Raw genomic sequence first — 72,089 nt, forward strand, 5'->3', positions numbered from 1 at the left:
ACATGTTTAGTATTTGACGCATAACTCAGAATAAAAATACAGATTGCTTATGTTCTTTTGCTCAGAAATTTGGGGACTATGTAAATGTTCTCGTCCCCAGCACTGAGTACAGCTTTATAGTTACATGCCATGAGAAGTTTGCTCAGGATTATTGAAAAACAAATGAAAAAAATTAGCAATGATAAAATCAAAGGGCCTTTCATGGACATATTTAATGAGATATGCCAATAAGAAGGCAATCTCTGTTCCTTTAAATACACAATAGGTGGTCTAAGAGCAAATAAGATCTTTAGGGATATAACAATATTAAAAACAGGACATAAAGGGTAGGAGCTGTTGAGATAGGTGTCCCTATGTTTGTCATTAATGCTGAAAGCAAGACCACTGAAAAGCCTTAAAGGGAGAATTCTCTTGAGAGTATGACTGGCAAGACTCTTGCTAGATTATGTAGAATAATAGTATTGGCTACAAACTTCATTAGCCAGCGTTGAATGTCTTGCTGACATTGATGAAATGACTTGCGGTATATATTGGTGCTACTTACTAAAGCCTTAGTAACACGTTACCTACTTTGTGTGTCTTTGTCCAAATGGTAGCTTTTCTGTTTATTTTTTATTTATTTTCAATGAAACCAGTATAGATCCATCTTTCAGGAAATAATCTGATGCTTGTACTAAAACATTGTGCAACTGGATTATTGTTGATGCTGCCATATAGATACAATATCACAACTGGCATTAAAATCAAGCAAGTGTAGGTATTCCATTGTCTGTATGATGTCAAGTAAATACACAGCAGAATGTTTTTATTAATAATTCTTTACCTTTTTGAAAAAAAGAAAATCTCTGGGCATTGGACATTTATCTCTATCACTAGTAATGGATGTTTGAAACACAAAAATCTCATTTTTACTTCTTTTTTTTTTAATTAAAATTTCCAACTGCTCCCCGTTTCCCATTTCCCTCCCCCTCCTCCCACATATTGCCCCCTCCCCCCACTCCCCTCCCCCATCCCCACTCCTCTTCTCCTCCCCCCACTCCATTCCCCCTCCCTCTCGATACTGAAGAGCAGTCCAAATTCCCTGCCCTACAGGAAGACCAAGGTCCTCCCACTTCCATCCAGGCCCAGGAAGGTGAGCATCCAAACAGGCTAAGCTCCCACAAAGCCAGTTCATGTATTAGGATCGAAACCTAGTGCCATTGTCCTTGGCTTCTCATCAGCCTTCATTGTCCGCCATGTTCAGAGAGTCCAGTTTCAACCCATGCTTATTCAGTCCCAGTCCAGCTGGCCTTGGAGAGCTCCCAATAGATCAGTTCCACTGTCACAGTGGGTGGGTGCACGCCTCGTGGTCCTGATTTCCTTGCTCATGTTCTCCCTCCTTCTGCTCCTCATTTGGACCTTAAGAGCTCAGACCTTTGCTCCAAATTGGGTTTCTGTCTCTCTCTCGATCTATCGCCAGATGAAAGTTCCTGTGCCATTCTCCTTGGCCTCTCGTCAGCTCTCATTGTCCGCCACATTCAGAGCGTCCAGTTTTATCCCATGTTTTTTCAGTAGCAGTCCAGCTGGCCTTGGTGAGCTCCCAATAGATCGGCCCCACTGTCTCAGTGGTTGGGTGCACCCCTCATGGTCCTGACTTCCTTGTTCATGTTCTCTCTCCTTCTGCTCCTCATTATAACCTTGGGAGCTCAGTCCGGTGCTCCAGTGTGGGTCTCTGGCTCTATCTCCATTCATCGCTAGATGAAGGTTCTATGGCGATATGCAAGATATTCATCAGTATGATTATAGGATAGGTTCATTTCAGGTTCCCTATCCTCAGGTGCCCCAATGAACTAACTGGGGACATTGCCCTGGGCATCTGGTAGCCATTCCAAGTTCAAGTCTCTTGCCAACCCTTAGGTGGCTCCCTTACCTAAGGTATGAGTTTCCCTGCTCCCCTATCCAACCTTCCTTTATCCCCAATCACCCCGATTCCCCCAGTTCCCCTCATCTTCTCCTTCACACTTTTCTCTCCCCATCACCCCTCATCCCCATCCCACCCCACCCCCAAGATTCCAATTTTTTGCCCATCAATCATGTCTATTTCCCATAGCTGGGAGGATATCTATATGTTTTTCCTTGGGTTTACCCTCTTGTTTAGCTTCTTTAGGATCACAAATTATAGACTCAGTGGCCCCTATCCATGGCTAGAAACCAATTATGAGTGAGTACATCCCATGTTCTTCTTTTTGGGTCTGGGTTACCTCACTCAGGATCGTATTTTCTATTTCCATCCATTTGCATGCAAAATTCGAGAAGTCATTGTTTTTTACCGCAGAGTAGTACTCTAATGTGTATATATTCCACACTTTCTTCATCCATTCTTCCATTGAAGGGCATCTAGGTTGCTTCAAACATTCATAGTGAATCTAGTCTACCAAATTATCTAAAGTCTGACAATACATAATTAGTTTTCTTTTTTTATGCAAATAGTAGTAAAATATCCCTATACCTGGTACAGGAATTATTACTTCCTGGAATCTCGTTTCCCCAGATGAATGTGTACAAGGTTTTGTATATTCTTAACAAAATAAGAACAACAACAGATAGTGATGTATTCTGTTGCAAACTAGAAAATAAAGCAAAAACTGGAGTTTATGTATGAATAATGAAATCATTTAGAATATCCAATAAAAAAGAGATTAACAAAGATTAAAGTTAAACTTTGCATTTAGTTTTAGTCATTTCAAAAATGATTCAACACAGTATTATCTTCTATATAGTGTATTTTCTCGGAGGAAGCTAAACAACTACATTCAAAATGAAGCACTAGCACACACATTGTCTTCATGTTGGCTAATTCTGATATCTTTCGTTTTCATAGTCACTCTATTATTTGCAATGTTTTTCTTCTCAGGAAAGAAAAGTGGAGTCTCTAAAGCCGGTCTGAGTTTTCATCCTGACAGAATTAGAAAATGGTTTTTGCTATTTATCTTTTAACTTCCATCAAGTCTTAAAACACTGTTTTTGTCTTTTTTTTCCTTGTGAAATACAGTAGTAGCAAATCCCACAATCCTGGTCCATACATAGGCATATAACAAATTTAAGCGAAATCCTGATAGAATAGAACACTACTGGTTATTACCATGTGAATGAGTGACTATCTCAACATGTTACTATATTATTCTTACTTCTTTGCTGTTAGCAGGTCAAACTATGCATTCTCAGGAGGGATAGTTCCTTTATTAGATTTTTAAAATTAATTTAATTTTATTTTATTTTTATTTATTTATTTATTTATTTATTTATTTATTTATTTGGTTTTTCGAGACAGGGTTTCTCTGTGGTTTTGGAGCCTGTCCTGGAACTAACTCTTGTAGACCAGGCTGGTCTCAAACTCACAGAGATCCGCCTGCCTCTGCCTCCCAAGTGCTGGGATTAAAGGCGTGCGCCACCACCACCCGGCTAAAATTAATTCTCCATTTTTATTATATACACAACTAACACACATCCCATCAGAGATTCTTAATATCCTATGTGATGACATGGTTCAGTTTCTATACAGCTATCCAGTGGAGTCACAAATGTTGTGAGTAGAAACAGAAAAGAGTGGAAGAACATCTAACTCAAATTAAAATCTTCAGTTACAAGGTTTACTCAAAGATCAATTCACATCACTTTCAAAACCTTTCTTTATGTATATTAGGTATTTGTAATAACTGAATTAGAACAAGTGTCCTTGAAAACTTGACAAATTAAGTTGATGTGAAGAATTCACAATTATCTATAATTTTGTTATATATATATATATGTTTGTATATATATATATATACACGATACTATCTAAACACTGAAAATAATATTTTTAATAGCAGCAGACTTCCATTACCTTTGATTTATAAGATTATGAAAATATATCCAAACAATGAATGGAAACAAGATAAACCACACATATGCTTTATATTAAGCTAACCTCCATAAAAAATTAAATAAACAATATGAAATAAAAGTCGTTTTGCCTTTTTCCACAGTATGGAATTTTGCACATTGTTGCAAACTGGCTTTAAAATAGTCTATTGTAGACTATTAAAAATGTTTTTGTTATATTTTTTCCAAAAAGTAGAGAACAGATTTGTATAAACAACTGTACTTTATTTCACATAACTCTAAAGGTGTTTATCTGAGTTGGTAATATAGTGTTTCGAGTTAATCACCGAAATATCATTATTAGTAACAAGAGGTTAAGACACATAAAAATATAGGGCTGTAAGGCAGTATTTTACAGATGCTCATTAAAAATAAAACCAGAGGATAGAAAAGTATTTAAGAGAGAAAGTCAAAGTTAGTTGTCTAGAGTACTGTGAAATACGCTGTAAAATGTAATTGCTACTCTGAGAATTGAGCTCTCATTAAGCAAAATATAAGACTTGCCAACTTAAGGCTATGATTTAATGGCTCAAACTAGAAAGCCATCCTATGTGAGCTGATAAAATCCATGAGCACAGATAAAAACAAGTGGTTATGTCAATGCAAACCACGTGGTTCCCACACAGAAAGGAATATGAGAAGTCTGGAGCCAAATTTGAGTACCATAGCTTAGGAACACGGATTTAAGTCACTCCAGGTAATTCCATATTCTGACATGGAAAGAACTGGATAAAGTTTCTATTAGTAACATATCAAAGAAAGCCATACATCAGTATACAACAAATATGTTAGTGAAATCACAGAGAGGTGTTTATAGAACATAGAATCTCCTCTATGGGTCTCAGATTCTATCTGGTGGCATTCTTAGCTTTAGAATGGGTAGAGAATGTGGGTAACTAACTTAATAGATTTCAAGATGTTCTCCTCTGTTAGTCACAGGAAACCATTACCAACATGGTGGATGGCAAGAAATGGTCATTTGAGGAGATAAAGCTAGCCCCCAGTCTTGCAGTATCCCCTCCTCTCCACATCACTGCAGTTCCAGGAAACCTTTGCAGACACTGCTTTTTCCCCTCCCTTCTTGTCCTCCCCCTTCCCCCCAGACACAGCTTTTCCTAGTAACTCTTGATAGTTACTAAGGATTAAGAGACAAACAGCAGGATGACTGTAGAGAAGTAAATGCCAATAGCAGAAACGATTACAAGCGATTGTGGTTATTGTGGGATAATGTTTCTGTATTTTATTGTTTTGATATTGTATGGGTCATTAGAACTGGCTTTAAGCTAGTTTTTATTACACTGATTTTGTCAAGTATTAATTGACTTTCCAATTATTCCCCATTCCTAAATAAATGCTCAAAGCACATCTTTATTTTATTAAAACTTCCCTTTTTTTGAGATCAGAAATTTTGTGGCCAAAAGAGAAATACATAGCATGTGAACTGGAAAGCAGGGCCATATTTTTGGTTTGACATTTGAAAAAGGTGGTCAAGGACAAACCAGAGTTCCATGGTATCTGTCACAAGAGTTTCTTCGTCCTTATTCCAAGGACCGAGTTCAGTGGAGGCGAATGAATTTCATACTGAGGAGAATTCTCTTTCCACAAGCAATGCTTCTGATACATCTTCAATGTCTCCAGGTCTGTCCCTTTTGAGTAAAATCAAGATTGTCACAATGACTTTTTCAAACTCTAACCTTCAGTGACTCTGCTTACAAAGTGTGCTTAAAAAAAACAAAGACAACCAATCAATCAAACAACTAAGCAATCACCAAACAAACAGAAAAAGAAACAAAAAAACACACCTACTTCACATATGTCTACAAAGCCAGCATTTCTTAAATTTCACAATTGCCTACCATGTGTTCTACTAGTAGTCAGGTACCACTGACTAAAAAGGCTACATTATCCTCTGCCTACTTGAGCAGTTGAACAGGTGAAAATCTATCCCATGGAGACCCTGAGCTGAAAGAATACCCCACAGCTCTTTTCTCAAAGCAGTCCTTCAAATAAGTTTAAACACTGATGCCAGCAGCCTCTGAAGAGAGAATTTAGGCCAACTGAGAACCTCCCAAGCTCTCTTCCCATTATCCCTGAGCAAAGTGGTGCACGGTATCCACCAGAGAAGACTACTGGAACATGGATTTAAGGTTAAACAAAGTTTTCATTAGTCAGTCGGCAATTAGATAGGTTGTCCTGAATCCTACTGTGTCCTGAATCCCACTGCAGTCCTTAGCCATTCTCAGGATGAACTTTTAAGTACAAAACAGCCAGAAGCAGAACCAAAGAAGCCAAAAAAACAAGGTTAGAATATTTAGAGACTTTACTTGAAATATGGATTGATAGATAAGGTCTTTTCTTTCAGTTTGGAAGGTGATGCTGTCTTTATGCTGAGTTATGCCTAGAACCATACTTCCACCATGGCAGCAGAAAATGCTGTGGTCTGAGTATTTGGTTTGCCTTCAATAGTACTAGCACTTTGATTGATGGAAACTTCTGGGCCTTCAACTGTACCATACTTCAAAATTCATTTTAAATCCAAATTTCAAATTATTAAACTTACCCTTCTCTTTTTAACCTCTGGATTTCTAAAATCTGCCCAAACATAGCAAACACCACCTTTACCACAATCCAAAGATGAGCTTCCTTAGACATCCTTCTCTTGGATTTCAGCTTCCTATGAACTTTCATACATCAGACTGAATTTACCACAATGAATCTAATAACTTCTAGGCCAATACCTAATAGAGTGCTCATTTTTATATAGAATATCTTTTAAAAAACATATTTAATGTCTCCAAATTCTTACTGTCACTTTTTCCACTAAACTATGTTTCTAAGCATCCTATGGGATCCTATAGCATCCTATGGGGTATCGATCCATCTTCTCCTAGCTTTGCCAAATTCCTTCTAAAGACTTCTGAACTATATGGCCATGATATTATAAGCCATAACTCCACCTCTTTACACCAATTTTCTGTGTTATATTTTTGCTGGATTTGAAGATTTGACATAATGACTTAAGAGGTCAAAGGTTTACATGGACTCACAGTTTCAGAGGGTTCAGTCTATGTTCAAATGATTCAACAACGCTGAGACAAGGCACCTGCAGTGGTGACCATGATATTCAGGCAGGGCTGACACTACAGTGCAGGACATAAACAAAGAAATCTGATTACATCATGAAAGCAAATCACAATACTAAACCTGAATATATCACTGGCTTTCAGGTAGGGGTGGTGATATTTCATTTGCATTTTAATAAATAAAGCTAGCCTGATGTTCAGAGAATAAAACAACCACCCTGGTCAACAATACAGACCAGGCAGTGATTTTACACACCTTTAATTCCTGTAATCACACTAATTTGCCATAGACGCTGGGTGGTAGTAGTGTGTGCCTTTAATGCCAGCACTAGACCAGAGCATAAGAAAGGAGGAGACAGGTTTTGGCTCAGTTTCATTCTGAGGATTCATAGAGACAGGATTGTCTTTTCAAACTAGGTTTCTGATCTTCAGGTTGAACCCCAGTATCTGTTTCTATGTTTTATTATTCATGCAACAAGTAGGAAAGAAAGAAACAAAACAAATAAAACAAAAACAAAAGGCAAACAATAGTGTGCAGTCGAACTACCCACAGTGCACCTGATTTCAACCACTAAACAAATTGAGCTCTCTTTAGTGACAGAATAGAAAGAAACATATAAAAATTTTTATCCTGAATAGCTAAGTACAGAGATCCATGACTATTTATTACATAATACTCCAGAATTGGGGGTGGGAAAACACATATCATTTTATTTATCGTTAACCCAGAAAATCTACCTAGAGTCTAAGCAAAAGGAAACAGTACTTTAGTTTATTAAATTATTTAAATGTATAGTTTATTGATTAATTATTTGATTTATACATTCAGTCAAGAAAACTATCTTATGATCCTATCTAGTTCACACTTGTTAATATTCTATGAGTGAAAGAGACATATTAATGTGGGATAGTCTGTATATCAATACAATGACTATAAATACTTTAAGATATGTAAAATATAAATATTTCAATAATACGAAAAAAACTACATTAACCATGTCTAAATCAAACACTTTAAAGAAAATTGAACATTTCTGCCTTAGTTTTAATTAAAAATATGTATAGTATAGATACAGAATCAAAGTCAAAGGTTTCAGGGTACTGTTTGTTGAATAGATACCCTTGGACATCATGACAGAGATTTCAGTTTGTTCACTTATTTTCAATCCTGGAATATTATTATATTATTTAGTTAATAACTAATTTTAGATTAAATCAACTAAATACTCACTGAAGGAAAAGTATAAAAGAATGAAATAATAATATATTTTGAATGCTATTATGAATTGGCCAAAAGCTAATCTATGATATACTTTCCTTTATTTCATTTAGAAATGTGTGTGTGTGTGTGTGTGTTTGTGTTCATACACATATTTGTTAACTCTTACTTTGGGTTATTTCTGAGGATTTAATTTTATCACACTAAGTATGTTTTTTCAAATGTTCATTCATTCCTGCTTAACCATAAGGGTAGTTCTGTCTGGAAATTCAATGATACTTGACTTTTAAACATGTGCTTCTGGCATCACACATGTCTGTAAAGACCCTCTGATCTTGTAGATTGAAGATTCATTAATTACCTTAGGGACCATTTTAGAGGTGAATATATAAAGCCACTGAAAAGTAAAATAAATCTGATCAGATGATCAGAATACAGAGATTAATTTAAAGATGCGGGATTTGTACTTATGTTCTGGCATCATTGTCTACCCAGTCCCCTTTGAAATGCAGCAAAACAGAATCATGCACAGTTTTTATAATATACAGAATCACTAACTCATGGAACTGTAGCTATATTACTAGTAAAGTTATATGACTGTTATCTATTATGAAATATGAAAATGAACACAAAGTAAACTTGTATGCCTGTCATTCAGAGACTCTGTGATTGTTATGTGTGTGCTTTGTCAGTGAGTATTTTAATACAATGTTGGAGATTACTTGAAACATTATAATTTTTATAGATTTTATATTAAATAAAGAAGTCAGCTCACTAATGGAAACGCGGTGTATTCTAGTTTCCTTCCCTATCATTATTCAAGCAGAGTTTGTAGCTTAGCAGTCTTGTGTTGTATGTGTGTGTCAGAGAGGACAGGTTTGCAATCGAAGCTGATTGTTTGCTCAAACACCATCTGGTCTACGCATTTATAATATGTCAAATGAGACTACCCAAGGTGTGAGAAAAATCTTAATTTCACATTTATTCAGGTCATATTAGTTGAGGAGTCTCAGACCACAGCCCAAACTGCTCCATTACAATGTTTATGTTTTTATCATAGCTCATACACTTTTTTAAAAAAATTTTGGATGCTTTCTAATTTTCACTTTTTCCTTTTAATTACTTCTATCACCTAACATGAAAGTCACATTAAGCTTGCTGTTCCAGTATACTGTGTTTTAAACTGTAATAATCTAACTGATTAAATAGTTTAGAAGTCAAATATACTTGGATATGAATATTTTAAGTAATCATTGTCATTCTGATGAAGTTATATAACCATATATAAATATATACATACCATCTTTTTTTAAAAAAATACTCTGTTGTCTCTCATATAGAAAATATTCTTTCTTAATAATGGGATTTTAAAAATAGACTATTAACAGACAACCACGTATGCACAAACTTGAGGTTTCACTTGAAAACTCAGGATATTTTAAATCATTGACTACAGAGGATAGCAGGGATCAATATTAGTGATTTTTAATCTGACCTCTACATGTGCACTGGGGCAATGTGTCTACCTTCACATTCCTCAAGACAAAACAGAGAAATAATGAATAAATACTGATTAAATATTGAAATAAAGTACCCTGCATTAAGTATTTCTAGTAAATGTATTCTGACTTAGTGAAAGACAGAATAATTTTGACATTTTCAAACATAATTTTCAATACATACAGACAATAGAAGCCTCACACTTATAACAGGGTTATAAGAGAGAAGGATATTTTACAGCTCATTCCTTTATTACAGGTTTCTATTTGCTTTTACTTTTGACTGTGGCATAGTTTTGTTCAGTAGGGTCTCAGTAGATCAGACTGGCCTGGAACTCATTGTCTCATGATTGGGTCCAGCTGGTGGCTATCCTCCTGTCTCAATCTAAGTACCTTAATCACAGGTATGAGCCATGACACCTAGTTTCAAAATTGTTTTTAATCCTGTGGTATTTACTGTGTATGCACATCCTATACACCGGCTGTCTCCTGTGGGAAAATAAACAGAACTGCTTGTGTATCTTGGGTTTTTCTCTCAGTTTTGGAAGCTATTTTAGAAATGCTCACTAAAGATCATAATTCCCAAGCCCTATTTTGACAGACACTGTTTCTAATGCAGAAATTCCTAATTGGTCATCTTGCTGAGAGTACTCAGCCTTGGAAGGTCATCAATATTCACCTTCCATCACATACAAGGTTCTGGAAAGATCTTAGAAAGAGGTATGCAGGAGAACGGAAGAGCCCATAGATGAAGTGGAATGCAGTGCTGTGAAATGCTGTCTTCTGCTCAGGGCATAATCGTTTATTCACATGAAGTAAGAGCATGGTGGTTACCTGCCCAAGATCAAGCCAATTAAAATTCCCAGCATAGATGGGTGCTGTGGGAGCTACTTTTGCTCCTTTAGCCAATAGCCTTTGAGATACCAGCCCACCTGGGTGCGGTATCTTTCGCTTTAAAAAAAAAAAAAAAAAAAAAAAGCGCGGTGGCAGGCCTCCGTTCTCTCTTGCTTCGGATTATGCTTCTGGCTATCAGATGCTTTTTCTGGTCATGTAGGAGGCTGTTGTCTAGGATGGTGATCTGTAAGATTTTTCCCTTTAAATAAATAACCCTTTTATTAATCATAACTCCAAATTGGTATGAGATTGTTTAGTGATTTACTCCATTAGATGGGTGTTGGCCATCAAGGCTGAGCTCACCCTTAGGTGAGTGACTTCTAGCAGATCTAGATGATTGAAGGATGAGGGAGAATCTCTTTCCTTTGTCGCGTGGCCACTGGGAAGCTGTACCTGCCCTTAGCGGGTGATTCCTACCCACAGATTTATGAGCAGCATTCATCAAACTCAGTGCTTCCAAAACAACAACAACAATAATAAGATATTTCGATAAGAAAATTTCATACATGCATATGATACATCATGATCATACATACTCATCCCCACTAACTTCTCTTGTCCCCTTCCAAAGTCATAAATTCCTTTTTCTCCCAAACAAATGCCCCTCTTATGTTCATGACTTATGTTTATGACTCACTAAATTTAATTATGGCTTCTGTCATGAGCATGAGTATGTAGTTATTTACTGGAAGATGATCACATATCATTGGGTAAACCACCAAAAGAAGGATGACGCCTCTGTCCTCTAGGACCCATTAAAGGCTAATAGTTCCTCAGACTGATTTGGGGCTTTCTGGATTCCTCTGCCATCTCTGCTGGAAAGTTGACAGGCTTGGCCTTGTGTTGATTTGGTGCAGGGAAACACAGTTGCTAATCATGCGAATGGTCACATCATGTCCAGACACAGACAATTCACGGCATTCATCCTCATCCTCCAGAACTCACTTTTTTTCCCCCAGTCTTTAGCAATATTCCCAGAGCCTTTGTACATCAGGCTCACATTTAGAGATAAGGACTCAACAGTAATTTTTTTCTCAGAGAACTGGCCAGTTTGGAACTGCTGTTCACTGAAAAGGGGAGAGGCTTTCTGACAAAGTTGAATAGAGCAGTGGCGTAGGTTATAAAGAATACATAGCGGTCAGTTTGACACGGCTGTGTAGCAAAACTTTAGTAGTGTGTTTGCCACTGAAGCTCACGATGGCCCCTGCAATTCTCATTGATCAGGTTTACCCTCTCAGACATGAATAATCTTCCATGGAAGTGGCCTCAAATACAATCAGAAATCTTTTGTTATCTGAATTAAATCTGTTGTCACCATCGATCCAGTGGGCGTACTTTGACAGGCAGAACAGGACTATAATATTCAGGGTTCACCTCTGAGGAAAACTATTGATGACTTTTCTTCCGCAGCAGTGTGCATAGCAACTTGGGTGATAATGAAAAAACTAACCAGCAGGGAGGAAGCCTCCAGCTCAGTTCCAGCTTTATTTTTCTATGTCCTGGAAATAAAAGAGTGTGTGGAGTCTTCACAAATAGTGTTTCATCATATTTGTGGAAGGAAGGCAGAGAGAAAAAAGATTTGTATCAGGCCTAACTCTGGGATTTTCATTTAATAAAAATATTTTCTTTAATATGCTAGGTATTTTAAATTACTTTAAACGTTCTATGAAGGTGCAAACTTACTGTGATAAAAGAATAAATGTAATCTAGAGGTATATTATTCTTTGAATGTTTTCCCCACAATTACAGAAAAATGATTTCTTAATCAAATGAAAATTAGATTATCAGAGCCAAAGGGGATCAAGGTCATGACAGAGGAGCCTACAGAGACAGCTGACCTGAACTCATGGACTCTGTCTGGACCATCCGCTAGAAAGCCTGCTTAGTTTGTTTGTGGGACTCCTATCAGGAAGACCAGGACCTGTTCCTTTCTCTTGTGCTGGCTTCTGGGAACTTCTTCCCTATGCTGGATTGCCTCTCCCAGCCTTGATGAAGGAAGTGGGAGAAATTTAATTCTTCCTCAACTTGATGTGCTATGCTTTGTTGACTCCCACTGAAAGCCTTCCCCTTTCTGAACTCTGATGGGGAGAAATGGATGGGGGACGGGAAGATAGTATGTGAGGGGAAGGAACTATCAGGACACTAGGAAGGGGAAACTTTGTCCACTAGTAAACAATTTAACAAAAAATTATTTAAAAACTTCCACCAAAGAAGATAAGAAAAAATAAATTTATATATATATATGTATATGTATATACATATATATAATTTTGAAGAAACTATAATGGTATTATAAAGATACTTGATATATCTATATATATTTAAAAACTTAAAAAATTAAGTATTACATGAAACTGATCATTTCCTTTAATTTCACAATCAAATAGTTAATGGAAATGTTATACTTTTAAATACCATATTTAAAGATGATTTCATAACTGGATATCTTATTCATATTGCTTTGAAATAAATGTAATTGGCAATTATAAATTATCAATTTACTCAAGATATTAGATATTTTATGAAAGGTCTGACTTAAACATTACACAAAAAAACAAGCATCTGATTTTTTAACTCCATCCACAGTTTTTTGTCACTAATTTTAAGTCAAATTATGTTATACGAATATGCTAGAATTAAACTTAAGGGAAAGATAAAATCTTATCTTAACATATTGTACACAAACAGATATGCCGGAGCATAAATACGGCTAATTATATATTGTAATACTGTATATATATATATATACTATATATATAGTATATATAATTTATATCATTATGAATTTTGTTATATATTATCTGTTTTTATGTAATTCCATTATATACCTTATGAATATATTGTTCTTTTGAAAGCCAGTAAAGCATCAAAAGCATAAATTGTTCATGACCATAATGAGCCAGATATATGAAGTTTTGTGAGTTCTGATCAAAATTTTACAAGGAGCACATATGTAATAAAAGTAAATTCTCTTTGATTAGTTTTGAAGATACGTTTTGAACAAATTGCTTTTTCAGTAAAACCTCAATGTTTATTTTCCTACAATCCTTAGTTAAGAGAATTCTGTCATTAGAATCCGTTTATATAAGGCATTGCTTTAGAAAGAAGATATTTTCTTACATGTGCTTAACATTGCTTTTCCTTGATAAGTGAATAAAATTATAAAGGTACAATGCACTTTGGACACTATTATACTTGGAGTTTTGCTTATATAAGGATTTTTTAATGAAAATCAGTTCCACGTTTTCTTGACTGATAGAGACTATTTTAAAGGAAAATAAGAAGCTGGAGAGATTGCTCAGTCGTTAGGAGCACTTTCGACTCTTAGAGAGGACTGGGGCCATTCACAGCACATAGATGACTCACAACTACCTGTAAGTCAAGTTCCAGGGATCCCATAACCTCTTCTTTTCTCCTCAGGCTCCGGCATACAAGTGGTGCATACATGAGATCTATGCAGTCTCACAGACAGACACATACATAAATAAATAATAAATAAAACAAAAAACAAAAACAGGTAAACAAATCCAAGCAATAAAATATAATATGACATAATCAAAATTGAAAGGAAATGACAAAATTGTAGAAATTTAGCTTCCTTCCTTCGTCTATGCAATCACAAAGATGTGTAGATAACACAGAGATAGAAGAAAAATGCAATGCGATTAGAAAAAGCGTGCAGTGTAACCTGAGGCAACTAGCTTTTCTTTCAGCAGATATAAATAAGTTCTATCTAAGTTCGTAATGTTGTTTTACATTTTCAGTGGCTGTGCAAGACTTAAGAAAATTATGAGGTCATAAATTTCTTGATAAGTTGATATTGCCATTTCCCTGAGTGATTTGTTTATATGCTTGAGCTACACGTGAAAGCTCTTGCCTCAAGTGCTTCCCAAGAGCCAGAAAAGCGATACATAAAGTACCAATGCCAGAGTTATCAATCAGCAAAGGTTGGGGAAATAGACAAGAAAGTAAAATCAACATAGCCACATGAATAAAGCAGATACATTAATTGGTAAAGTGTTATTTCAACTACTGTATTTAAATTTCTATATCTATGATCTTCATTGCTGTAAAAGTATTGCTTAATGTTATTTTTCCACAGTTTATTCTTGCTGACACAGTAATTCAACTCTATTTTACAGCACCAAACTGTGGAGAAGGCTCTTGTCCCCTAATGACACCCCCCTGCTAGCCTTTTGAAATGAAGCCTGTTTCACCATTTAGAAATACACTAAGTAGAATTACTTAGAAGTTGCTTTTCAGGGATGAAGACAAGGGAAAGAAAAAGAATTCCAAATGAGTAATAACATTGCCTGTAATGGAGCCTGGGTTTTCTGTTCGAACCTAGCTTGACCTGCCTAGAAGAGCTCCTGTGGTGGAGGTTTGATCTCCTCCTAGCAGGGATCTTGGGCCCCTGGCAGTGTGTATGGGGAGAGCGGCTGGAAGCCAAGTGAAGAGTCCAAAAACAACACGGTTTTGCCTAGTGAAAAGAACTCAATCAAAAGGAAGGCACTTTCCCCCAATACTGTTTAGCCTTTGGGGCAGACAGGCTGAGAGAATATGTAATTCCTGGGAGCTATACACTGAGTGTGAAGAAGTCTGAAAGGGTTTGAGGAGAAAGTGTCTAATGATTTTAATGCCGTATTTAGATGATGAAGACGACACAAATAAGAATACATTCACTTAGGAAAACACAAGCAAGTATTTACTAGAACACATTTTTAGTAATTTAGTTATTTTTACTCGCGTTGTTGAAGAAGGCAAAATAGAGGAGCTCTTTATCTCATGGCTATATAAGGAAATAAGATTTCCTAGTTGCTAATGACAAGCTGCTTAGAGGAACTAAAGTATTTACAATCACTACAGCCAATTTGAGGTAAAGCATACACTTAACCATTATTTTGACACACTCTTAATCTAATAGTTGAGTTATATAAATTACCTATAAAATCAATCCATAAAACAATAGGTTTTCTGTTTAACAAGAAGTTATACATCTTATTATAATGGGAAAATGTGTCTCATAATTATAAAATATGTTAAGCATTTGATTAGTCATAATAATGATGTAAAATAGAGGAAAAAATGTTCCTTTCAAGAAGGCTGGAGTGTTATTTGTATCCCCTGTTTTTCCCCTGGTGCTGAAGACCAACCCTGTATAGAGATTGTGTCCTCTCCCCCATGTCTTGGCCAGTGACTTACTCAACTGTAAAAATGATCTTTTATAATAAATGCCCCATATTTCAGTCTTCTTGGTGGCTACCTTTCCCTTCCTGCATCCCCCTCTAAAATCTTTAAGATATCCCTAAGCAAAGAAGTCTTTTTTAGTCAAAGTAATTTATGCTATTATGCAAGATTTCTGAAAATCTAAAAAGTCTTCTATAATGATTATAATCATGAAAGTCAGTTTAGAAATCACAAAGTTATGTAATGTCAAAGATACTTTATTTCACTTAAACAAAAGTAATATATAAAGGGTTCTTTTATAACATTTATTTAAAATCATACAAAAGAAATGGAGACTACACATGTAAATTACAGTAATACATATGGATATTGATGCACTATTTCAATAAGAATGCATGATAAATTGACAATTTTTGTATCTGTGCACTGAAAGTGATAAGTGAACAAGACACTACATATCCTACTATGTATCCAGAAAACGAATCCAATCTTTTTTCTTTTTTCTTTTTTTTTCCTTTTACTGAAAATGGAGTTTTTGTTCCATAATATATCCTGTTTGTTTTTTTCCTCCGACTACTCCCTATTCCTCGTTACTTTCCATCCCATCCAAATACACCCCATCTGTCTCTCATTAGCAACTAACAGGCTTCTCATAGATAATAGTATGATATAATATAAAGATAAAACCAAAAATAACATATTGAAATTGGACAAAATAAACAAACAGAAGAAAAAGTTCTCAAGAGAAGGCACAATAAACATAGTTATTAGTTTTCTTGGCATCTAGTATTTTGACTTCTTTATAAATTTTAGGTATTTGACTCTGATTGAATATTCAGGGGTAAAATTTTTTCACATTTTGTAGGCTGCCAATCTGTACAAATGACAGTGTCCTTTGTCATACAGAAGCTTTTCAGTTTCACAAGGTCCCATTTATTAATTGTAGATCTTGTTGCCTGTACTAAAAGTGTTAGTTTTCCCCCCTGTACCATGGGGTCCAAGGCTATTCCCCACTTATTCTTCTAGCAGGTTCATTGCATATAGTTTTATGTTAAGTTCTTCAATCCATTTGGAGTTAACTTTTATGTAGGTTGAAAAGTATGGATCTATTTGGATATTTTGACATGCAGACATTCAGTTTGATCAACATTGGTTGTTGAAGATTCTCTGTTTTTGTTTTGTGTTTCTGGCATGTGTCATATACATTGTGGCATACACACATACATACACATATATAATATATGTATAATATGTTATAGCTTTAATATATAATATATACTATTATGAATATTATATTATCAGGTATTGTTATGTGTGAGGATTTATTTCTTGGTTTTCATTTTGATTATATCCATCAAGGTGTCTGTTTTGGTGCCAATATCAAACTCTTTTTACTAATATTAAGGATGGTGATACATCCACACTAGCTTTATTTTTCAGGATTGCTTTATGTGTCCTGGCTTTATTGTGTTTTCATGTAAAGGTAAAAATTATTCTTTCAATATCTATGAAGAATTTTGTTGTAATTTTGATTGGGACTGCATTAAATTTGTAGATTGCTTTTGGTAGGTTGTTCATTTTTACTATATTACATCTTACTTATCCATGCACATGGGAGGTCTTTCTGCATTCTGATATCTTCCTCAATTTCTTTCCTAAATGTCTTGAAGTTTTTATCATATGAATCTTTCACTTGCTTGGTTAGAGTTACCCCAAGATATTTCCTATTATTTGAGCCTATTGTGAACTATGTTGTTTCCCTGATTTCTTTGGCAATCATTTTGTCATTTGTGTAAAGGAGAGCTACTGATTTTCATGGCTGAATTTTGTTCCTACATATGTCTATGGCTAGAATGTTGATCTGCAGCAGGAGTTTTTTGGGTGGAATTTTTGGGTCACTTATGTAAATTATCATATCATCTGCAAATAACAGTACTTTGATATCTTTCTTCTCAGTTAACTTATTGTGTTATCCAAGATTTCAAGAACTTGAATGGACAGATGAGAAAAAAATGGCCAACTTTGCTTGGCTGATGCTATCAAAAGACTAACTCTTTATTTAACGAATTCTGTGTATAGGTTCTGTTTGTTGTTTCTATTTGATTAATTTCAGTCCTTAGTTCGATTATTTCTTGATGTCTACTCCTTTGTAGTGTGACTTCATTTATTTCTAAATCTTTCATGTGTGCTGTTATATGTGACCTCTATTTTTTGTTCATTTTTTAGTGTTTTATTGAGCTATACATTTTTGTTCACTAACCTCCCTTTCCTCCCCTCTCTCTTTCTACCCTTTCCCATGACAATTTACTCAGGAACCTTGTCCATTTCTCCTTCCCATGTAGATCCATGTATGTCTCTTCTAAGGTCCTCTGAGGTTGTGGAGTGTAGGCTGCTTTTTCTTTACTTTATGTCTAAAAGATAGTTATGGGTAAGTTCATATTATATTTGTCTCCTTGGGTCTGAATTACCTCCCTCAGTATGAATTTTTTCTAGATCCATCCATTAGCCTACAAATTTCAAAATGTCTTTTTTTTTTTTTTTGCCACTGAATAGTACTCCATTGTGTAAATGTGCCATGATTTCTTTATCTATTCTTCGGCTGAATTGCTTTCTTTGTTTCTATTTTGTTGATTTCAGCCCTCAATTTGACTATTTCCTGTCTTCTACTCCTCCTTGCTGAGTCTGCTTCTTTTTGTTCAAGAGCTTTCTGGTGTACTGTTAAGCGACTAGTGTGAGCTATGTTTATATAGGCAATTTGTGCTATGAACTTTCCTCTTAGCACTGCTTTCATAGTGTCCCATAGGTTTGGTTACTTTGTGCCTTCATTTTTGTTGAATTTTAGGAAATCTTTAATTTTTTTTTTTATTTCTTCATTGACCCAGCGATGATTCAATATAGCATTGTTTAATTTCCATGTGTTTGTGGGCTTTTTGAAATTAGTGTTGCTGTTCGATTCTAATTTTAAACCGTAAGATATGTGGGGTTACTCCAAATTTTTCTGTCTGTTGAGGTTTGCTTTGTTACCCAGTATATGGTCAGTTTTAGAGAAGGTTCCATGAGGTGTTGAGAAGAAGGCACATTTTTTTTTTGTGACTAGGAATGTTCTGTAGATGTCTGTAATTCCATTGGAGTGGGGAGGAGAACTTGAGGGAACGGAATAGTCGAGATAAGAAGAACATAAATGAGAACAAGGAAGGAGATATTTTGATTGACGAAGCTATTATGGACTAGGAAGAAACCTGACACTAGGGAAATTCCAAGGAATCCTCAAGCTAAGATCATAAGCAATAGAGGAGAGGGTGCCTGAATGGGTCTTATCCTGTAGTCAGACTGGTGAATATCTTAAATATCACCATAAAACTTTCATTCAGCAACTGATGGAAACAGAGGCAAAGACCTGCATCGTAACACTGAACTGAGCTTCCAGGGTCCGGTTGAAGAGTGGGAGGAGTGAGAATATGAGCAAAGAGGTCAAGATCATGATGGGTACACCCACTGAAACAGTCTACCTGAACTAATGGGAGCTCACCAACTCTAGCCTGACAGGGAAGAAAAAGCATAGGTCAAAAACTAGTTCCTCGAAACGTGGGTGTGAGTTGGGTGGCTGGGGCAGACTATTGGGCCACTGGCAGTGACACCAGGATTTATCCCGATTGTTTGTACTGGCTTTTTGGGAACCTACTCTTTTTGTATGGATACCTTGCTCAGCCTGGTTATAGTAGGGAAATCCTTGGACCATCCCCAAAGCAATGTACCTCACCCTCTCTGAAGAGTGCATGCAGGGTGTGTGGGGGCTTAGGTAGAGAAGGAGAGGGAGTGGTAACTGGGATTGGTATGTAAAATAAAAAAAAAAAGTTTGTTTTATTTTTTTAAAGTTTAAAAAAAGAAAGAAAGACAAGATGCACAATATGCACTTCTTTCACTAAAACAAAGCCAAGTACTTTAAAATATACACATTCAACTGTGTTCATAAATTAAAGTAAGCAGTGTTTTGTGTTTATGTTAACTTTGAAATTCTGTGTGGATAAAGAATATTTGAAGAAAATGAACATAGGTTTTCTCATAAGTCAAATCTCTAGTATCTCTATATAGCTTTCAAATAATTTTCTGAGTATTGTCATTGAATTCCCAAGGAAATAAAGACTTGGGTTCAAACAAAAATCTGTATACAAATGTTTATGTTAATTTATTCATTTATCCACAATTATGAGGTACACAGACATGCTTAAATGAACATGATTAAACAAAGTGTATTCAAACCTTAGCATGACCTACTATTCAGGTGATTAAAATAGAAATTAATTATTGATATGTACAACAGCCTGCATGAATTTATAGAGAATTCCACTTTACGGGAGGAAAAAAAATCAATTCTAAAAGTTTCATACTTTGTGATTCCACATACACAATATTATTTTCATGACAAAATACTTGAATAGAAAATAAGTTAGTGGTTGATAAAGTTAAGAATGGGTAGTGACTTGAATTACCTGATGATAAAGAACCGACCAAAGACTGAGCATGCCTTCTAAACCACCATGAGTGCGTTGTTCTCTCGAGGTTATGACAGACTTACTTGGTAATAAAGATTTTACAGATGCAATTAAATAGCTCCAAATGAAGTCATAGTATATCATTCTGGTGGACCCCCAAATCTCTAGGTGTCCTTGTGAGAGGAAGAAGGGATGACTAATATGAAACAGATGCAGAAAGTAGTCTTCACATTCCTAACCCGGATCCATCAGAAGCTAAAATGAACAAAGGAGGATTTCCGTCTAGAGACTGCATGGTGGATGGTGAACATCATCATAATGCCTTGATTTCTGACTTCTCACGTCCAAAATCATAAGAACGTGAATTTCCATATATAATGTCCTGTTAAAATGTTAGTAAAATCCTAAAAGTAATAGTGACACAATGAATTTTTATTGTGGAATACTCTTCAGGTTGGTGATATTGTATCACGTTTCTGTAGCATATAAACATGGGGAAAACTTGTCAAAGGGAAGAGTGAATATTTGCATATCATTTTACATATTAATGTGTGAATCTATAATAATCCATGTTAAACTTTGATGATAAATAACGTGCTCTCTTGATGGCACTTGAAAAATATAAAATTTATCTTACACCTTTGTTCTAACATTTGCTGTAGATGACCAACAAATTGCATTATATTTTCAAAATTGTCCTGCATTATTAATTGTAAGTATGCACGCTACAGCAAAACACTATGATATATATATACATAAATACATACATATATGCATACATATATGTGTATATATATATTGAAGCTAAGAAAATGATCAACTATAGTTCATCATTTAGAGTCTTTAGAGTACACTGTACAATTGTAAGTATGCATTATTCATAAATAAGAGAATGTGCAACAGTTTATAAAGCATAAACATAAAATATAATGAAGGTAGGAGTAGAAAATTTAGGGTAGAGAAATGACCAAAAGTAAAGTAGAAACTAACATATAATATGTCAGAGTGTAGGCAAAGTTAGATCAATTTGGAAAGCTCTTTTCTCCAGAAGATGAATTTATAGACAAGTAACAGTATTTAGCCTACAATAAATTAGCCAATATTCTTTTCTCAAAACCTAAAAATTGAAAGTAAGTAGCTCAACTAAATATCAAAATTAGTCACAGTTTAAAATATTCCATATAAAATACACTTTCAGCAGTAATTATTTCTCTTCAAAATAGAAAGGTCTGTTAATTTTAAATGCCAAATACATCAATGATAGTTGCTGTTCATATTTTTCAGACCTTTGTCCCTAAATAAAGTAAAAATCTCTGCACATTTAATATGTAATATTTTATATCAGGCTTAAGAATATGGACAGTTGAAAGGCATAATCAGGGACAGAAAATGTATGTTTAAAATTACCCCAGGACAAAAACAATCCTCATTTTAACTTAAAATGCTTCATTTAAAGCCACATAAAAAAGGAAAAAGATGGTCCTATCCATTTTTATTAAGATATGTAAAATAAAACTCATTCAATTTGCATATTTGACACTGCTACAGAAACAGAGTCAATGGATTCTATCTTTAAAGATGTCAAGCTTTCTATAGAAGTTCAGTTGCTAGTTCTACTCATTCTGAACATCATTTTGGAATTTTCTGTCAAGAACACCCATAAGCATCAATTAGTCATAAGGGTTTTTGTAATATTAGCATTAGTAGAAAAATACATAATACCACTTTATTTGCATGAGATCAAAGATGAGAAACTAATTAAGCTACATACATGTATATAAAAATTTCCAAATCACTAGAAAAACAAATTAGCACCTACTCTCTAATTTTGAAACAAAATAGTATGAATTCACAGGAGTATTTCTACTTCTTACTCTAGTTTGGATAGTCTCTCTCTCTCTTTCTTCTCTTTCTCTTTCTCTCTCTCTTTCTCTCTCTCTCTGTATTTGTATTTGTGTTTATACATGTGAATATAACTCAGAGCCTTGGATATACTAAAGGCTCTTTACAGCTAAGCTCCATCCATAGCTTCCACTGGCTCAATCACATTTTGTATTTTTTGCTGGAAGACTGAGAAAATTCTTTATTTAAGAGAATGCTTTCAGGAAAAATCAAACATATATAGATATGTGATGTCAAAGGTGACTGACAATATCATTTGATTAGTGTTCTCAAAGTTCAGGAGCTCCATCCCAAGTTACTAACCTGGGAGAACTTTCTTGCTGAGTCAAAACACAGTAGCAAGATGGACACAGTGAGGATGTGTGAGAGGGGACACAAAGGTGTCCTAGAATGAAAGCAGAGGAGATGGAGTCAGAAGGACTACAATAGAATGAGGACAAGAGAGACAGCATGACAGATGGAGCTCACTGGGGTCATGGCAGTTGAAGAAACACAAACAGGGAGCCCAAGAGTAGGAGCAAAGACAAGACAAACTGGAAGCATGGGAGACAGACAGCCTGATTTCATGAAAAACTTACTTCTGCGATAATAACTTTAATTCATTCACAAGATATTCTTCTGTTCCAGTCATCTTTCAAAATTCAAAACTGTTGTTCTTAAGCCTGTTGTTTAGGGATTAAGTTTCTACCACATGAATTTCACATCGATCTCCATGTGCTCTTCCAATTATGCATTGTTGAAATGACTATTTGATTGAGGGCTGGCCATAACTTTGTCAAAGCAAATCATTTTTTTCACATCCAGGACATTTACCATTTCCCATCCTTTATCCACTGACTGATTGTACAGGCCCTTCAGAATGTGCAGCGATGGCAGAGAAAAATCACATCCTTGAATGGCAATGTGTTATATAAAGAATTATTTCAGTATAAAGAAAATTAGGAAGCTGTGGAGTTGACTCACTGGTCACATCACTTGTCACAGAAGCACGGAAGACAAGAGTTAATCAGAAGCTTTGAAAATGTGAGGTGGGCGTGTCAGCCCATGAGTAATTCCAGCTGTTGACTGCGAAAATGGAGGATCCTCAGAGCAGACTGTGCTGCTAGCCAAATGTGCCAACTATGGGTTTGATTGAGAGTTCTAGTATGAGCGAATAAGATGAAAATAAGATAAAAGAGCCATTGAGGATGATTCCTGTCCATTTCTGTTTTTTGGTTTTTGGTTTTTCGAGACAGAGTTTCTCTGTGGTTTTGGAGCCTGTCCGGGAACTAGCTCTTGTAGACCAGGCTGGTCTCGAACTCACAAAGATCCGCCTGCCTCTGCCTCCCAAGTGCTGGGATTAAAGGCGTGTGCCACCACCGCTGGGCTTCCTGTCCATTTCTGAACAGCACATGGTCAACACACAATAACATGCTCATAGACATAGGCTGAACACACACACACACACACACATACACACACACTGGAGAGAGAAAGTCAGAGACAGACAGACACAAAGACAGAATGAATCGTAAAAAGAGAGAAAAACAAATTGCATTTTGTTGAGCTGTAGAAAGTTGTGGTGGATGATATTTATAGAAATACTATTCAAACAATTTATCCACACAGCAAACTACAAGAAATATGCTTATACAAGTAATGCCAAATAAAACTTTTCTCGATGTTTCTATAAAAAACATCATTAAAATATCAAACATCTAATAAAATTCATTATAAGAAACCTCTGTTAATTTAAACATCAATATCAAACAATAGAATCAAAAACAATTAATCTCTATTATATTAACTAAAGCATGGTAAGCATGTCTTGATTTGGTTGGGTTTCAGATACTCACATTCCAGGGGATTGAGTCTTAAAAATGGCATTGTCTTTTTAGTGTGCCTTCTCAGCAAAACCAAATTTCATCCTTTACTTTCTGGTGTACAGTAGCATTATGTAACAATAATATTAATGAATATTATCTGTGTATCCCTAATACCAATAGCTAGGTACACTTATATTTCATTATAATATTTCTGTCTTTTTTTCAAGGTTTTGACTAGCAACAGTTACTTTTTTTCTAAGACTCTTAAAGTCACTATTTTACCAAGTTCTCAGTGCAACACTGTCTATACTTACGTGTATTTCACATATGAAAATCTACAACATAGAATTACACAGATGTACACAAACAACTCACATACATATGCATACATGCACACACACTTGTACACAAACATGCTCCTTTCAGTAATCTTATACCATAGAATTACTTTTAACTGTCTTGAGTCTTTCCCTTTAGACAAGGCTGGTCTCAAAGTTGGAGAACCACCTGCTTATGCCTCATGAGTGCTGGGATTAAATGTGTGTGCCACCACCACCCCAAAATATGTTATTCTTAAAATTATATTTTATTTATATCAAACAATGCTTAAATTTTCAATTTTAATTGCTTAGCTACCCGGTGAGGAGAATTTTCTAGGAAGCAATTACAAAGCATTCAAAGTAGTAATGACAGACATCGATTTTCCTAGTAACATTTTGTACCTGGCTTCATACATCAGAGTCATGCCTGAATTCTATTCCTGAAATGTGCACACTGTGCTCTTAGTTCAGAAGACAGATAGAAAGATACTACAAGAAGAATAAATAGTTGTTGAAAAGTCAAAAGAGCCACGGTCACAGTCTTCAACATTTTTTCTTTTCTATGTTCTGTTTCTATCAAATTCACAGTTCTGCTTTTTAAAAATCATTACCAATGTATACCTGACTCATTTTCATTTACTGTCATTTAATAACTTTTTTGAAGATGCAGGTATGTGTCTTTTACACAAGGACTTGCACTCGGTTCTCAACACCCAAATCAAGCAGCTAATAATAGCCAGGAACTCCAGGTGCAGGAGATCTGACATTTTTTTCGTGGCCTCTGAAAAATACTAAATCTCCAAAATCATACCATCACACACACACAAACACACACTCACACACACAATTAAAAATAAATCCATAAAAATAATAGCAAGTGATGGATTTGTGTTATATGTGGCAGATGCCACACTGTGTAATGAGTTTATAAAGACAAATAGAAAACAATCAATTCAATTGAAGTAAACTAATGATTACAATATGTTAGGATATGTAGCTAAAATAAAATAAAAGTCACAGAAGCCAGCAGAGAAGGGAATCATTATTTTAATATCTGGGGGATGCAAGGGATATTTCATAGTGAAAACAATATGAATAAGAACTACAGAACAAGTGGGAATTCAGCTGAACAGCAAGTGACATGTGTTATTGTCTAAGGTAGAGCAGAAAACTGAAACACAAAAATAGTAATGCCATGCACCATGCCAAGAAATCTTCACTGTTAGAGCATTTTACAAGGGAAATAATACAAGATTTAATTCAAACAATAGCTTGAAAAGGACTTTGAAATAAGAAATCTGTTAGAGATATAAAGGTCTATGAGTGTCCCTGTATGTTTCTATGTCTTCAATTTCTCTACTCTTTTTCTTTATTACAAAAGGCCAGATACCTCAAATACTACTTGGGACATTTAGATGAAGATAAATGTTTCAAGTATATACAGAGAGAAGGAAATAAAGACGTGTCTGAAGGAGATGAAGCTCGTAGATGAAAATCTGTTAGAAGCGATTGAATGATTTGATACCAAAAAAATAGATTAAAAAGTAAATGTGGGATTTACAGGTAAACATGGTAACGTTTGAACAAAAGACAAGGTTCCTAACACCTGTAACTTAACTCCAAAGAGAGAGGATTGCACAGAATCTGAACAAGGACACATGTGCAGTGGAGGAGGAAGGAGAGAGACAGACAGACAGACCGGCAGACAGAAGGATGCTGGGCTGAGGAATCTTGCAGGAAATCAGGTATTTTGAGAAATAATTTGGACAAAACAACAGAGGGAGTTTAAGGGACATTGTATCTTGGTCCCAGAAAAGATGAGACAGAGTTGGTGAAGCATTGTACATGGCTGTGTCAATGGTGGAAACTAGACTACAGGAGACTAATTAGGAGGTGGTAAGAACATACATGTAAACTACTGGTTTTAGAACTGGTGATGGGAAGGAAATCTCCTAACAGGCGGTAAGGAGCTGTTTTCCCTTGGTTAGATGTCTCTGCCAGAATAATTCATTGATTTCTTAACTTACTTATTTTGATGAGAATAAAGTAAGCAGAGATTGAGAAGTTGAAATTATTATGAAGTTAAGATTATTATTATTGAAGAAATGCCTAGAGGAAAATAGTTGATGTATAGTGAAAAAAATAAAGACTTTATCCATGATGAGTAGTCCTCATTTTCTGAGACTAGAATAAAAGGAGTAGGAAGTTGGCAAAATAAGTATGTTGTAGATAATGTGTGTGTGTCATACAGTAAAGAATAATAAACTTTCAAATATCTTTTAATTCATTTCTGGGGCATTTCCTTGTACTTCATAACTGGGGACATGAAGTTCATACTATTATTTTTCTTTGATAATTGCTAAAATATTACTTTCCTTTAGCAAGTAACATATACATTCTGAATATAATATCTTGCTAAATGTCTTCATGATTATATGGCTTTGATTTAGATAGATTTTAACTGATATTACTAAATTAGAACTCAGCTGCCAATTTTAAGAAAAAATATCTTTGCATATTCACACTGAAAAAAGTATATAATTACATTGGCATTTAAAACCTTTTTGGGAAAACATTGACAAAGTTTTATTTAGATTTGAAGAAAATGTAATTTTATATTATATATAATGAATGAATCTTTCTAAAAATGTACTTACTTAATTGATACAAAAAATACCAAAAAAAATACCTAGTTTCTATTTTGTAAAATCATTATTTTCAGAATATAAAAGAATCGCATTTATTATAAAAATTAGAAGAACACTGTTGGATATTACAAAGTGAGGTATTCTTTCAAAATTCAATACCTAATGAAATAATCAAACTTCTCTTTAATGTTTAGAATGCTTTAATTGAAGTAAAGCCATGAGAATACAGTGTAGAGAAATGGAATATTTTACACCAGCAGCCAATTTTTTAGGACCCATTTCTTTATTTATAGTACTTTCATCTTGCAAGGAAGCATTTTTTCTTTATTTTTTTATTGATTTTTATTGAGCTCAACATTTTTCTCTACTCCCTTCCCTGATTCTCCCCTCCCCCTTCAACTCTCCCCAAGGTCCCCATGCTCCCAATTTACTCAGGAGATCATTTTAAGAATAAAATATGATTTTCTTTTGTTTTGTAGCATTTTGCATTTTTCTTATTTGATTATTAAAACCTGGGGGTATCTTTAGCTTCAAGCAGATGTCTCAATGACACTAAACTTAAAGACTGACAATTTTTCACAATTGACATTTGAAACATCCATGTACTGAAGGATATGATTTAAATCAATCAATGTTAAAAATCCTGCCTGAAACTCAGTATATGATAGTAATATATATATAATTTATGTTTACATGTGAGGTAACCTGTCAATTTCTGAAAAGTTAATTCGTAAGACTTATTAATTACTTTTATTTTCTCAGGCACTGTCAGATTAACTTCTTGAAAATCACCCCCTTGCTCAGTATTGTCCTCTTTTCAGGAAAAAAGAGAGTTTGTGGTTCTTAAATATTCATGAGGCACAATAGTTTCACAACAAATCAAATTTAATTAAATGATGCATTCCCCCCACTTACAAAAGGTTTATTAAAGGTTTATTTGCTCATGCAAATTAAAGTGTTAGAGTCAAAATCCACATGAAACTTGGCACTAACAATTAAAAAAATATATTGAAAGATTTCTCGCCTCACTGCAATACCTTGCTATGTTTAAACTGCTCAGCTTGTCATTGGGAATCTTTAATGAAAGCGGGGAGGAGGCTATTTATTTGCATAATAGGACATAATTTGCTGTGGTGAGGTTTTAATTATTTATGGGCTGTCTGAAACATTTAAAATGGCATCACTAAGGAGCATGAAGTGTTGGATAATGCTTTCATTTCAGGTTTCCTGCCGTTTCTTTTATGGGTCAAGTGATTTATTTCTAATTAGCATACCAGGCTAGTGGCTTTACAAACATAAGGAAAACAAATTGGTGCCCGTCTGTTTGCAGTGTGAGTAGTTGGAGATGGGCAAGGGTCACTGACAGAGACTGAGAGGAGTTAAGGGTCGGAGCTAGAAGTCATCCAAGCACACAGAAATCACTGACTCAACAAAGCCATGCATGCATTGGTGAACACGGTTGACTATATGTATTACTATCTCATTGGGAGAGAGTGGGCTAGCGCTAATAGAGTGTATGTTAATTGTTCCCTAAAATATTTCCCAACATTATCATACCTCTTATTGGAAATGATATTTGAGCAACAGGAAACATTCCATTTCCTTTGATAAAAGATTTAATAATTAATTTGGACATAGGGAAAAATGTAAAATTCTCAGGGTCATATGTACATTTAAATATATAAGTATATAGACAATGCGATCTTATTTATATATAAGAGCCTGTGATTAAACAGAATCATGTTCACATTTAATAAACCATGCAGAGACCTAGATATTTTATAAGAAATTCTGAATTAGATATCACTAGATACACAATTTATAAGATGCTGAATTATCACTAGATATTGGATTTATAAGGCATGTTTTTGTAGAGTGTTTCGCTAGAGAACAAATTAACAAAATCATAGAATGGCATTGTAAATAAGGTCCCCACTGTTGTATAAATGGACTTTCATGCTGCTTATGTTCCCTCTCAAATATAATTTTCATCAAAATTTTTAAAATTTGTCACGTTTTAACCACATTGCGTGGTACGGAGAAACAAATCTGGGACCAGGTCTTAGTTCCTGGGTGTCTCCAATATGATGCGTATATGCTGAATGGCGAGGCGATGTACCATTGTCAAACATTCTCTCATCTGTCACCCTCTGGCCTCTGAACATGGCTAGGGAGATAGCCGCCAGATGTCAAGAAAGAGCCTTTGGGCATTGCAGAGGATGTTCCCAGTGCCCTGTCAAGTAGCAGACAGATGTTCTGTTCAGAGAGAGTTTTATGATTATCATTTGAGAGGTCCAGGTGATGGTCAAGAGCATAAATACACCTAAAAACTCAGAGAGAAACCCTGAGCCACATTATCCTTAAGACACAAATTGCTTGTCTTGTGTTATATTAGAGGTCCTGAAGGTGCCACCATCAGGAAATAAAGAAAATATTTGTTTAAATATGTACATGACTCAGAATGACAGACAAGCAATGATGAACTCATCACCCCTTCCTCCCCACACAAGGACTTGTAATTTAGTTCATGAGAAACTGAACAGTGAGAGATATGAAAGGATTCAGCTATTTATGTTCTTCAGTATATATTAAATTTCAATTGATTTTTCTCATGTATTGATGAGATTTTAAGATGAAATAATCCAAATCAAGAGCAAGATTAAGCGTGATTGGGAACTAAAAGACATTTTGAGGAAAAATGAAATTCATACAATAGTTTAAAATATATTTAAAATTGAATTGAGGTGCTTGCCTGAATGACTCTTGTTTAAGCTTTTTTATCTCTAATGTGAGTTAGCAAATTGCACTTTCCGAGGCTTACATACATACAGCTGGTTTCATCTAACTCCATCTAGCCAATCATTAATACCTGAACCTTGATATTTGCAACTCTAGACAAAACCAACAGTTGTCTTAATTGTTATGAGCACTACTATAAGTAAAATAATTGTGACACAGAACTTTAAAAGTTTGTGTACTTTGCTGTTGTCGATTTTCTTTTGTGGTACTTTGTATCAAACCTAGGACTTCATGCAGACAACATATATGCTCTCCTAAGGGCTTTGCCCCAGTAACTTCTTTGTTTAATAGACATAGCTTTAAGATTTCTTCCATGGAATTCAACAGAGACCATGGCTACTGTAGGACCAGGAACCCTTATATGGTTCTTGGCAGTAGCCTGACCTGGTCATAATCATCATGTCCCCAGATGGCAAGCAGACCTGTTCCTCAGTCTACTCCTCACTGCCATCGCGGTGGATGCAAGTGGCAAGCAGGCTTCTAATATCTGCGGAATCCTCACTATATTCATTTATTCTTTTCTGCATCTTTCCATTTCTCCATTCCTTTTAATTTGTGCCGATATATTTTGTATTTTAATAAGGCACTCATGACCAGCTATCAGACATTCAATTTTCTGGATATGCTGGCTTTTTCATCGATATATCTGCTGAAGGTGTATAAACTCTGTTGACTTTCAAGTTTTGTGACAAAAAATAGCTTTAATACAAATCCATGCACAAGTTTCTGTGTGGACATAGGACGTCAATGATTCTGCATGAATACAAAGGAGGCTGACTGCTAAATCTCATGGCAAGACATTGGTCATTATACTAGTTTTAGGAAAAACTGCCAGAATCATTCAATATCTTTGTCCCATTTACATCATCATATGTAATCCCTGGACTGGGGTGGCTTCACTTCCCTTCATGCATTAGACGTTATCAGTGGTTTAGTTATCTACCACTGTAATCAGTGTGCATGTGTATTACATTGCTCTTCTGGGTTTTATTCTCTTATTAACATATGCTGCTCAGCATCTTAGCATGTTCTTCACTTGCATATGTATATTTTCTCTGATGATGTATTTCTTTAAATCTTTTGTGTACCTTTACATCACGTTTTTCATTGTTCTTTTGGTTGAGTTTTGACTGCTTATTGTGTATTTTGCTTGGGAAGAATCTTCTCTGCACATTTCTTAAACATTTGCTATGTTTATAATGTGATATTATTTTATTGGTATTTTGATTCTGTTTTATTAAGCCAGAGTTCCATGCGCTCAAGCTGGCCTGAAACACTGAACAACTAATAATAATCTTAAATTTTTGGCACTCCTGACTTTTCCCGCCTAACTTTTGCATCTACAGGCATATACCAAGTTTTCTGTTTTAGGTGGGGGTATACTGGGGATTGATTATACATGCCAGTCAAGTACTTTACCAACAAAACTTTACTGTCATCCATTCGCTGCATATCATATTTCAGTTGTAATAAAAACTCTAGGGTCTCATAGAAAGGAAACTCTATCAAGAAAGCTTGAGAAGAAAAAAAAAGTGAATTATTACCATTGATAGTTCACTTCTTTTTCATATGAATAAATGTATTAATTTATTCTAGGGATTATTGCTAGATAATAAATAATTCTGAAAAAGAAACATCAAATTAAAACTTAGAATTACTGGATTTGACTGGAGTTTGTCTGATCGTTTAGAATTAAGTTCAGCCAGCAGTTGTCAGACAGCTTGTCTGACTTGGCAAAGTGCCCACATACCCAGGAGACCCAGAAGCAAAGGATGTACTCAGGCCTGCTGTACTCCCAGACACATGGCCCTGGAGCAAACTTTCAAAAAGAAACAGTAGCATGCCCTATTTCCAAAAAAAACATTTATGCTCTTTTCCATATCTGAATATTATGTGTGCCTTACATAAGAATGGGAGTAAGACATTGCCAAGTCCTTGTTGACAGTAACTACCAATGGAAACATATAAAACTGTGGCACCGTGGGCACTTGTGCTTGCACATCTTGGCATTTAATCAGCAGCTAGTTAATGCAAGGTCCAAAGTCTGAATCATTTCATACAAACTTCACATTCCGAGATGGTATATGAGTATTCATGTAACTAATTAAATTTATTGATCTTAAAACCAAAGCCTAAATGTTTTATCATTCTTGCTTATGTACACAAGACTCATATGTAGACGGAGGCTGCCCATTCATTCCGGCCAACCAGACTGAAAACAATCACACAGAAACTGTATTAAGTAGGACTACAAGAACTAGTTCCAGAACAAGCTCCAAAGCTACAGAGAAACTTTGTCTCCAAAACAAACAACAACAACAAAATACAGCTCAGCCTATTAACTCAGGCTTCCTATTAACTAACTCTTACATATTGAATTAAACTTTTCTATTATTTTGCATTTTAATACAAGGCTCGTGATTTACCAGTAAGGTTCCCAGGGCATCTGTCTCCTCAGTAGCTACATGGGGGTCTCTCTAACTCCTTCTTTTTGCTTCTATCTCTCCTTGGAATTCCCAGCTTGCTCTATTCTGAGCTGCAATAGGCACAAAACAGGTGAATTATTAACCAGTGGTAATAAAACATTTTCAAAGCATACAGAAGGGAATCCCACATTACTCATATTTCATAAATCACAGACACCTCTTTTTTCAAATTCCTTGTTCTAGATGACGTATTTCAAGTGTGGTTAAATATACAGATGTTTTTATACACTCATGTTTCAATATTTAGCTCAGGGATTAATATATAGAATATTAACAAAGTTATCCCTATGTAAAAAAATATTGGTGCATATTTTTAAATGTAAAGAAAGTATATTTGCTTTGTACAACAAGTAAGCAGAAAAAGTAATATAGGTAACTTTTTACAGATAACTGCTTGAAAAGTTCAGAGGAAATCAGATTAATAAATTTTTCATTAAGTGATGCTATTTTTAATGTTTTTTTCAGGGAATTTCATGCATCAATATTGCCTTTTCGTTACTTGCAAGCTTTCCTTCTTTTCCTCTAATTCCTCCCAGACCTTCAAAATTTATATCTTCATAATTATCATTGTTGTATGTATATAAGTATGTACACATACCCACATGTTTATATAGCCTGTTGAGTCATTTTAACTTTTGTTTATGATTTCTGAACATTGTGTTCCTTACTTTTGACAAGTCTTGTATATTTGTCTGTAATTCTTCCAATCTGTACTCATCACTTATTAATATGTGTACACTAGGTGTTAATATTTGCAAACAGAGGTCTGGTAACAAGTTTTCAAGCCATAGGTTTACAGTATATATGATTTTATTTGATGCTATCTGGACGCTCTTACATGAATGCCAGGGACTTTTCAACCATGCTCTCATGGTCACAAAACAATAGCTCCTTACGGAATGTTGTTAGTACTGTGACAGTATGCAGCAATTTGAATATAATCCACATGGAGGTTTACACGGCTTTAACTTCATTTTTTATAACATTTTAGTCAGAAAAAATTGACACCTTACTTTTATATGTTAAAATTATCTACTTTTAATTGCTTGCACATGAATAACCAGGTGGATAATCAGTTTTATAAACATTAGAATTTCCAAAGAAAGTAAATTCAAGTTTTGTCATGGAGTACATTTATTATGCTATTTCCCTCATACATTCTGTTTGTTTCTTTGGTTTCTTAAAACATTTATGCATACGGTGTTGAGTTGATTACTGTAGCTTTGAACATTAGCAGGATCTTGGTTATTAAAATCTACCTACACACAAAAAGCCTCATTTACCTTTATAGTTTTCTCTTTATGTTGGTTTATTAATAAAAAATCTTTAAGTTTTTTTGTGAAATTTATGTAAACAAATAATAAAGAAATCTGTTCTGACCATAGCACAAAATGTATCATATTAATATTGTGGATAGAGTTGAACCAATTTCAATTTGTTATTCTTCTATTATTCATATGATTCTGAATTTCGTATTTGGCATATTGACCTATGATGTCAAAACTTTGTAGGACAATAAATGAGAATTCTATGCTAAGTTTTCAAATTTAAATAGAAATCAGAGTGGATCACAGGTTCAATCTGTCAGCCTTCTGTGTTTTCTGGTATGAAATACGTAGGAAATAAGTAGGAAGCACATCTTTTAAAGCCAATTCCATCTCTTCTGAAAATAATACCAATATCAATTAGTGCACATTTAATTTCCTTCCAGGTTTTTGCTCTGGAAATAGAGCTACTCATGTGTTCTCATTCTTTTATTATCAGAAATGGAAACAGAAATTACAGATTTTTTTCAATAATTTTAAATATCTTGGCACTCATGCGCATATAGCAGTTTTCCTATTTTATAATACCATCTTTTATTTGTACTTAATTACCTGCTTCTACTCCTACTGTGTTGATTGATTCCTTCCTTTTTGTTTGTACCCATCAAATTTGTAAATATTTAATTTTCAAAGCATATCTAAATCTTATATATCTTTCTTCTAATGTCCTTTTCCTACTTCAATTGAATTTAACCTTACTGATTCTATCACAGTGTTTGTTTTGTTAATCTGCTGTCCTCTTTCTCACTTTAACTATTAATAATGAGTCATGTTTTCCTGTCATTCTTTTTTACTAGAGAAAACACTAAGACCATCATTATCTCCCCATAAAGGCTCATCTAGGCTCAACAGTCATGGTGGAAGTCATTTACAACTAATGATTTCATTTTCATCTAAGGCAACCCAATTTAATTTTTTATTCCCAAGTAAAGATATAGATTTGTATATAAACCACATTTAAAAAAACTGTAATCGTGGTACAAGGACATGTGCTCAGCTATGTTCATAGCAGCATTGTTTGTCATAGCCACGACCTGGAAACAACCTAAATGTTCCTCAAACAAGGAATGGATAAGGAAAATGTGGTACATTTACACAATGGAATACTACACAAAAGATAAAAATAATGACCTCTTGAAATTTTCAGGCAAATGGGTGAATCTAAAAATCATCATATTGAGTGAGGTAACCCAGACCCAGAAAGACAGATATCGTATGTACTTACTCAAAAGTGGGTTTTAGACATAAAGCAAGGAAAACCATCCTACAATTTACAACCCCCAGATAACCTAGACAACAAAGAAGACCCTAAGAGCGACATACATGGATCTAATCTACATGGGAGGTAGAAAAAGACAAGATCTCCTGAGTAAATTGGGAGCATGGGAACTTTGGGGGAAGGGCTGAAAGGGAGGAAAGAGGCAGGGAGGAAAGCAGAGAAAAATGTAGAGCTCAATAAAAATCAATAAAACATAGCATAAGAAAAATCTGTTAAACTGTGGTTTTGATCAACTACTTATAGAACTGTGAACCATACCATAGAAACAAAATTTAACACACACACACACACACACACACACACGCTTACATGTACAAAGTCTGAGGAGTTCTAGATTCATATATGAAATCACACATTTGGAGAGTAATGGTTCAGTCATTTTTCTTTTATATTTTAATGACATCAGGTCTTTTCAAATCCAAACATTTTTCCTAATTATGCTTTATCTCTGTTGTGCTTACACATGCAGATCTCAATGTACTTTGTGAATGCAAACATTTCAATTTTTTATGAAAATATTTTTATTCTTTTAGTATTATTTGTCTTTATAGATTTTCTTATAGGTGGTCTTCATATTTTGAACTTTAAATTATCACCTAATCTTTTTTTTTCGTTTGAAAATAGAGATAAATGCTCATGTGGGAGGGAGAAATTCAAAGGACTCCATCATTTATGATAATAAAAGTGATGTTGGAATAGTGAGGAAGTCTTGTCTAAAAACACACTTGTCAAATGACAGTATGTAGAAGCATAAAACAGAATCACATCAAGTATGGAGAGGTATCACTTAAATACTTAATAATGAAGAATTGGAGAAGTATTTGGAGCCAAAATAACAGATTCTGACTTTTTTCTTATTGTTTTATAACTCCACATTTAAACTTCATATCTATCAAAAACATTTAAAAGTAATCAATTTTTATTACATAAAGCAATAAGTCAAATATATATATATATATATATATATATATATAAAACTTTTATTTGGGAGATTCATTGAAAATTAACTTTTTTGAAATTAAGAACATAGTAATTGTTTAGTTGAATAATATTATAGTTAGTAGGAGTTCTGGATTATTTATGCATATATAAACAATAGTTCTAAACTATAGTGGAACCATAGAAGAAGCATATATATATATATATGCATATATGTGTGTGTGTTCTTTTTAATATAAGAATGTACATATGCATATATGTAAATGTAAACACATGAATATGTATATGTATTTATGTGTATATGCATGTGTGTGTCACACTCTGTGTTTGTGTGTATATATGAGAGAAAGAAGGAAGCATAAGGAGAAAAATCGTTAATATTATATGAGAGATTAGAGAGTTAAACATTATTTATTTTTAATTCTTTGAAATGTGTATAATATATCTTAGTTATATCTAACCCTATTTCCTCCCTCCCTTCCACATTCCTCACCCTTTCCACCTGTCCCATACCTCCGTCATGACTTCTCAGGTAGACTCTACACACAAAGTGTTTAAAATCACAAATTCTATTATTAGCTATTTAAAGACAATATTAAGATATGTTGAGGAACTGTAATAATTGGTTCTTGTTCTGGAGACATGGCTCAGTAGTTAAAAGTCTTTCCTGTTTTTAGAGGACCTGAGATTTGCTTTTAGCACTCATGTTATGGGGCTCACTCTAGATTGCATCTTCAGTTCCTGCTTATCCTAAGCACCCTCTCATGGTCCTGGATATCTGCACTCATGCCCTTAAAGGATGCATTATACCAATACATAATTAAATATAAAACAAATATGAAAACAAAATAATGAAACTGTAAGAATCAACTTATGTTAAAACAATCACTGAGTTATGCAGGTTAAATGGCCTATCAAGCTACATATTCATTTTGTAACTTGTATACTGCCAGAAAAAAGTAAACGATTCCATTAATGACAGAATATACTTTAGATGTTAGTTTGAAGCTATTTTTAAAATATCTTATTTTATAACAAACACTTTATAATCCTATTTATATCTCATAAAAAGAATTGAAAGCACCCAAATTTATTATAATACTGCGTAGTTTTTAATGTTTACCACAAATACATTTTGCAGATTATAGCAACTTATATTTGTATTTTGAGGCACAGAAACAATGACATGAAAGCATCCTCTAGCTGTAGTTTATAGGAGGCCCTTTTTTTCCACCTCCGTTTATCTATCCAGATGTGTGGCTGTAGTTTTATTCAACACTGGATTCATTCAAATTTTCTACTGCATTCCCGTCCCTTTGAGATCTTACATAATGAGCACAAAACTGTTGTAAATATCAAACTGGGCTGCATAGGGTGCACATAGAAGATAATTTCACCATGGTAAGTTTATGTTGTAGCGTGCTGGCATACTAGTAAGGTGTACAAAGAAGATAGCAATACCACGGTAAATATATGTAGTCGCATGTTGTCATACTGGAAAGGTGCACAAAGGAGATAGCTATATCGCGATTAGTGTATGTTGCAGCCTGGTGGCATACGGGCAAGGAGAGAAAGGAGATAACTATACCATGGTAAGTGTGTGTTGTAGTATGCTGGCATACTGGCAGCTTCAACATTGGAAAGGCAGAGGAAATGCTGGACAGCACAGGAGCTGTGTTATTGTGGAACATACTGCCCACACATGGCTCCTCAGACTAATCTTCTCAAATGGCTATAGTTGGGTCAGGCACTGCGCCTCTCACATTATGATTATTCTGATGTGAGCCTCTCAAGCATGTTATCGCTTTTATTATCACTTTGTTTTGGATTAGAGAAAACTTACTGGCTGGAACACAGTTCTCCTCAGCCCCATGTCTTTGGGCACTGGAATGACACAGCTTTACCTGGTCCCCTGCGTTCTTACTACAAACCTTGGAAATTCTTATCCTCCTTAATTGGACGACCAATTTCTTACAATAAATAATGTTATGTGCATAAAAAAAAGAATAATGTTTTCCTTCGGAATTTAGGGTGCCTTTAAGTTTGGGCCATATAAGCAGATGCACTAAGATGCTTAATATTAATCTCCTCTCAGTGTGCGTGTGTCTGTCTGTCTGTCTATGTGTCTGTCTCTCTGTCTCTGTTTCTCTGTATCTCTCTGTCTCTGTATGTATGTATCACTCTATTTCTGTCTCTGTCTCCTCCTCCAAGGTATTATTAGTAACTAGCCACGGAGTGTTAGTGCATCATGGGATTGACTGCAGAAAGTTGAATTACAAATTATTACAACAGTAATAGAAATCCTTAGCCAAAACAAAATCTAATGGAAATTCAAATGATAATAAAACAACAGTGTTACTATAAGATCAGAATCTAAGATGCTAATTCTATTTAAGATAATTCCCTCCTAGCACACCAAGTCCTAAAGTTCCACAAAAGTGTCATTAAGAGGTATTTCTGAAAATTTCTCTTTTTATCATTGTACCACATTATCTATTCTTAATGTTAATACACAGGGAATATGATACAAACTATTAAACTTGCTCTATATGACAGAGCAAAAGAAATATGAATTGGCAAGCAAAGGGAACTTTTCTAAAATTCATAGAAACATGTGAATCATAAAGAAATGTGATGTTTTCATAATCTTTGAAGAGGTGAGTGGAAGGTGTTTTAATTGGTGATATATGAAAAACAATTTCTTCTCATTAGCAATATCGATACTGTAAATAAATATTTCCTGTGATGTGACACATTTTCAGTAATTAAATTTAGCAATAAAAAGGACTATTGTGCTATTTCATTGCTATCAATGACAGGATAATTTTCTTATAAATGAGAAATCACCAATTGTTAAAAACCAGGCTAGAACAAAACCAAAATATTTTCGCAGAAAGAGAGCTATAGCAGTACCTAAATATCATTTACTGATATCTTTGTGCTTTGCATGATGGACTCTTAGTTTTCTCAAAATTTTTAAGTAGCTTTATAATTCATGCACAATATTTAAAGTTGCTTATTCATTAATTAGTTCTGGATCATTTTGATAGTGTTAGACAAAATGTTGAAAGACCCTATGAAAACTCGTGTGTGTGTGTGTGTATGTGTAAAACAATTAATTAATTAATCATGTAGCTATTTTCTAGAATATCATGTTAGCATTTGTGTCAAAATACAGAGTCATTAAAGAACAATTATTGTCAACACAATTAAGATTTAGCTAATAGAATCATTTGTATTCAGACTTAATGCTTTATCCTGGACAATGAGATTGTTGACTGATTAGGCCTAATCTTGTTGACCTAAATTCAGTAACCAGAATTTTACATAGTGCAACTAGAGAGATTACTTTTACAAGCTGCCACAACTTTCAGGTGTTCCATGGTGTGCATAAAGGAAAACACATACACAGAGAATTAATACATAATAAGTTAGTGTAATGTCATGAAAAACTGAAAAGCAACTACTTACAGTCAACTTCAGAAGGCTACAACTGGCTTCTTAGGATAGACATGGGTTATTGGTGTCCCTGTTTCTGTAGCATTATACTTGATGCATTAGATTGTTCTTATATTTTCATGATCTTTTGTTAGAGTGGTGCAATTGAGCAGAAAAGTTAGGTTCCAGTTAAAACAATTCTGGAGAGTAAATAAATTATCAGGTACTTAGATAAAAGAATGGATGAATGGACAAGTTTCTCAAACTTTGAATAAATAGGTATGCTTTTCATATACTAATAATACAATAATTTATACTTCATGTATACTTGAACTATAGTATATATGAATGTAGAGCAGTTTAAACTTTGTAAATGAAGATTTAAACCTAAGTGTGTCTTAACCAATGATATGCTGATGAATGGCATTTTCCTCAACTAAAAGTCTTAAAAGTTAAGCACATTCTTGTTTTATATCATGAAAGTTTAATTGTGATTGAACAAAAGGCAAGAGACCACAGATTTTTGTTCATTTATAATTAAATAATTGGCCTATTAATAAATATGTTCTTAAAATATAAATCCTCATAAAAAGTATATTAAAATATTATTTGCATTAATTTATAAGTAATTCTATTGTTAAAAATAAATGATTCCATAACCTGCAAAATTTAATAAAATTATAACTTCTTCATGTCAAATTAAATACTGCTATGTTAAACAAGTCCCCTTTCCCTTATTTACTGTCCTTTTAATGTGATTTTTATGAAGGATGAATGAAAACTCTGCACACCTAATTATTTTCAGGTAAAACCCCAGGTGACTTACATGTGGCTAATAAGGGAGATTTGGGGAATATGACAAATGCCTTCTTCAATGAATTCATTATCTTACTTGTTAAGAAACATAATAATCCTGACAAACTGGACACTTCTTACATGTCTTAGCTTAAATTAGAATATATAACTGTAATATATTTTTCACATTTTATGTAAAACTTTATATTGATTCTTCAAAGCTTAAAAGGTCAGTGATTTTCCTTTCAAGTACAGTCTTCATTTCTTCTGATGCCAGAGTTACTTCTGTTCCATGATGTTTTGAAATACATTTCAGTTTGTATCTGCACGAAACAATAGGGCAGCTTTTAATGAACAGGAAATAGCATCATTTTGAACACCTGCAGGGATCAGTCAAAAAAAATCTACTAGTCTGTATCCTTTTAAGTGTGTCTTAAAATTGCCAATGCTCATTTATTTCATTTCATTGTTTCCACATTGAAAATGGTATTACATCTAGTGAAGGTAGTCCTTCTCGAAAAAATGCACACACAAAATATGATTAGAATAACACTTGAGAGTGATCTCTGTCTACTTTCAGGTGTGGACCAGTTTGCTCGCACAAACAGTCATGTTTCTCTTTCCCCCAGCTTATTTTTCCTCCTCTCCCTTTTCCATCTATCTATCTATCTATCTATCTATCTATCTATCTATCTATCTATCATCTATCTACCTATCTACCTATCCATCTATCCATCTATCCATCTATCCATCTATCTATCTATCTATCTATCTATCTATCTATCTATCTATCTATCTATCTATCATCTACCTATCTATCTATCATCTATCTATCATCTATTCATCCATACATACGTGCATCCATCTATCTAATCTACCTACCTATCTATCTAAATGTTTGTATGTCTGTCTATCATCTATCTCTCATCTTTCTATTTTTTCCTACTCAATGAACCTGTGTTACATGTATCCTTTCAGTTCTATTTATTACATGCTTCTTTTCACATTATGATTTACAAAAGTCCATTGTTCTGACATACCTTATCCCTACTAGTATAAGTTGAACTATTTCCAAGGCTGTTCATGCAAACTTTCATTGATGTTTTAAATATAGTTTGTTTGTAGAAACATATGCCTTTTCTTATATTCTTTTTATGGTCCTTATTTGTTATTCTGATGTTTGCTTGGAGGTTAAATATATATTCTCATTTTCATTTTGAAATAATAAAGTTTTTTTTACTCTACACATTGATGCAATGTACTTTTATTCTCCAGATGTCATATAGTCAATTTCTCATTTAGATATTTGTTAGTATAAAATTAATTGCCCTCTCTGGTCTCTATAGATATGCACTACTTCACCTTCATTGTTATTTCAGGTTCCCAAACGTGGCATAAGAATCACCAAAAATTATCAAAATTCCTTACTTATCCTTTTGATCCTTAGATTTTCTTGACCAAATCAGTCTTCATTTTACATTTTGAATCTGCCTTTTGATGACAGATACTTCTGTTTTGCCTCTATTGCTAACTAGTATGGCTAGCTCCTCACTCTGGTCTTCATGCAAGCTTCATTTCTTACAGTACCAACAAAATATCACCATATTCCTCCTGCTGCTCTTACACACACTACCACTAAGCAATATTTTCTGTCCTGGAGTGATGCAGATAAAAGTCCCTCACTGAGGACACATATAATAATCTGTGTGGTCTTGAACTTTCAGTTGCTGAACCCTGTTCTTAAAAATTGTTAATATTGTTAAAAGCTCTGAGAATTGGGGCTGGAGAGATGGCTCAGAGGTTAAGAGCACTGCCTGCTCTTCCAAAGGTCCTGAGTTCAATTCCCAGCAACCACATGGTGGCTCACAACCATCTGTAATGGGGTCTGGTGCCCTCTTCTGGCCTGCAGGCATACACGCAGACTGAATATTGTATACATAATAAATAAATATTTAAAAAAAAAGCTCTGAGAATTAAATATTTGGGGACTGCCATATAAAATAATACTGTAAGGCTAACATTAAGACTATATCTCTGCAAAATTTCTCAAAGACATATGAAAATCTGATAATTGGCAAACTAACACACTCATCACCATAGGGAATATTGCACTATGTGTTGCTGAATATCATAGACTAGACTTTTTTCGAAAATATCTTCTATTCCTTTTATTTTTTAATATTTTTTAAATCAATCTTTATATCATTTTGTATTCCAATCCTAGTTATCACTCTCTCCCCTCTTCCCTGTATCCCCACTTCTCGCCACCCCACCCCCAAAACACTCCCCAAGAGGGTAAGGCCTCCCTCCCACGGAGAGAAAACTAAGTCACCATCACTTTGAAGCAGGACAAAAAAAAGCAGGCACAACACGTTAATGCAGGACCAAAGCCCTCTCCCCACTCCAAGTATATCTCGGCTAAGAGAGGTATCCCTCCATAGAGAATGAGCTCCAAAAAGCCAGTTCGTGCACTATGAATAAACCCTGGTCCCATTGCCGGAGACCCCATAAACTTACCTAGCCACACAACTTTTACCCACATTCAGAGGACTTATGTAGGTCCTGTGTTGCTTCCTTCATTGTCAGTCTGGACTCAGTGAGTTCCCACTAGCTCAGGTCAACTGATTCTGTGGGTATACCCATGATGGTCTTAACACTTTTGCTCATATTATCCCTCTTCCCTCTCTTCAGCTGGGCTCTGGGAGCTTGGCTCAGTGCTTAGCTATGGATCTCTATACCTGACTCCATTAGTTCCTGCGTGAAGGTTCTATGATGACAATCAAGTTATCAAAAAATCTGATTATAGGGGTAAGTCAATGCAGGAACCCTTTCCACTGTTGCTTAGGGTCTTATCTGGGATCACCCTTGTGGATTTGAGAATTTCTATAGTGCCAAGTTTCTCTCTTACCCCATAATGGCTTCTACAACCAATATATCTCTTTCATTGCTCTCCCTCTTTGTCCTTCCCCCTTCTGGACCATCCTGTTCCCTCATGTTCTCTCCCTCCTCTCCTTTTCCCTTTCCTCCTCATTTTTTTCCCTCTTTTTCTCCTCTCCCAAGATCCCTAATTTTCTCAAGTGATTGTGTGTATTTCTCCTTCCCAGGGGGATCCAGGTATATCTCTTAGTGTCCCTGTTAACTAGCTTCTCTGGGATTGTGGACTGTAGGCTATTTATCCATTGCTTTAATAGACTAAACCATTTTATCTCATGAAGATGGGTAAGATATTTTAAGGTGAAAGTGGAGAATATTCATACAAATAGGTGATAAACTATAATTCTGCTGAGGACAGAAAATGCAAAAGTAAAAGAAAATGGTGACAAGGTATGACTGGAGTGAAGATTAAGTTAGCGAAAGTTAAAGCTAGGACACGATTGGGGGAGACGTTTTTCCACTATTGATTGCATCCTCATATTATTAATAATCAGATTTTTAAACATTATGAGAATGTAATTATTTTAATTGTACATTTTGAAAATAAAAGATGCTTACCCATACTTATGCTAGAGTCCAAATAATGTTTTAGTCATATTTGTAGATCTTATAATATCCACAAATAAAATTGCTCTTGTGGTAAAATTGCAGTGCCAGTTGGGATAAATCACTAACAAAATCACAAAATTCAGTTCACTTACAATAAAAATAATTATGAAAAACTATTTTTATATGTCACACAAGATATTTAAGTTTGGTGTTGAATTCTAATGTTTGACTGGTATTATTTTTTATTATGAATTTTTTATAATACAGTCTTTTCTCATTTTACATAGCTATGCCCACTCCTACTCCCTCAGCCTCCTCCCTCTTCCTCTAAATATCCCCCACCCCATTTCCCCATCCAGTCCTCAGAAAGGATAAGACTTCCAATGGCGAGTCAATAAATCCTGACACTTAATTTTGAGGCAGGACCAAGACCCTACCCCCTATATCTAGACTGAACAAGGTACCCCTTCAAAGAGAGTGTGCTCCTAGATCTCAGTTCAAGCACCATGGACAAATCCTTGTACCACTGGCAGTGGCCCCACAAACGTCCCAAGCCTCACAACTGTCCCCACATTCAGTGGGCCTAATTTGGTCCTTGATAGGTTTGCTTGCATTAGTCGAGAGTCAGTGAGTTCTCACTATCTCAGGTCAACTGTTTCTGTGAGTATCACCATCATGGTCTTGAGTAATTATTGATTTTTTTTACAGCTGAGTAGTACCCCTTTGTCTGATTAGAGGGGAAGACCAATGTGGTACATTTATACAAAAGAGTACTACTCAGCTGTAAAAAAAATCAATGGCATCTTAAAATTTGCATGCAAATGGATGGAACTAGAAAATCCATCCTAAGTGAAGTAACTCAAACCCAGATAGACAAATATCGTCTATACTCACTCAAAGTGTATATTAGACATAAAGCAAAGAATAACCAGCCTATAGTCTATGATCCCAGAGAAGCTAGGTAACAAGGAGAACCCTCAGAGAGACATACATGAATTCCCCCTGTGATGGGAAAACAGACAAGACCTCCTGAGAAAATTAGGAGGTGGGGAGAAGAGAGGCTGGAAGGGGATGGAGAGGAGAGGATGGAGGCATTTGAGGGAATGGGATGCTCAAGAAGGGGGAAAGACAGTGAGGGAGAGAAAGGAAAGAGATATCTTGATTGAGGGAGCCAGTAAATGGTGAACAAGAAACACAACACTAGGGAAATTCTCAGGATTCCTCAAGGATGATCCCAACTAAGACTCTAAGCAACAATGGAAAGAGCTGGTACTTTTCCTATTGATGACTGGTTTACATATCCCTTTTACTGGACGTATTGCTGGATGTTTGTTTGTGCTGGATTTTTGCCCAGGCCATCCTCAGCAAGAGTGTAAGAGCATTTTCCGCCTCTGTTGCTTCATTATTCAAGGTCATCCTTCAGCAGATCACCTTCCCATAAGAGAAAGACTTTGAGTAATACATGCACTTGACTTTTAAATCTCAAAATCATATTATTAGTGTAATCAATACATTGTTTCTGATCTAGTAAAAATAGTAACTGTAATCATGCTTTATGATTATCAGGAATCATTTCAGCAGAAAATAACTGCTCACAGTTGCAGACTCTTCATGATTACTTGAATTTCATTTTCACTGGATAAAATGTGATTATTAGAGAATTTGTATATGACAATCCTTCACTCACCTACTTTATACTGTTGAAAATTGATGCTTTACCTATACTTATACCCTCCTGAACGTGTATATCATATTGAACACAGTATATTATCTTTATCTGGCAAGACTGTCCTGGCTTACCTTCATTTTAATAGATGAGGCCAACATGATGTCATCCATTAATGTAAATTTGCTCTTTCTCTTTGGACTTAATCATATTTATAAAGTTGTGTTCAGAAACGCCTTCTATATCTGTTCTGTATGGTTGTATCTCAACTGACTATTAAAAGATATGCACTTACATTGATTTGGGGGGACATTTAAAAATTATGGGAGGAGATTGAACACTTGAAAGGAATAACATGATTTTTAGTGTTTTATAGTTGATTCTCTGGAAGTGGAATAACTTTTATTTGCAAAATCCAATTAGGGATCAGTGATCTGAAGAACTAATTACCAAGATCAATGCTGATGGTGTTCTAGAACTTTGTTTTGTATCCGTCTCAGAGGGCTTATGACATGTAATATTTTCTTTCTTCCTACCTAAAATATCAGTACTCTCATTAGATAAAGTTTATAAAACTCAAATGCCATCCAGTAATTTCAGAGTTGTCAAATGCATTATAAAGCTGGAATTTATTTCAATTACAATTCTTTTCCCACATGTTAAAGCTATTTTAACCTTTAGCAGCATACAATTATTACAGAATAGATCATTTTTAATGATTCATTATGTATGAGGTCATTTGACAATGCAATTAGCTTTGTGATGAAAATTTCTATTCTTTTGATCATTCTGTACCTATAATGAATGAGGAGAGTTTTACATCTAATTTCCTGAAATTAGAAGATTAAAGATAGAAACAGACTCTTATATTTAAATGAGACACCGACTGACTAGATTGCATTAGTCCTTTAGCTGTGCAGCCTGGAACTGCAGATCTTTGGAGTGTTTCTCCTTTATTCATTATTCATACAACAGATCCATTGGTACTGTCTGTCAGTTTCCATTATCACCGAAATTCTCAAAGTATGCTTGCCACTGCTATCTACAGATTGACGAATAGGTCTTGCAAGGCCTCCGGAATGGCATGCATCACTGTATTGCATACATGACTAAGAAATGAAGTCAAAAATCAGTAAGATAGAAGTTAGAAAACTCAGCGTAAATGTGCAAATGAAAATTGTATTGGTTCTGCCTTGGTGGTGGTGGTGGTTTTGTCTTTCCTTTTTGTCTCCTTTTTACATTTTTCTTTTGTGTTCACTGTTGACCAACAGTGATTATTATATATCTGAGTAAGACATACTGTGTTTCAAAATACATGTTTTTACTTATATATTATTCCTGAAAATATTTTTTCTCTTGTTTAAACTGATTTCAGACAATATTTATTTCATATACAGAGGAACCTTTATAGTGAATTAAATTTAAATAGGTTCCTATTCTGCATCTAGTTTAAAGATCAGGTTAAGGTCTGAAATATGCTGAGTCTTATGTCTTTGTGACTTAAGTAATCATGTTCAGTGCACATGCAGAAGTTAGATTGTTACAAGAATGCGATTTCATGTTGGATTTAGAAGTGATTTATTCTTAAACAAAAGCTATAGCTAGGTAGGATTGTGAAGTTTTTGATTATCAAATGGTTCAGTTTAGAACTCAACATCCCCAAACTCAAAGACAAATCTTTAATGCATTTGGTAAAATTTTGAAAGGCATAAGTAGATTAATCTCTTGCTAGTTTAAGGCTAGTGAGCTTGAGAAGGATGCAATGTGAGATCTTGTCTCAAAAATTTGGAAGGAAGGAATGGGTGGAGGGAGAAAGGCAGAAATAAAGACAGAGGTAGGGAGAGGGAGGATGGGTGAGAGAATTATGTTTTCCTTATGTAAAATATTTTGATGTTCTTTTTTATAACAACTATTTAAGCTTTTTTTAATGCTAGTAATGAGTACTGAATTAGGCCCTTCCACATACAGGGCAGGAACTCTAATATGGACCCATGTCCCCAAACGAAATATCTCTATAAATAAGATTTAAAAAACATATATATATATATATATATATATATATATATATATATATATATACACACACATATATATTTAATGGCCATATGAAATAATAGCCCATTTTGCAAGAAGCTGAATATTTAAATGAGTTTTTCATCAAAAAACTGTTTCATTCTAATTTTAAATGAACATATACTTTCTTCCTTCTATATATTTATATACACAGCACATGTACAAAAACCAGGAAAGACTCTTGCTCAAAATTTAAACAAGTTCAAATTTTATAGCTATTATATCTTGGCAACTTCAAAATTATGATGACTCATGATGAAAATTAAAAATGATAATATGAACTTTCAGTGAAGTACTTTTTCTAAAAGAAAAGTTATGTAATGTATAATAAATATTAGCTATTAATGATTTCCCCATCACTTATTTATTCACATATTATGTAATGAAACAGTTATTTCAGATTGCCCTGTGTGGATCCTCAGATACATATCTATCCTTACCTACAGTTAAAACAATTTTTGAGTAGCCTTGAATTGTGTTATCTAAAATAAAATAACATAAAATAAAGTATTACAAATAAGGCTGGTCCCAAGTGCCATGAGAATGCAGTCTCTTATCACCAAGATAAGGAAGGGTTTTTTTTTTTGTTTGTTTGTTTTTGTTTTTTTTTTTGTTTTGTTTTGTTTTGTTTTTTGTTTTTTGTTTTTCGAGACAGGGTTTCTCTGTGGCTTTGGAGCCTGTCCTGGAACTAGCTCTGTAGACCAGGCTGGTCTCGAACTCACAGAGATCCGCCTGCCTCTGCCTCCCGAGTGCTGGGATTAAAGGCGTGCGCCACCATCGCCCGGCAAGGAAGGGTTTTTTTGTTTGTTTATTTGTTCCTGGGAATCTTTCTGAGTCTAGAATACGTAGTAAACAAGGTCATGAGCTCCATAGCAATAGAAGCATGACTATTTTAACAGAGAGAACATAGCATTTTGAGAGCAAAGCTACTGACCTTATTTTTGCTTGATATGTTAGATGAGTCCTAGTGACTCAGTTACGAAAGGGGTGAAGAGGACATGCTCCAAGTGAATTTATTGCTTACCTGAAATAGCAGGTATAATAAAACATTGATTAAAAAACCCTAGGCAATCCCTACTGCTTTGCCTCAAGACATTTTTAGTCTGAATACATGGACGGATACCTGCCTTGAACATTAGTTTTGTTTAATTCCCATTTATCTTCCCATTATCCATCAGTGCAGATTAGCTTCTTATCTTATTGTGAGAATAGAGCTCAGAAAAAAATACAGCTTCATATTGCTCAATGGTCAATTGTCTGAAGAATATAAAACCTAAAAAAGGAGAGATAAAAGGGAGAGGAAAAATTCTAGATTATATTATGTTTACTCTTAAAGAAAATCTTTTACATCTTCAATAGAAAAGTGATTGAAAACCATAAGTGTTTAATACAAAGTGTAAGCCAGTTGCAAAAATAAAAGACAGAGCTGTAACACTAGGTAACACAAGATACGGAAATAGTTCTCATCCTGTGGGTCATAATGCCTTTGGGGTCATATATCAAATTTCCTGCTTATCAAATTGCTACATTATGATTCATAACAATAGTAAAATAACAGTTATGAGGTGACAATAAAATAATTTTATGGCTGGGGGTCAATGAGGAATTGTAGAAAAGAGGTGTAGAATTTGGAAGTTTGAGGACCAATTTCCTGAAGGAAAACTTGGTTTATAACAAGACACCTTATATAGCTTTTGCAGCTACACTTTTCTTAATAATTATAGGTCTATATCCAAATAGAACACGATGCAGGCATAGTTAACAGCAATGGAATAACTGAACTGTTGCCTAGTGTGGTTGACTTGCCCAAGAGCTTATGAATAGTATCAGCATTGTATAGATGTCTGGTGACCCAGAATTGAGTACAAATTCCTTGAATAAAGCACTTCTATAGACGTGATGCTCAACACCAAGGGAATGAAACTCTCTCATTATGCACATTCAGTTGGTGGCAGAGAGGGAAATAAATACATATGAGTTTGAGAAGACAGAAATTTCATGTACTAGAAATTTGTTAATTTACACATTGACAGACTGCAAACATGGACAGGGAAATGAAAATGAGTCCTGCAGATATCTATGTATAAGTGCAAATAAGGCAAGTGCTACTAGTCCTGTCATGTAAGAGGATGGAACATGAGGCATTCAGTTTCCACTACATAAAGAATAAAAAGTTGTATAATTTTCTTCTGATACTAACTTTAATACCGTCTCTCTCCCTATCACGGTAACATAAACAGAAATGTAATTTGGGACGTGGCTGCGTTCATTATTTTCAATTCAACTTCATGAGGAAATTTTTGTGAAGAGGTCCATCCTTAAAATCGATCAACATGTGCTTGTTTATTCAAAGAACACATTCTTTGAGAGTTGAGAATGCTTTTCCTTTGAGACAATATATGACAGACCGAAAGTTGAGATACTCAGTATTTGTAGTAAAAGGGTTCATCAAAATAAGAAAGATATAATGCCAACACTCTTGACAATTACTTCAGCTTGATATTAGAAGAAAAAATACAGGAAGAAATCTAGAAAATTCTTGTTTTGTTTACTACTTCTTCTTTATTCATTTACTCAATTACATGATCAATTCTGCTGAGCATTTGCCATGTGCGAAAGTACTAAAGGCTGATGATATAGGAGCAAACTAACAAGATTCATTGCGTTCTGTTTTAAGACACAGATGTTAAATGTCCCATTGCAAATTAAGTGATTTCAATCACTAGGCATGCTATAAAAGAGAACCACAGAGTAGATTATGTGAAAGAGTACATAAGGAAGCCACCTTTAAATATTTGGGGTATAAAGAGAAAGACAAGTCTGGGGAAGCGGGTGAGGAGAGCTCTCCAGGTAAGGTAGGCATTATGGGAAGGGCTTCTTCTTAGGAAGAGGTGCAACTTTTTCAGCTGTTCAGAAAGTAATGTGCAACCAGGAGGCTGAATACTGTGGGAGTGGTCCCCAGAATAACATACATCTGATAAATAGGCTGGCAGCTTCTATCTCTGGTTTGTATAAACAGGAACCAGTGCACACTATTCACCTGACCAGAAACAATAGAATTAAAGATGGAAAGTGTAAGGCCATAGGAAAAAGCTTCACAAAGGTGCCCAGTTGTGAAATATATCTTATTGTTTGTTTCTCTTGGTAGGTGAGTGGTAAAGGTGAGAATATGCTTCCTAAGTTTCAGAAACTATTCAGGGAAAACTTACTTCCATAAGCTGAGTTGCCAGTCTTCCCTCCCACATAGTTAAGTTAAATAAGTAAGAAACAAAGAAACAACATTTTATTATGAAAAGACACTCCTAATAACTGCCAGAGACTGTTGAGTCACAAATAATGAAATTACCAAAGAATACTTTATATTCTAAAGAGAGATTTTTTTTAACAGTTCCTATTCTCAATATTTTCATCAAGTCACTAATGGCTAAAATGCAGAGAGCAACTGACTGTGAGTTGCCCAAGTACAGTTAATTTGTCTATAATACAATCCATCCATCAAAGGCTTGTTTAATATTCTAGAAAAAGATCAATAATATTTTTAATATTAGTGGACTGGGATATTTACTTTAACTAGCCTATATATAACAAAAAAGTTGCACTCGTGAAATGCCAACAGTTGAGCCTGAACAAGACATGAAAAATAACACCACCAAGCGACATGCCAACATGGATGATGGAGACCTCATAAGGGTACCTAAGTGAACAGCTACAGACAATTAGTGGTGACTGAGAAGGGAGACTCGGTCTTCTCTAATGACAGCACCTTCTATAAGCACAAACAGTGAAGTATCTAGTTCCAAACATTCAACACTAAAGTCATATACATATGAACAACACTAAATGAATTAAGTGAGTTGTGTTTCAAAGTTTATAATGATTGTATGCATGCATGGATACATATATATGTATGTAAGAATGAGAAGTCAATATGGAGAAAATTTTTTATAATGAAATCTGAATTACATAAAAATTTCCAAAATTATGCTTCTTATATCAAACACCTGGATTAAAGCAATCCAAATAGAGACAGAGAATATTTTAGTCACAGAAGAAAAAAATAAAGACTTAGGAGTTATATTGTGTCTTAGTTGAGGGAGCTGACTTGAGGTTAGTGTTTCTCAACCTCTGGGTCATGACCCTTGTACCTTTACAGAAGGGTCACCTAAGACCACTGTCAAACACAGATATTTATATTGTGATTTATAACAGTAACAAATAATAGTTATGAAATAGTAACAAAATAATTTTATGACTGGGGCTCACCACAACATGAGGAACTGGATTAAAGGGTAGAACGATTAGGAAGATTGAAAAGCACTGTTCTGAATCTTTGACTTACTAAATTTAAAATGTACCTCCCAGGGCCAGTAACCTTCCCAGTATTGGGCATTTACCCAGGTATTGGGCATGTGCTCGTTCTAATGGTAAGAATTTCAAATCCAATCAGAAATTAGCTGGTTAACCCATAAAAGTCATACTATGATTGCACCAGTAATAACCTCTTGCCCTGCAAGTTTGGACTGTGACACGGAAGGTTTAAATCTGCCCAAGACTGTGATTGCTGACTCTGCCTCAACAGCTACTGACGTAACAGCTTCTTGTCCTATAAAGATTAGTCAAGCAAGTAGGAGGAATGTCCCAGCTCTGTGCCAGCATAGTAGCATTGTAATCTGACATCAAAGTGTATAATCTCTTCAGCAATAGGATCTTATAATCCATAAATCCTGTCCTTGTGATCTTAGCAAAGCTATCCTAACTTCCCATTTGAGAATACATGGTATAATACATGGTATATTACAGAAAAATGTATATTTTAAAATGATTGAAAAATTAATGGAACCAATGAAAAAATTATTAGTATAATTTTTAATGTGTTCTTGGAACCCATGATTATAAACCTTTACTCTTTAATAACATTTTTTTATCTTTAACCTGTCACATTACTTGGTTGTTGAAAAATAAGCATCTTGCAATCACTGATCTAGAAAAAATATAATTCCTTCAGCTAAGGTTATGATTAGTTTATCATATACAATTTTATTACTATAAAGTAAATATAGATTCAGACATTGTTCTTCACCATACAAAATATACATTTACAAAATGTAAAAAAAAATCTTCATTTTAACTAGAGAAAAACACACACAACAATACTCATACATATTGTCTGTGTGTGTGTTTGTGTGTGTGTATGTGTGTGTGTGTGTTGCTTTCTAACATTTGAACACCACTTATAACTACACTTTTCTGTCTTTGTTGAAAATTCCAGAGAATGGCAAAGTTTGGGTAGTAGAGATGCTCATGCATCTTGTAAAAGCAAATTTTGATCATTGTCTTTGTCTGCTAGTTGATATAATTAGGTAATTACAAACCATGCTCTCAGACATATCCATATGCTTGAATCATCAATGACAGGGTCTTGTTCCTTTATGAGACACTTTGTTCTGCTAAGCAAATATTTTCTCCTTTTAATTTAAAGAAGTATTTTTGAGAATGCCATGCAACATATTGTATTTGCATCCTTTCTAATTCTCATGCCTTCTCTCAAATTTGAAAATAAATGACTACACACACACACACACACTGATAAGATCATTGCTGCTGTTCATATGTAGATGTGCTTAGGGCAGATCAGCTCAGATTGGATAAACTATCAAGGTGTCTTATTCATTGGAAGAATAATTTTCCCTCTCTCAGAAGAATAATTGTCTGTAACACTTCATCTAGGGATGGGACCTTATAAAAATTTCCCATCCACATTGGCTTGTTCGCATTAATATATTGTACTAGTCTTCACTAGCGAACTCTATGCCATATTCTAGACTATAGACTATCCTGCGAAGTTTCATTTGTGCATCTTTTCTGTCATACACATAAGACACTTTCTCACACCTGATGTTCTGCTCCTCTGGCTCTTATAATCTCCCAATCACGATGCTTTCCCATCTCCTGAGTCTTGGGTGCAGGAGTTGAGTTGTAGAAGTGTCAGGTGGCATTGGCCACTGCATAATAAGCTGTTTGATCAGTTGCAAACTACTGGATTGGTCTCTGCTTGCAGCAAAAATTGAACTTATTGGATGAGGATTGAGAGTTACACTTCTCTGCGTGTATAAGAATAAGTATTGAGAAAGCAGTTAGTAATTTTACTGTTTTAAGAACATGGCAGTAGTATGTTTTCTTCCAGGACCCATGACTTTATCAGCCATTGGGTAGTGGCTAGGTTTTAGGCATGAATTCCCTCCTCTTTAGTAAACCTTATGCCAAATAAGATGGCTGTTTCTTAAGCCAAGATAGAAGTATCATGATTGGAGCTTTGGGGAAATATTGCTGTACTGATCATTGTTGTAATTTTTAGGTTTTACAGCTGGGTAGGACTTCTGATTGCTTTTCTTCCCTGGAAGCTTAAATAGTACTTTTGGAGGGTTCAGGCTTAATCCCTTAAAGGTTTCTGTGCAATGTCTTTGGTATTCAGCAATAGTTTTTACCTTCAATCTCAGAGATGCAACGAAAGATAACGTGAACAGATTTTATGTTTTAGAAGTCATCTGTTTCCCCCTCAGTCAGTAAACTCAAAGGAGGTTGCCATTGCCATCACTGGATTTCATTGCTGTTGTTGATTGTTTATGGTTATGCGGAAATGAAACTGCAACAAACAAATAATTTACTAGATCTAACCTATGCTACTGGTGCAAGGGTAGCTCTTAGAATCATTGAAGGGGATCATTTGCAAAATTGATACCAAGCCTGCTCTCCCTTACAATTTACCTAGAATGACAGCTATTGAGAGAAAGCTCTGTGATTTTAATCATTCATCGGTTGCTTTTACATTGCTTTCATATAGGCAAAACCTACATCAAAGGCAATGAGGCACATTACTACTTCAGTAAAATTTCACTACATTTTTGTTAAAGGCTAGAGATGACCCAATGATTAAGACTGTTCTTCCAGGGGATCAAGGTTTGATTCTCAGATCCAATATAGTGGCTAACAACCAACTCTAACTATAGTTCCATGGGCTCTGACATCTTCTGGCCTCCACCCGTACTGCATGTACATGATTCACACATATACATGCAGGCAAAAACACTCATATTCATAAATTTAAATATAAACAAGCTTATTTGAAGTTTAATCTTTCATGTATCTGTTTCCAAAAGAGATATACATCTGACATCTGTACTTGCCTTGCCCCTCTATCACATATATAAACCTTACCATATATTTTTGGCACCTGTTTATTTAATGCTAAAAGTTATCCTGCTGCCAAAACACACATATTAACTGTAGTCTGATTTTTTAGGGATATGTCTTCTAACTTCTCCAGTGTCAAGGAAGTCAATAAGCAAATGTCTCATGGGTCAGTTGTGTATCTTTCTTAAATCGACAATGCGGCCACTTATATTACTCTGAATTCTTAGTAATCCTTAAAAGATATTTAGTTTACTTTGAGGATTAAAAATTGGAAGATCATATTTTGTAAATGTCTAATTGATTTTCATGTTAGTATTTGTTCATCCTTGCTACTTCAAAATCTGTTGAAAGTGAAGCTGACTCTGAAATCTGGCAATTGTACATAGTTTCTTGTTTATACTATCTTTTTTTGTATACCTGTTGGTAACTCTTATACAAAGTAGGAAAAAAAGGGACAGTAGCTATTATATATGCATACCATTCAGCTATGTGACCAGAAAGCTATGTTTATAAAACCCTAAAAGAGATTTTCCCCATTTTTCATATTTAAAGTGCATGAAGTCAGTAAATTCACAAGTACACATGGAGTTTGTTCTTTTGAGAGCAGCATCTCGGGGTTTAGTCTACCAAATCATACTACATATGCAAATGTTGTTTGAATGCAATTGAACTGCATGCTAAGCAGCACAGAAATCTCAAGGGTCAAAGATTTGAAAATGTCTGCAGCATGAAAATCATGCAGGCAAATGTTTTATGTACAGATGGGCGTGAGAAAATAGGTCATGGTTAGATAGATTCATCTATTTTATTCAATGCCTTATTTGGAATTGTTTATTAGGATTTTTTAGTGTGTGTGATTTCAGTTTTACTCCTACAGCGAACTCCAAATATCTCAGAGTCAATATTAGTCCAAAATACAGAGTATGTTTACTTTGTGGATGGTGGGGGATTTATAGAATTCTCTAGGAACACTGTAAGAAACTTAATTTCAACAAAGAGTAAAACTATCTACACTCCCCCTGCACAAGTTTCTTTCTCTCTGATTAAATATGTGCCTGAACTCTAAGGTGCCTGCCATAATCAAGTTTCTCTGAAGTAATACTATATTTATTGTTCTGCTTTCAGAATATCCTTTGTTTCATTCCATCCCATGGTTTTGAATTATTTTAAGTTTGAATTCTGACTTTGTAAGACTTTTCACTAAAGTGTATTTCCTTCACTAAAGTATATTTCCATTTATAAAACATAACAAAGTAAAGAAAGACCAACATTTTAGGCATGTATTTTAAATTTACGATTAAATACTTTTAAAGTAACCATAATATAGTATCTTCAATAAGTTTATTCTAAAAAATATAAAGCAAACAACACTTAAAGCTTCAAATGTGTTGATTATAGAACTAATTGTTTTAGTCATTCACCAAATATTTTGCGAAACCTTCATGTTATGATAGAGTATATAAAACTCAATTAGAGGAATTTGGGTTTTTCTCTCAAAAATTAGGAGACTAGCCATTCAGCTTATACAATGAAAAAAAAAAAGAAGGAAATGTGAAAGGTTACTCAGAGGCTCAAACAGAAGTCAGTTTTGTAACTCATTGAATCTTCTCTGTGAGATGATAAAGGCATAGAGAATCTTCTTTGTATTTAAGTTAGTGCCATGAAGTTCCTTCTAAAGTCACTTCCTCAGACAACATTCTTCTGTTAGTATGTATTCAGCGACCACTCTGCAAGCTTGCAAATGTCCTTTTGTTCAGAATGCTCAAAAAGGTGATAAAAAGGTATTTATTGGTCTCTTTTACAATGAAGTGCTGGGATCCCAAATATATTTGAATACACAATTTAACTACCATGCACTACCTGATATAACATCTTCTTTATTCATAACTACTTAAAATAACAATAAAATACCTCTTTAAGAGACAATGCTAACTTCTTAAGTAGTGGAAGAAAGACATTTGACAAAATCAAGTTCATAAAGTTATGTGTGGATTACTAAGGGATTTCATGGGACTTTATTGATTATAAATATTAAAATATGAGTATTTTCAAATATTTATAATGAATGTCCATTTTAATCTATAAGGTCAGACGAGATTGGGCACATTCAGGGGTATGACCTTAGATCGTGGAGGTCTATCAGAACTTTTAAAATTGGTCATAGACTACTTTGTTAATTCCATATCTCATGCATTTTCTCATGAATTATAGATTATTAAATGTGAATGGACCTAAATCAGTCCTTTCAGGCCTGACACTAACACCACAGCTGTATAATCCATCTCTACAGCTTTTTTGTTTTCTACATTACAAGTTGTTTTGAAGTAATTTCGTGTTTGGGTATAAGCGACATCATTTTACAAATTTGCAAAATCTTATATCAAGGTAAAAAAACATAGCATCATAAAAACTTTATTGTGCTTTTAATAGATAATTTCCTTAAGAGGTTAGAAAATAACTGTCTACCTCTGAACGTTCCCTTTCCTCATCTGCACGTGGCAATTGTTTTTGATCTGTCCTTGTTCATTTGTTGTACAGAAATACACTCTATGGTCTCAGGCTTTGTTAGCACAGTCTAATGATATTAATCTAATGAGTGTCCAGACATGTTAGCATCGTGGTACAGTGCTGTAGAGTTGTGAATGAAAAGTATTTCTGGACAACAGGTTGATAGCAAAACACCCAAGCTCAAATTCACCTGGGTACTGAGTCCTTTCTAAACCATGCGGGGCAAGGAGGATTCCTGAATATATTAATATAGGCATTAGAAAGCTTTTAAAGAAACAAGCCTTTTTGAAACTTGAGCCAGCACTTGCAGCTGCTCCCCGTCTTTTGGCTCACATGGTTTTTTTCTTTCCACTTACTCAAGCTATCTGCAGTAGAAGTGAGTAAATTGACAGATATTAACTGACTAAGGTAAAGCAGCTGGGCACTCCAAACCCTCCCTAGCAACACTCTGTGGATCACAGTCCTGAACTCGCAGGTGTATCATGATATTTGCTTCCGAGATTTTTTCAACTCTGGATTATAGCTGTATTCAAAGGTTTCTTTGTGTAATTAAAAGATAATGCTCTTAAAACCTTTAGTAACCTGGGACTCTTCTTCACGGCTTCTGGTTCCTTCTTTGCCCTACACACCAATGTACTCTATGCTTAGACAGACATCATTATAGAAAATATACTCACCATTGTTTGTGAGGTCCTGCAGAATCTATAAACATAGTTACTTTTCAAAAAAATACATGAAAAAGAATTAAAAAGGAAATCATATTTTAGTAAGTAGCCCCTATAAACTTGTATTCATTTTACTGAATATTAATCAAGTCTGTGTTAAGCACAAGAATGTGGAATAGAAAACCCCACCTGAAGTTGTATTTCATAAGAAAACATAACAGGTTTATATAAATCAGATAATTAAAATAAGCAATAATAAACAAGTTAGAGATTATAATTTATGCTTGTCAAAGTTAAAGCATACAGAGTGATAGAAAAAGATACTTTAAGAGTTCAATTTTACTGAAATACCAAATTTGAAAGATAGAGGCAAAGACAAGAATAAGGACGCTTTGCTCGGTAGCCTATATTAAGACTGCATGCACCTGAATAACAGTAATTAGAATCAGTTAATGGATAGTGAGCTATGGGAGGAGGGAAGAGGAGTGGAGTGGAGAAGGTTTCCCAAATGCTAGAAGGAACTTCTGAGCACACACATCAAGCAATGGATTTCTAGAGGAAGAAAGCAATACAAAGTTAATTAATAAAACAATCCTGGTTTTAAATGATTTTCCTCAAAGGAGTACCTTTGTGTGATATGTAAAAAACTCAGGACTTCTAATGACTACTGCATGATTTGAATCTCTCTTTCTTATGGTTGTGTGGTCTTAACCCTTCAATTTAGATGTTTTAGATATTAGTAATAATGAGTGATATCAAGAAACACACAGGAGAGCCTGAGCAAATTAAAGGTCCAAAATAACATAGCACTTCTTAAGCTTAGTATCTTTTATTTTACATACTCTTTTAATTGGGCCCGGTCACTTAAAAATATTAATAGAATCTTCTAAGAAATTGCTAAGTGATTTATTTGGTGCCTTTCAGCTTATTTAAAAGAGCAAGGATTCCTTTGCTGTAGTATCAGGTGCATTGATAGGTTGATGTCATCCATCAATTTCATTAAGTGACACTTCATAATATGCAACAAGGTTCCCTATTCCTTGGGTGTAAAAATCGATGACCCTGTCAATTGGCAGCCATGGGAAATCAGCCACAGCTACTGCTCCCTGGCTGAGCAGTTTGTTAATGTAAGCACTGCTCTGTGAAGCGAGAAAAGAGAAACCTGAACACAGTCAGGCTTAGAGTTTGCTTAGTCTACGACACACCTCTTTCTCTGCATTTAAATAACGTTCAGTTTGCCTAGTAACTTTCAGATGCTTAATAGTATTGGTAATTTCAACTGTAAACATGCCATCAAAGCTCATTGGTAATACAATATGAAAGGTGTAACGTTACATTATTCTAAAATTTTACTTAATTGCCTTTGTCTAATATTATATATTAATTGGTAATTATATTCATGTGTATTTATATCTGCAGTTACTCTGTTTGCATCCTTTTTCATATTTTTTGAGGAGACAATCAATTTTCCATCTTCTTTCAATTACATATTATTTGATTGAAGCTGAGTTTTCTTGTTGGAAAGTAAAATCAGGTATTTGCAGTTTGAAGACATGAACTGTTTGATATGAATTCCATTGATCCAACGTGATTTAGTTAAAACATTAATGTTCTCTTTGCTCAACTTTGCTGTCAGGAACAGAAACAATAGAATTTGATAAGCGCTTTACAAGATTCTGAATTATGTGTTTTGAATTCTTGAGGAAGCAGACATTTGTGATATGAGAAAGAGCAATATTTCACAGTTGAAAAAGTATGACTAATTCAGTTCCTGAAATCTTCTTTTTGTTTGTTCTTAATTTCTTATTATTTCTTAGGAAATTTTGTACAGCACATTTTCATTATATTCATCCCCCACTCCTCGAGAATTCACCCCATATTCCATATACACACGCACTGTCCTTTTCTTTCTTTAAAATATTTCAAGTCATTTTTTTCCTGTCTATGTCGTCTTCCACTGAATCATAGTCCTCTTCTCAGGGACAATGTGCTTAAAGAAATTTTACTTTTTCAAAACATCTATCAATTGCGAGTAGTCCCTCAATTTGGAGTGGGAAGCCATGTCTACCTTACCTCTCCATGCTGCGATTTCATTTGCCTTCAACCTGCCTAGGTCTTGTACACTACCATATTGCCATTAGTTCTGTGTGTAACTGTCTTGCTGTGTCTGGAGAAGAATTTACTGAAGGTCGTCTATCACCTCTGGCTCTAAAAATTTTGCCACCCCTCTTCCACAGTGATCTGTCCATCACCCTCTAAAGCGTAAAGAAATTTCTTGAAGATTTACTAATTTATGGGTGTCACTATCAGTGATTATAAGATCATCAATTCACGCAAAATTCGAGAAGTCATTGTTTTTTACTGCTGAGTAGTACTCTAATATGTATATATTCCACACTTTCTTCATCCATTCCTCCATTGAAGGGCATCTAGGTTGTTTCCAGGTTTTGGCTATTACAAACAATGCTGCTATGAACATAGTTGAACAGATACTTTTGTCATTTGATGTGGCATCTCTTGGGTATATTCCCAATAGTGGTATTACTGGATCTTGGGGTAGGTTGATCCCAAATTTCCTGAGAAATCGCCACACTGATTTCCAAAGTGGTTGCACAAGTTTGCATTCCCACCAGCAATGAATGAGTGTGCCTCTTTCTCCACAACCTCTCCAGCAAAGGCTATCATGGCTTTGTGGGAGCTTAGCCTGTTTGGACGCTCACCTTTCTGGACGTAGATAGAAGGACCTTGGTCTTCCCGCAGGGCAGGGAATTTGGACTGCTCTTCAGTATCGAGAGGGAGGGGGAATGGAGTGGGGGGAGGAGAAGAGGAGTGGGGATAGGGGGAGGGAAGTGGGGGGAGGGCAATATTTGGGAGGAGGGGAGGGAAATGGGAAATGGGGAGCAGGTGGAAATTTTAATTAAAAAAGAATAAAAATAAAAAAATTAATTAATTAATTAAAAAAAAGATCATCAATTCAGCAGAATGACAATATGTGCTCTCATAGTGTTTATGAACTCTCCAGCCACAGATAATAATAGTACCAGCTGTGGGTTTCATCTTGTGGAGCATGCCTTAAATCCAATCTGAAAGCTTTTGGGCATTCTCCTCAGTTTCGCCCACTATTTCATCACCAGGCAGATGTAGCCAGCTAGGTTATTATTACGGCTTGCATAGGCCACAGATGGATGAGACTGATGATGACTTTTCACTTCCAGTAGTATGCCCAGCACCATGCAATGCTGTGAATCCAGCCAACTTTGATGGCACTCTCTATTCAGTACCAGCTTGCTCCCTCAGATTTGTGGTATCTCCATCCATAAGGCCTTACTGTCAAGTTCTGGAGAGCAACCAACAACATCAGCAATAAATATAACATTTGGGTTCTTAAAAGACTTCAAAGGCCAACAATTCCAAAAGAGGTAAAGCACTCTTGGCATGTGGGCTTTTTCTTTGTTAGCTAGTGGTGTCTAGCAAAGCTGTTGCTGTCCCATGACAGGATAACTTCAATATACTTACACAGACACAATTTGTTGGAAGCTTCTCAGTAGTACGTTTCCATATAGCCTTTTAAAAGGTTTTTAATAATAGTTATCTATTCCCATATATCTAAGATATTTCAGCATACCAAACATATAACTATTAGTTTCATATTATGTAGTAAATAGAAATAATGACAGTACATTCTTTATTATAATTCATAATTTCCATATTAAATAGGCATTTCATTCTAAAATGAGCATGGATATATGAATTATATAAGTATAGTGTATTTCACTACTAGATCATAATTTCTATAAATAGCAGATTTTACATATTTGCAAGGTCTAGTAAAGTGAATTGAGCCATGTTTTCTACTCAGCAATCACACATGATAAACATTCTCACATGATAAAACTATATTATATCACAATTTTGATTATGACATAGAATCAAATTAGCGATATAATTTTAGATTCTCAGTTTTACACAAACACATCTGTCTGTTTGTATGTGTCAAAACTTCCATAAGATTTTATCTCATGGACTAGCTCATATAACTACCACTAGAGTCAAGATAATAAATAAAGCCCCATGTTTCCTAAGAATGTTGTTCACTATAAGAAATGCATCACTAATAAGAAATACAATACAGTACAAGAGAGACAGATTAACTGGAAAGAGCACTTAATTCTAAGCCTGATGAGGAAATGAGATAAATCCCTTAGACCACATGATAAAAAGAAAGAAATGATCCTCATATGGTATCCTCTGTTCATTACATGAGTGTAATAGCATGCATGCACATTAGCAAGTGTTTGCACTCATGTGCACTCACACATACACATAGACTTTCACACACATACATAGATGTACATGTACATAATAAATTAAATAAATCTAACTTAAATGTAAAAAAATGTATATAATTTTTTCTGGTGATTTTCTGGGTTTGCTTTTATTTGTAGTATGTTAAATGTATATATACTGATATGATAATGTATCACGGACATTTCTCTTTAGTAGTGGAAGCTTCTCAGTGTTGTGGGTACATATTTTCAACTTGTGAGAAGATTGGTATGGTCTGTAAAAGCCATTCACTATAAACTTTCTTAGACTCTACTTTTTCTAACATAACATGGTTTCCTTTGCCCTTGTTTTTACCAATTTTCTGGCATTGCCGTTGTCTTTAGACCATCATTGATCAAAGCTTTTAGCTACCACATGACGGTAGGTCCATCACCAGAAAAGCCCAACCCACTATAGATTTGCATCCATTCTCATCCTTTTATGAGTCTCCCTTAAGCCTCACCAACCCCAATTAACCCTTGGAAATATTTACCTGTTCCTTATTTCTAGAAATTTATCATTGGAAAGATGCCTAAATAGAAACATGCAACATTATTCAAACCTTTAGGGTTCACTTTCTTTTTAAAATTCAGTTTTTCAGAAAGTCCATCGTAGTGTTATATACAGAGCTCCGAGTCATGCCCCATGCTGTCCATATACCAGTTACTTAATCATTATTCACCTGTTTCATATTATTTTTAATGTTTTCAGTTTTTATCTGATTTATTTGTTCTGTTTGAGAAAGTATCTGCTTTATTTTATGATATCCTTAAACATCTATGCAGTCAGGCAATGCCTTGAGTTTTTCCTCCTCCTGCCTCTATCTTCCCAGTACTGAGATTATAGACAGGATCTCCTTGTTTGAATTAGTCAACTTCTTAGTACATAAATGATGATGTTATGACTATTCCTAAGAAAGTTTAAGAATTATTACTTTTTCTTTTTATTTATGTGCACTTGTGTGGCTTTGAGTGTGTGTATGTACACCATATCAATACAGTAGCCCATGGCATTCAGAAGACAGTGCTGAATTCCCTAAAACTGAAGATATTTGGAGTAGTACCCAATGTTTGTGATCTGAGAATTAAACTTGTGTCCTCTGCAAGAGCACTAAGTGCTCTTAACTGTTGAACCCTTCTCTAGCATGTTAAATAGGTTCATAAGTGAAAATACAATTTTATAATTTTTGGATAAATATTAAGTATAAAATCTCTGGGCATGTTATGAGCATATTTTATTTTGTAAATGCGGGATAGTTTTATTATAAGATGACAAGGCATGTTCCAGAGTGGCAGCAACTTTATTTACAACTATTTAATTTGTGTCTGTCTGTCTGTGTATGTGTGTGTGTTTGTGTGTGTGCATGCACTCACAGACATGCCAGGGTGATTGTGTGGAGGTCTCTAGGGACAGTATTTGAGGCTTTACGATTAGTGCAAGCATCACTTAACTGAAAACTCAGACATTTCTCTGAGTTTTCTATTGCTGTGTAGAGACACCAGGACCACAGCATTTAACTGAGGTGGCAGCCTAAGTCTAGTCATTTATCATTATAGCAGGAAGCATGGAAGACATGGTGCTTGCTACCTCTTGATCAGGGGGCAATAAGAATGAACTTTGACACTGAGTGAATCTTAAGCAAAAGAGATATCAAAGCATGCCTACACAGTGACACATTTCCTTGAATAAGGCCACACCTACTCCAACAAGGCCACCCCTCCCTATAGTGCCACTCGCTGTGAACTTAGGTGAACCAACCACGTTCAAGCTATCACACCCAGTTTGTACTTTTTAAATTTTCTTTCATCCAGCAACTGATGGAAGCAGATGCAGAGACCCACAGCTAAGCACTGGGCTGAGCTCCCAAAATAAAGTCAAAGAGAGGTAGGAGCAATAATATGAGCAAAAATGTGAAGACCATGATGGGGAGAACCACAGAAACAGCTGACCTGAGCTAGTGGGAGCTCACTGAGTCCGGACTGACAGTCGGGAAACCTGCATAGGACCAAATTCAGAAATGAAAGTGGGTGACATAAGTGTGACTTGTGCAGGATAACTGGAGCGATAATTCATTAATTCATTAATTTTCACTTCCCTGATAGCTAACAAAATACACCGAACAAATATGCTCTTTTCTTTGCTATATGTATCTTTTTAGGGGAAATGCTCAAGTGCTTATTAATTTAGAAATATTTTGTTTTTTTTAATTTGGTTTATATGTACTTATTTCACATGATGCTGCATTTCATAAAGAGAGTTTTCTTCAAGGGTATCCTGTCCTTTCGCCATATCAAAACCTTTCCTCCCGTCTAAGCCTCTTACTAGTCTCTTGTCTCTGTTTGTCTCTTCGGTACTCATGCCGTGTGTGTATATTATATTTTATTATGTATCTACATGAAACATAAAATGTACCAATTAGAGGAAATATGTAATATTTTGTCTTTGTTTTGGCACATTTTTCCTCATGTGATGGTTTCCACTTTATATATTTTCTAACAAAATCATAATTTTGGTTTTTTAACATATTAGAAAGATTATATGTATACAAAATGTATTTTGTCCAACAATTTCACTTTTAAAACTTTATCCAGTTGGAAACCATATGTGACACTGGGGTCTCACCGATGGGATCTGATTAGTGGTAACAGACCAGTGGTAACTGAACATAACTTTTAAATGAACTTTACTTTTATAAAGTTTATTATGTGCAGCACTCTCTTTATAACAGTGTTGTGAACAAAACTATTTCTAGCATAACAATTCATCATACTAAAGTAATGCGTCTTACCCATCACAGATATGTTCACAGCTTACAATGTGTTTAATTGGATTTTAGTCAATCACTTGCTGGATTATTTTTGCTCCTTTTTTTTCCCCTCAGGGTTCTACACAAAGCAAACACTTTTAAGCGCAGAGAGAAACAGTTCTTTTATGTCTTTTCCTTTTCTATGGTACACATTGGTGTCTAGTCTAAGGAAAAGTTTGATAGCTCTAGGATCTCAAAGACTTTACACCTGTTTTATTTTCACAAAATGTCATAAATTTATGTTTTATATCTACATCCATGAACACTATTTTAATATTCTTTCCTCCCCATTGTCTCTGAATGTGCAAACACTCAACACTAGTTATTGTAATGCTATTCACCTCCTTATTATGCCTCTGTACACTGCCCCAAATTAGTTGAGTGTCTCTAATAAATATGTGTACATTGGTTAAGTCAATATCTTTGGTTATATTTCACTGGTCTATGTCTATTGCTTTGCCAATAGTATAATCTTAATATCTTATTGTGGCACATGCCTAATGTCTGGTAGAGCAATGGCTCACACTTCACACTCCTTGCCAATATTATTACAGGTGAAGACTGCTATTTCAGACACTGTAGCTTTCCATGTCAATTTTATAAAGCATGTGCCTACATCTATGGAACCTCAGGAGACATGTGATACAAATTTTATTAAATCAGTGAACATATTTAGGAAGTCATGTTTACCGCTGAATTAGAAATAAATAAAAAGAATGGAAAGGGCATGACTGCTCCTAGGCATGGTGGGAGATAAAGTTTACTATAGACAAGAGGAAAGGACATGGCTGCTCCTAGGTATGGTGGGGGATAAAGTTTACTATAGACAAGAGGGCAAACATAAGAAGAGGGAGGAATAGATACATCTGGGGAGAGTCCAGAGTGGACAAGACCAGACTAAGCTGGGCCATGTTGGGAGAGGAGGAGAGGAAGGGAAGCAAAGAGAGGGAACCAGGTGCTGTACCCGTAGGTAAAAGGTACAAAAAGGGTCAGGTAACCAAATGTCTGGATTCTATAGGGAAGAGATCCAGGAGATGGGCATGCTGCCCCTGGGCTGGAGAGTTCAGAGTTGAAAGAGGATGGGGTATGCAGTCATACCCTGTAGCAGGTAAAGAGTGAGGGATGCTGGGAGAACCTGGCAGCCTGATCTGCTTTGATGTATTAAGGAGGCATCTCATTTTGGTTCTGAGTTTCAAACCTAACAACCATGTTGGATTATTAACCACTCGAGGGAAGTGCTTTGCTTGGGTCTCTTGTTTTAGCATTCTTTTCTTCACTTGCTTTACCTTCCTAGGATTTCCAATATACAGAACACGTATTCTGATGAAGTCTTACCACAAACCTTCTTACCTATCCTCTTCATTCTCAATATCTCATCTTCTCAGTTCCTCAATTCAGTCGTCACTTATCTTTACACAGTTTTCTTCATACTTTTCCCTCTTATTCTAGTTTATAATCCAAATATTCTTGTTTCATTTCTTTTTTGTTTCATTTTTTTGCATCCTGTTTAACATGTATTATACTTAAGATTTGGCTAAAACATACTTAAACTTCTTCTAAAAGTACTTGACTTTTTGTAGAGTCCTAAACTATTTTCTCTCAATTATATTTTGGGAAGGGAGTATGGAACCATATTTCTGAAAATTAGATTTCAATTTTGTTTTGAAGTTGTTTCTCAGGCTTATGTTAATATAAATAAAACATGCATACTATGCTTGGGAAACATGAAGGAAAAGAGAAAGATTATAAGGGCCAACATTTTTGGAGAAGGAGTGAGGAAAAAAACATTGCTATCAGGTCCTATCAACATTGTGAATAAGTGTACTTTGTTTATACAGCAATAATGCAATTAATAGCCAGACAAGGTTGGGTCATAAAACAAAGGCAAGTTATAAATCTGGGAAAGGTAGAAGTAGTGAACACAGAGGGTTGATAAGGCTGGGAAAATATAAGAAAGGGTGACAGAAGAAAATTGTTTGAAAACATTGTACATATTCACAGAATTGCCAAAGAACTAACTCAATTTTTAAAAGTTGAATTATTTCAATATTCAAATTACTATGCATTTGGTTTTAGAGATTTCTAGCTATTAATAAACTTTTAAACAATCATTTCTTAAACAATGTCCAAACCTGACAACTTTGGGGGTGAAGTTACTCTTCTAATTCTGGGGCAGGGGCAACTGAAAGGTCAGTAAGCAGTAGTGAAAAAAAGTAGATACAGCATTTTTCATTTGTGTTGCCTAAATTTTATGTACTACTACATGTAGGATAATTGTGTTAAAGCAAAAATCACTATGTGATGGACTGTTTGAGACTTCTGTTAATTTTAAGTATCCAACAGGTTATCTTTTTGAGATCAACATATTTTATTGATGTCTTAATATTTTGTGTTTGCATAGTGATATATAGCAAAATTATCATTCTATAGGTGTTTCATTCTGTTGTTTTGTTTCTTCACATTTCTCTCGCTTTCTCCCTCACCTTTGTTTTAAAGACTAGGTAGCTTGTAACACAGGCTGACCTAGAACTTCCAGTCTAGCAATGGATGATTGAACCTGTTGTTCCTCCTGCTTCCACTTCCAGAGTCCTAGGATCAAGGACTTCACCAAGCAGGATTTACTAAGGCATAAATTCTGGGCTTTGAAGAACACTAGTCAAGAATTCTTCCAACATAGCTAAGTCCCCAATCTTCATTTTATACCTTTATAGGTCATAATTCCAGATGGAGTTTCACTAGGCTGAAACGATCTTTTCTGCATTTAGTTTCTATGTCATTAGGACAATTCATATCGTTGCTGTTTCCAGCTTTTCTTCAATGTCATCCCTTTTGTGTTCCACACCAGGAATGGTGTCTAAAACCATTTCAAGGGCCATAGTCGGATGCTGAGTCCTTGATTCCCTTTTGATACCTAAAGACTCTGTTTAATAGATTACAAACATAGAAATAATCCAGGATAACTTGCCATTTTGCTCCATCTCTGTCACAGACACCTTGAATTAGGACACAGACAGATTTTAAGACCATATTCTGTCTTATACACACTTTTGAAAAAGTTTTTCTTTTATTGAAAATAGCACATATTTATCCAACATATTGTGATTGCAGATTCACCTCATGTTGACCGAGATTTCTGTTCTGCCTGGTCCCACGTCTTTCAGTCCCAAATAAACACACAAAGGACTACATTAATTATAAACTGATTGTCCCAGTAACTCAGGCTTCTTATTGAATAATTTTTGTAACATATATCAACCCATAATTCTTGTCTGTGTTAGCCACGTATCTTGGTACTTTTTCAGCAAGGCAGTCACATCTTGCTTCCTCTGCATCTGGATGAAGGCTGCAGACTGAGTTCTCTTCCCAGAATTCTCCTGTTCACATTGCACCACCACTACTTCCTGCCTGACTATGGCCAATCAGCATTTTATTAAAATACAATTGACTGGGTACAGACCATTGTCTCACAGCAACCTCATCCAACTTCCCTAAGGTGTTCCAAACCTCCCCCTCCCCTGCAAGTCAAATCCACACCCTTTCTGTTTCTTCCTGGGGAGGGGCTAGACATCTGAATAATAATAATAAAATAAGATATGAAAGCAAACAATAGTAAAACAAAATGACCAGACCCCCCCCCCAAAAAAAGGGAAAAGAGCCAAAGAAAAGGCAGAAGAAACACATGTAAATGCAGAAGTACTAACCCTTTTTTTTTAATACAAAGGAATTCGAAAATCACAAAACCTGAAGCCATCATATAAATGCAAAGGACAGTTGGGCAGTGGTGGCACACAGCATTCAGGAGGCAGAGGCAGGCAAATCTCTGTGAGACTGAGTCCAGTGTGGTCTACAGAAGCTACTTCCAGGACAGGTTCCAAAGCTACAGAGAAACCCTGCCTCAAAAAACTTTGTAGATAGATAGATAGATAGATAGATAGATAGATAGATAGATAGATAGATAGATAGATAGAAACAGACAAACAAATAATAAATAAGTGTACAGGATGTGTAAATGAAGAAAATTGAGACAGAGAACCTCCAAAGATGCCATTGAGATACTTTTGTGTTGACCATCTACTGCTGAGCATAGGTCTTGTACTTAGGAGTAGTTTATATCACCAGTGAGAGTCCCTTGGAAAAAAACACTTTTTCATTTGTGAGTGGTTATCATTGGAGATAGATTCTGGGGTATATTTGGGGCCTAATATATACCACTCTTCTCAGTGCTGGAAAATCATCTGGTGCAATTGTTTTATGGATACACCTTTTTCCCTCTGAGCATATCCCTTTAGAATTCAAGAACAGGGACAGAAAGCATGACTTAGTAATGAGAAGTACCTGTTGCTAGTTCCTATCACCCAGACAGTGGCACAAACATTTAGAACTCTAGTTAAAGGGGATATAGTGATCTTTTCTGGCCTCCACAGGCACTATACACATACATGGTGCATACAGATACATGCAAGCAAACCATTCATACACATAAAATAAAGGTAACCAAATATTGAAAAGAGGTATTCAAGAACACAAATCTTAACACAGTTGCTTAAAGAATAAAGTTGTAGTATTTCCCACGTGACAGTAAATCTGAGAAGAGCAAGTGGACATTCAGGAGACATTGATATAAACCTCCAAGGAACTTACAGTTTTATTCCACTCTTAGAAACATGTAACTTTTATCTCCAAATGCATGCTCACATTTTAATTTAGGAAAAGAAGATAGGAAGATATGACAAAATCAGATTAGTTAATTCACTTCAGCCCTACATCATGAAGTTTCCATATAGTTACTTGGCAATTATAAATGCTCATAGATAGTCAAGTGACAAAAATCACAGAATGGAGAGTTTAGTAATTTTGTATAGACTTTATTTACCCCTAAAAATGTAGACAGTCATTTTAGAGAAAGATGAGATTCTGAGCAGACAAATAGGATTACGTTTTTCTTAATTTATATGCATGGAAAAATCTAACAGAGGGCTTTGGGAACACATAATATGCAATAATGTAATATGCTTATGAGTAGCTTTAACTATAAAGACAAAGAAAGATGCCCAAGTCTTGAGACTTTTATATTTGGCATACCATGTGTATTAAATCAAGATTTTATTGAGTAGCAATTACTCTCTAAAGATGTGTTCCTTATCTTCTGCTCCAGTGATTCCCAAAATAGTACTATGCATGAAAATCACTTGGGAAGTTAATTGAAATGTGAAGCTCTGTGTCTCCACTACGCATTCTGACTCAAAAGGTCTCAGAGGGGTCTGCATTTTATCAAGAAGCCCAACCCTTTTCTGATGCAGGTGGCTGGCAGCCTCACTTTGATTCCGAGTAGAAAGGCCCAAGTAAGCACACCTGCACACAATTTAACGTGCATTTATTGAGGACCTGCAACACAGTCTTTACTAGACGATGTGTGGAATATAATAAAAATCAAGACCTGGATCCTCCTGCTAAGGAACTGTCAATGAAGTGGAATACAGACCCGCTTCCACTATTCTTTTTAATAACACCCTACAGAGGAAATAATAGCAGAGCAGGCCCACTCTTTTCTTAGCACCTGTGACTTTTATTACTTACATATCTTTTATCTAGTCGAGTAATTATTGCTTTACCACCAGAACATAAGCAGCAGGATTGTATATAAGATACGGTTTTGTTTTGTTTTTATTGTTGAAGTCCCTCAAATAGCAAAATGCTTTGTAGTTACTAAGAATAAAATACAAAATTTTAACAGGACATTGTGTTCTCTGTCCTCAAAAGGAAAGGAAAATGAGTAACTGGGAACATCAAAATAACAACAACCAAACACAAAAACTAAACACATAAGAAGTTAGCAGTTCTTGCTCTGGAAATCTGAAGATTCTGAAAAGGAGAAAAAAATTTTTGAGTCCAAGATAAAATGATCAAAACTGTGGATAACATCAATGCACATGGCCAACAGGGGGACAAACAATAGTATAGTCTCTGGTGATGCTTTTTAAAAGGAAGCTTACTTTGTATTGCTATTGTTCATATCTTTTTGAAGCAGCTATTTCCAGGGCAAACAATTTCACAAGAGATTCCCTGGTGTTCTAGATTATGGAAGGGGGAAATGATACACCATCCCATATGAAAGAAAGAACTACAAACAACTAATGACTTCTGAGAGAGGGAGACTTAGCGTCTTCCAGGGAGGTGAGCCTTATTAGGTGTCTAACACAAAGTAGTTGTTCCAGAAATTATAAACACATAAACAACAGAAATGGACTCAGAAAGACTGTATTTTTATATTTGTGTATATCAGTGTACAACAGTAGTAATTAAAGAAAAAGAAGCCATCAATTTGAGAGTAGGAGGGGCTCAGAAGGATTTGGGGGAAAAAGACCAGTAGGGCTAGAAGGAAGAAAAGGTAGTGGGGAAAGGAGTTTTCGTGCTATTTTTTTCTGCCTTGTTATAAAAAAAAAAAATCAAGTATGACATATGACAAAGTTAAATGGTAACAATTACTATTGATCTTTATTTATGCTAATGTAATAATATTGATGCTTTTATACATGTAAAAATACTTAGGATGTAAATTTTTATCCATATTTAAAATCATGCAAAGTGTGGCGTCTAAATACTTTGAAACTCCTTCAAGTTGTGTACACATGTATTCAGACTTCAAAATTTAGAGAGTGATTTTGTGGAAGAATCCGCACTTGTCAATCAATGATCAGTCAAATATTCCATTTGCAGTTTTAAAATATTGTGTGAGGCCGTCTGCCCCATGTTGCAAGTTTAATACCCTGAGCTTAACACCCAGAAAAACGTAAAAATTGAGAGAAATAACTGCTTTTTCAAAGCTCACACCAAAACTCCTTTCCTGCATCTGCCCCATCTCTCTATCATTTTTCTCCCTCTCTCTCTGTCTCTCAGACACAGTCATACATACATCAGACAGACATACAATAAAAACAATCATAATTATGATTAGAAATAAAATAAAACTTAGACATTTAAAAAACAATGATGTTAATATATAGTAGTTATTAATGCTTTGGGCTCAATAAGATATTGAGCAATATATTGTTTTAAAATACCTAGGACATTTGATGGTTTTTATCTGTCTCAAAAGTCAATAATACAAAATGTGTCCATGCTTTCCTTGAAAACTGAACAGTTGAGTTGGTAAATAATAGAAATTATATATCATTTATTACAAAAATATCATTCATAGTCTCTTGCTTTTTACTTTTTTTCTCTTATCTCTTCTCTCATAAAAGACAAATTGAAAGATCAGAATCATCCCAAAGATGGTGAAAAACGATAAGAGAAATTAAACCTATAATCTGATGAAGAAAATTAAGGATACAATATATATGGTAATATGTATGGT

This window comes from Chionomys nivalis, chromosome 20 (genome assembly GCF_950005125.1).
Source record: "Chionomys nivalis chromosome 20, mChiNiv1.1, whole genome shotgun sequence".
In the NCBI taxonomy this organism is placed as follows: domain Eukaryota; kingdom Metazoa; phylum Chordata; class Mammalia; order Rodentia; family Cricetidae; genus Chionomys; species Chionomys nivalis.